This window comes from Tasmannia lanceolata, unplaced genomic scaffold (assembly GCF_043159265.1).
Source record: "Tasmannia lanceolata isolate RefF3 unplaced genomic scaffold, GAP_Taslan_0.1 ptg000011l, whole genome shotgun sequence".
Classification (NCBI taxonomy): Eukaryota; Viridiplantae; Streptophyta; class Magnoliopsida; order Canellales; family Winteraceae; genus Tasmannia; species Tasmannia lanceolata.
In genome coordinates this window covers 10,768,741-10,840,829 of record NW_027518688.1, presented here as the reverse complement: position 1 = coordinate 10,840,829, position 72,089 = coordinate 10,768,741, and the positions used below count along the sequence as shown (strand labels likewise).

Here is a 72,089-nt window from a genome sequence, read left to right as displayed (position 1 = left end):
AGCCTCCAAAGCTAGACAGTTGCAGCAGTTAAAGTTTTAGTCATTTACTATTTTATGTTGAGTCAGTCACCATGGTCAGTACAATTGTTGAGTCCGGTTTTACAGTTCAAGGTTAATGCCTAGTCCAGGCAAGTTATCGTTTGCTTTTCTCTTTATTCAGAGTTGTGAATCCTGAGCATGTTCAGGATAGGTCGTCAGATGTAATAGCCTTTCCTTTAAATAAAATTTCAAGTTTCAATAGTTCACTTGTGTCTGTTTCTTAAGTATGCTTCTGATCTTAAAGTAAGACTCCCTCCTCAAATGAGGACAAAATTGGCGAAACTCCACTTGAGTCACAACAATTACTTGAACAAGAGGAGGAGCGCCAATCTCAGCCTTTCAAAGATGAAATTAAAGTGGTAAACACTGGCACTGAAACCTTGATCCAGTAAATGCCGATTGAAAATACATTACCCTCTGAAGAGTGTGAAGAATTGGTAAACCCATTTTGAGGATAAAAAGATGGTCCAGTAAGCGTTACCATTAATGCCAAGAGAAAGACCCAGATAGAAGGTTCAAGAAAGAATGAAGTGAATATCATATGCTATGCAAAGGGCATGGAGTGGAAACAACTTTCATATTTCCAATCAATGACCTTAGTTCTCAAATTCATAACATGAAGCTAACAAATTCAAGATAAGAAGTTCAAGAGCAAGTATTGAAAAGTGGTCATCAGATATCAAGAGTTACAAATCCATAAATGGACGATGTCAAAGAACAAGTTTCGCTCTATGAAAGTCGAAAGCACGTATTAGAGTCTTGAAAGAAGAAGATCCATTATCTCTTACCTGGAAATGCCGTCAAACTCCGAAAAAAAAAAATGAAAGAAAATAAAAAAATAAATAATCAGTACCAGAGGGACTCTAGTAAACTAGATCGACTCCCAATCTGAACATCGGAAGGCCTCCTTTGGCCGAATAAATCCCAAAATCAGAACCCAACGTCAAAAGAATACTGGTTTGCAAACCCTTCGAGCCTAAATGAAATTTTCTTGAAAACCCATCAAACTAGGGGCATTCGCCCCGAACTACGCGAGACCTGATCCCTACACTGGGGTACGTAGGCAGCTCGGTTAAACTGAGTTCGGTCAATTCAAAAAAGAAAAGCAATTCAATCAATCCAAAAAAAAAAAAGAAATTCAATCCTTTCAGAAAAAAAAAAGGGGACAAGTTCCTAAAGAAGAGAAGTCAATTATTCCAGAAAGAAGAAAAAAAAAGAAAAATCAATAAACTTTCGAACAATTTATCTTCAAACTAGGGGCATTCGCCTTGAACTATACACGACCTGATTCCTACCTTGGGATATGTAGGCAACCTATTCACAGGTTCGGTCGAAATCTTTGTTGAACCTTAAGCCATTCTTTGAAAAGCCCTATCCTACCTATAAAGTCCTTTCGGTGTTCAGAACTAATGATCTAGGTCCCGAAACAAAAAAAAAAAAATGATGATGAATAAAAAAAAATGGAGTTTGAAGATCTGCTAGACTGAAAACCTGAAAGGGCGGTTTAGGCAAAATTTAAGATCATTCCCCTGTTAAGTTGAAAACCCGAAAGGGCGGCTTAGGCAAAAGCTAAGGGGATAGCCTGCTGAATCGAAAACCTAGAAAGACGGTTCAGGCAAAAGTTAAGGCTACCACGGTCCGCCAAGTTAAAAACCCTGAAGAGGTGACTTGGTCACGGTAAGAGAATCATTATAAGAAGGCTACAGCCAGTATCAAGACTGAAGATCAACTGAAGTTCAAGCAAATTTATAAGAAGGTTACAGCCGGTATCAGGACTGAAGATCAATTGAAGTTCAAACAAATTCAAGTGACATCCTCAAAACTGGGGGCATTGGAGCTAAGCAATCCTAGGAGTGGTAATTAAATCCTTGGGGCATTACTGTTTTAAAGAAAAAGTCCAGTGTTTATTAATTGAGAAACTACTCTTTGAAAAGATAGACTTATCGAACAAAGCGTTAACTAAGTCAGAAGCATTACTGTGTCTGTCAGTGTAGTCAGTCAATCTTTGTTATTCTAAGTTCACTCATTCAAAGCTCCTCAATCCTTTGAGTAGTTCCTTTTATCTAAGTTTTCTCTTTAAAAAGAGTCAATCGTCGTCCTTGTGTCCAAACTAATGCAACTGTCTCGGTGAAGGAGGCCCGGCCTCGTCAGCTCATTGCGATTGTACCTGAAAGAGCTCGAGAATCCAGTTAAACAGCTTCAGTTCAAAGATGATCAACCCAGAAGAATTCAGAAGTAGAAACATCAGAAAGCCCAGCTTCCGTAAAAAGATCATACCCCAGGAAGGCATCTTAAGCTTGGAAGAGCCTCAAATGCAATGATGGTCGAGCCAATTTCTCAGAAAGATGAACCGTTAAAATTCAGAATTTCCTTCCAGTTAGTTAAATACTATCCTGGTCAAGAAATGTTTATCAAGAGGCAAGTCCCACTTTTCCATGATTATATCCAAGAGAGCCGTTGTTCTAGATTACCAATTTCAAGTGTCTTGTTCAAGGTTTCAGTTATCCAAATCCCCAAAGACAGGACCAGCTGTCCCTTTGAGAAAAATCTTGTTGAAGTTTCATAAAAGTGTTCCTAATCCATTCTGGTTAGTAATGGTTCTTCGTTCCTAAGATTTGCCGTTTCATCATTCGTCAAAGTCCTAGTTTCCGATATCTTTGTCAAGCATGATCTGTAACATCCCCGATTTCATTAAGTTCAAAAAATCAAAAATTCATCAAATCCAATCCTATGTCAAATTCAAGTTCATGAAAAATCTCTAAATTCTTCATTGTTGAATTCATCAATCAAAGCTATCTTGTTTCCTTGAGCCCGTTTGTGAACGGTGCCTCATTTTCTGAGTCCATTTGTGAATGGTCTCGTGTTCTCCTTGAGCCCGTTTGTGAACGGCGCCTCATTTCTGAAGTTCATTTGTAAATGGTCTCATGTTCCCCTTCATCCCGTTTATGAACGGTGTCTCATTTTCTGAAGTTCATTTGTAAATTGTCTCATATCCTCTTCAAGCCCGTTTGTGAACGGTGCCTCATTTTCTGAGTCCATTTGTTTATGGTCTCATGTCCTCCTTGAGCCCGGTTGTGGACGGTGCCTTATTTCTGAAAAATCAAAAATTCATCAAATCCAATCCTATGTCAAATTCAAGTTCATAAAAAAAACTCTAAATTCTTCGTTGTTGAATTCATCAATCAAAGCTATCTTGTTTCTTTGAGCCCGTTTGTGAACGGTGCCTCTTTTCTCGAGTCCATTTGTAAATGGTCTCGTCTTCTCCTTGAACCCGTTTGTGAACGGTGTCTCATTTTTCTGAGTCCATTTGTGAATGATCTCATGTCCTCCTTGAGCCCGTTTGTGGACGGTGCCTTATTTCTGAAAAATCAAAAATTCATCAAATCCAATCCTACGTCAAATTCAAGTTTATGAAAAATCTCTAAATTCTTCGTTGTTGAAGCTATCTTGTTTCTTTGAACCCGTTTGGGAACGGTGCCTCATTTCTCGAGTCCATTTGTGAATGGTCTCGTCTTCTCCTTAAGCCCGTTTGTGAACGGTGCCTCGTTTCTCGAGTCCATTTGTGAATGGTCTCGTCTTCTCCTTGAGCCCGTTTGTGAACGGTACCTCATTTTCTGAGTCCATTTGTGAATGGTCTCTTATTCTCCTTGAGCCCGTTTGTGAACGGTGCCTCGTTTCTCGAGTCCATTTGTGAATGGTCTCGTCTTCTCCTTAAGCCCGTTTGTGAACGGTACATCATTTTCTGAGTCCATTTGTGAATGGTCTCTTATTCTCCTTGAGCCCGTTTGTGAACGGTGCCTCATTTCTCGAGTCCATTTGTGAATGGTCTCGTCTTCTCCTTAAGCCCGTTTGTGAACGGTGCCTCGTTTCTCGAGTCCATTTGTGAATGGTCTCGTCTTCTCCTTGAGCCCGTTTGTGAACGGTACCTCATTTTCTGAGTCCATTTGTGAATGGTCTCTTATTCTCCTTGAGCCCGTTTGTGAACGGTGCCTCATTTCTCGAGTCCATTTGTGAATGGTCTCGTCTTCTCCTTAAGCCCGTTTGTGAACGGTGCCTCGTTTCTCGAGTCCATTTGTGAATGGTCTCGTCTTCTCCTTGAGCCCGTTTGTGAACGGTACCTCATTTTCTGAGTCCATTTGTGAATGGTCTCTTATTCTCCTTGAGCCCGTTTGTGAACGGTGCCTCGTTTCTCGAGTCCATTTGTGAATGGTCTCGTCTTCTCCTTAAGCCCGTTTGTGAACAGTACCTCATTTTCTGAGTCTATTTGTGAATGGTCTCATGTTCTCCTTGAGCACGTTTGTGAACGGTGCCTCGTTTCTCGAGTCCATTTGTGAATGGTCTCATCTTCTCCTTGAGCCCGTTTGTGAACGGTACCTCATTTCCTGTGTCCATTTGTGAATGGTCTCGTCCTCTCCTTAAGCCTGTTTGTGAACGGTACCTCATTTTCTGAGTCCATTTGTGAATGGTCTCATATCCTCCTTGAGGCCGTTTGTGAATGGTACCTCATTGTCTGAGTCCATTTGTGAATGGTCTCTTATCCTCCTTGAGCCCGCTTGTGAAAGATGTCTCATTTTCTTTTTTTTTAAAAAAAAAAAAAAAAAAAACCGCTTGAGAACGATCTTTGTTCTTTCTGTTCGGAATCCATTCGAAAGTGGTATCTCATTCTCTCGTTGCCCGTTTGTGAACGGCACCGCATCAGGATTTCTTATTATGTTCTAATTCTAGGATTTCATTTAGGGCCTTGCATTAGGTAGTAAATGTTTGCGTCTAAGTTCCGTTTGTGTAGAGTCTTTTGTCGATTAAAGCTACGCAAAATGGCTCTGTCATTTTGACTTTGGTATTCGATGACTACGTCATCTCTACCAAAGAGGGGCATCTGTAGACACCCCATTTTGCTCTACCTTAATCGATAAAGAAATTAGGGTTTGTTTTCCGTCGGTTTTCCAATGTCTTTCTTTCCCGCATCCGTTTGTTACATTTCTAAATATTTTTGGTCGTTTCCGTCGTGTTTCGTATTTTCCCGCTAAATGTTGAGAAGGATTATTCAGAAAAATCTAAACCAGAGAGAATTGGGACCCGTTTGGTGGGCCCGCATTGGGTGCTTCGATTAAATTTGGATCGAGAAAGTTGGACCCATTTGGTGGGGCCGCATGATGCATTTTGATTAAATTTGGACTCGTTTGGTGGGCCCGCATTGAACATTTGTTTAAAATCGAATCAACCGAGGGCCCACATTGTGGGGCCCGCGTTGTGGGGCCTCAGTGGGGCCTCTTGTGAGGCCTCTTATGAAGAGCAATGATGGTAGCTCTCCACTAAGACAACATGATGGGCCCTCCACTAAGAGCAATAATGATGGACTCTCCACTAAGAAACATGATGGGCCCTCCACTAAGAGCAATAATGATGGACTCTCCACTAAGACAACATGATGGGCCCTCCACTAAGAACAATAATGATGGATTCTCCACTAAGAAACATGATGGGCCCTCCACTAAGAACAATAATGATGGATTCTCCACTAAGAAACATGATGGGCCCTCCACTAAGACCAATAATGATGGATTCTCCACTAAGAGGGACAACATGATGAGCTCTCCACCAACATATCTCTCTCTCTCTTTCTCTCCCTATATATATCTCCCTTCCCATCCATAAGGAGGAGGAAAAAAAAAAGAAATTTATCTTCCATTATCTCTTTCTCTTCCATTATCTCTTCTAATCACTCCCTCCAATCCCTTTCCTCAATATATTCTTCCATCCCTCTCCCTATTATTCTTCTTCCATTATCTCTTCACTCCCTCAATCACTCCCTCTAAACACTCCAGAGAAAGCGAAAGACGGCGGAGCAGATCGGCGGCGGCAGGATTTTTTATATTTTTTTGGATTGGGCGGAGATCTTCACCACAGGTAGGTGCATTGTTCTCAAAATATTTCTGTATTTTTCCGAATTTTTCTGATTTTTTCCGCAAATTGTGTTTTAAAAATGGAAAACTCTTCAAAAAACATCTTTTGACGAAGAAAAATTAAATTATATACCAAACAGATTCTAAAATTAATGAAATTTCGTGGGAAAATAATATGTTACTGATTCATTTTACCATGAATTTGTAAAGATTTTTGGAGTTTATTTGGTATATTATTTAATATTTGCTTTGAAACTTATCAGATTTTAGGAGAATTTTTACTAACATCAGATCATCATTAAAATTCATAAAATTTTTACAGTAGTCTTATCTTCCATATTACTTGTTACTGTAAAATTGTCGTGTGATTTGCATCTGTTTTAATATGGGATGTAGTGTTAATTTATAATCTGGTCTGGAAATCGTAAAATCCGAAATTGGTAGTAAATAATTTCTAAAATTCATGAAAATCTCACTGCATGCTATTTTGATTCATATAGTATTTCTGTAGAAATTTCATAGAATTTAGAGTTATATTTCTACTAGTTTATGTGTTAATTGTGCAATCTGGATATTTAATGGTTTAATCAAGATTAAATGTGAATTTAATGTAAAAATATGCAAAACTCATCCTGTAAGCTACATACATTTTCATCTTGCTGCTGTAGAAATTTCAAATCATTTCGAATTTATTTGCAACAATTTCACTTGTAAAACCGCTCATATGCTTAAAATTGATAAAATCCATGGAAAATTCGAAATTAATTGAAAATCATATAAAAATTCCTAAAGAACTTTAAAATTCTGTCACATGTTCACTCCTTAATCCATTGAAACAGAAATTTTAGGATCTTTAGATTTTCCTGGAAAAATGGCCAGTGCATCCATAATCGTATCCCAATTGCAACTTGATCTTTGACAATTTGAATATTTAAGTTATAGCATGTTGTTGGCTCCGAGGTTAGTGTCCACGGAAATCCTGAGATTCTGCCAGGCAATAAGATGCTATAACCTAAGTATTAAATTGCACAAGGAAAGAGCGCACGATTCCCTCCTTTGGATGCCATTCAAGGCCGAAATTGGTGAACCCTAGAACCATTGGTAATCCTTAAATGTCTAGAAACTGAAAATCTTCGAAATCTGAAACTCATTAACCTCGAGAACTTAAATCGATTTATCTTGTGTCTTTCGGAACCATTGGATTATGGTTTCCAATCTAAGAACCATTAGAGCCCAATTTAGGAACACTGGTGTCGTGCCGTGTCCTAGGTTTTAGGGAGTCCTAGAGTTAGGAGTCCAGCCTCATCACGGACGCTTGCTATGAATAGCAACCGTACCATAGGTCTGGTTACACTAGTCACCCAATCCTTCCCTAGGACAAGCCTAGTAAACTAGGATGTAGGCAAACCTGCATTAGTCTAAGGGACAACTTGCATTCAGATAAGAATCATATAGCATCTTAGATGAAATCCTAAGATAATAAAATCCTCAACTTGAATTAAATAATTCCTCTTAAAACTGTTGAAACAGTCAAATCCGTCTAAGTCGGTGTCCTAGTTGAGTTAGGCATATGTAGCTTAGCTTAGGTGCACCGAACTACGTCGACTCTGATCCCAGTGAGGCTTGGGTACGTAGGCAGCTTGGATGTCTGATGGCATACCACCCGCGAGTCGGCACCACAACAAATTGTGGTGTTTTGTATATTAATTTTCTTGTAAATGCTTAATCAAATCACTTAGGATTTTTCATGAAATTAGAATTTTAGGAGAACTTTCACCTAGATTGAATCCAGACAAATTAAGAAATCAAGATACACATTTAGGATTCACATTGAAATTAGATCATAGGATGCATGTCACTTAGTTCGCACAATAACATAGAGTTGAATGAGCCATTTAAAATAAATTTAAAAGGGTTAGCTTTTGGAATCGAAGACCGATTATCGGGCAAGAATGGTGCATGTGGTGGATAACTCCCCATACCTTCCATTCTCGTAACCAGGTAGCGAGTCTAGATTTCTGGTTAATTATGGGTCCTAGATCCCACATCTAGGTGGCGACTCTGTCAATCTCTTTCGTGTGGAATTCAGATTGCCTTAGTGATCCCAAGTTCACAGGAAAGACGAATTCAAATCAACATATTAAAATGCACACGCCAATCGCGTGGGTACGAGAGACCAAGGGAGAGCGCGCGGCGGCTCGCGCCCCACGCCCCTCTCGCGGGATCATGTCCCACAGAGTGTCGAAGTGGGCGTTCGGAGCCACAACTCTGGGCCCACTGACGCTTTCTCTGTGAGCGCAGGATTACAGGTTCTGCGAAGCTAGTTCGTGCAGTCAGATTTTGAGCGTCATCACTTAGGCTCCATTTCTTTTGACTTAAAAATGGACGTAAAACGTTGTATGATCATGTTTAGAACATAAAACAAATTTTAAATTTTTGGGGGTAAAATCAGAATCCCCCCCTAAGACCTTGGCACATGACAAAGGCGTGCCTTCTAGTCCCAATGTCCCTGTCCGCTCCCCTGACATCCGCCGTCGTAAGATGTGAAGAGGAACTTTGACACGGCGCAATGCCATCATCACCCCTCCACTAGTGAGACCACGACACATGGCCCTCACACCAAATTACGGTGCAGGATCTCCTCTCCCTGTAACAACCCCCACTCTCAAAGGTACCAGGATCCTTTTTTTTTTGGCTCCCTTCACTTCATCTTGAACCATGGAAATCCTCAGATAAGCTCACACTCACATGTTGCTTCTATTTTATGGCTATATAATTGGTATCGATTTCTGACTTGAGCGTCGGAGTGGCTTCCAGGAGACAAGGCTCCTGGACCCGTAACACTCTCTCTGAGTACAGGATATCACAGAGTTGAACTCTACCAACCTTTGATGAAGAGATCAGATTTTGGCACCATCAGATTGGCACCATCCGTGGGACCGTATTTAAGTCTAATTAAAGTTAGCTAAGTACACTAATTCATAGCCAAGTGACAGAGTTGTAAGTAGAGTCAACCGAAGCCCCATTTCTAGCTGGGTTTTGCCGCCTCAGAGAAGCTCAGCATCCCCTCATGGACGAACCTCGGCATCTGATAGCCCCCTACGCGATAGGGAAAGATACCATCGAAGACCCACTAATCCCGAGACAGATAGATGTTCTTGGGCCGTAGATGGCTTGGGTACGATATCCTTTTCCGACAAAGAGTACAAGGGCATTCATAACCCTTATGGCGATGCCCTAGTCATTCGACTTGTCGTTGCCCGGCTTTAATGTCGGATAAATACTGATTGATACCGGAAGCTCGACGAACGTTATCCATCACGATATATTCAACCAAATGTGCTTGGGGTTCGACAGATCTGTCCCTATAGATCGGTCTGTCCGCAGACTCTCGGACGAAGCAATAAGAGTCGAAGGTGAGATCGGCCTCCCCGTAACCTTTGGCATCGAACTTTGCCAGAGGACTATCCTTCAGACGATATATTCAAGCAAATGTTTGGCTCTGCACTTCTGCTCATACTGACTTGAGTGTCGAAGGGCCCGTCCGGAGCAACGACTCCTGGTTGGTCTTCTGACCTCGTGTGCTCTTGTGCAGGACTCAATCCCTTCACTTTAGCTCCTCAGGTCCCCCAGCTCAGCTCGCACTTCACTGTCATATCTGTTACCGATTTTAGGCCTGACAGATTGGTGCCATCCGTGGGACCAGAACTAAAAGCTGTTCAAATCCCCTATACAAAATGGCAGGGTGGAAGAGTGCTCGGGTACCAACTGCCCGAACCATCCGAGCTGTGGTACCTCGCGGTGTTCGAAGTGACCGAATCGCCTCGTAGGTGGTAGCTCCCTCTGCAACAGCAGAGCAGAGCCCGGCTCATTCGGAACACCTCAGTCCCACTCCCACTCCGGATCAAGTTCAAGCTCTCTTTCATCAAATGACTGCTATTGTCGGTCAATACCAATGTCTGATCCAAGCGCCTCCCCAACATCTCCCAGAGGCTCCACGACCTGTACAGGAAAGGTCGAATGCCCACAGGGGAGAGCCAGCGGGCCCCAGTGGAGACCAGACCCACCACTTCACAAGGCGAGTCCATCACTCCAGAACCAGGCATGCCCATACAGAGCCTCACCACCGTCGGAGGTCACGATCCCGCTCCGCACAAAAGCACCGAGCCCAGGAAGACCGTGCGCTGTGGGAAAGATCCTGGCATCATCGAAGGAGTCCGGAATGTCACTCCGGCTCCGCGGCGAGCCCATCGGTGGAGAAAAACAAATCGGTGGGCCGACCAGACCAAAGGGCTGATCCGGTGCTACGGAGGATAGAAGAGATAGACCACCATATAGAAGAGCTGGCAAAGGATCAAGGCCGGCCCGCTACAAGGACGTTCTCCAGCAGACCTCCGTTCACCGATACTGTTATGAACGCGCCAGCACCCTCCCAGAGGGTTCAAAATGCCGACAGTTCTGCAATATGACGGGACTACCGACCCTTTAGACCATCTGGAGACGTTTAGAACCATGATGCTCCTCCACGGTGCTTCTGACGGATTCCTCTGCAGAGCATTCCCGACCACACTGACTGGTGTGGCCCGAGACTGGTATTCAAGGATCAAGCCGAACTCCATCAGCAACTTTGAAGACTTTGGGGACGATATGGTCCGCCATTTTATGAGCAGCCGGAGGCCAAGGAAAACAACAGCATCCCTGATGGCCTTGCGGCAGGAGAATAACGAACCTCTGAAAACATTCGTCAGCCACTTCAATAGAGAGGCTCTCCAAGTGCCGAATTTGGATCCATCAGCCGCTACGAATGCGCTCCTCGCAGGCGCCAAATCCAACAATTTCTGCCGATCAGTTGCTCGCCAAAACCCGCACTCGCTGGCGGATCTGATGGCAGGGGCCGAGGGATATATAGCCGTGGAGGAGACTCTCGGAGCCTTAGACTCAAACCGGAGGAGAACCTCCGAAGAAAAGAACCCTACCAAGCAGTGTAGGGATGATAAGGCCCCCAGAAAAGAGAGGTCCCCCCAGAGGAGGGAGGAAAACTTTACCCCTCTCAACACCTCCCGGAGACACATACTGGCCGCAATCCGAGGAGAAGAATTCATAAGGTGGCCGACCAGAATGATCTCCAAGGAAAACAAGAGAGACAAGTCGAAGTATTGTCGGTTCCACAGGGACCACGGGCATGACACAGACGAGTGCTGGCAGCTCAAGGAAGAAATCAAGCTGCTGATTGGTCGGGGATACTTGAAAAAGTATGTCAAAGATGACGGCCACAGAAGAGAGCGCAGGGAGAAGAGTCTCCAGGGCCAGAGCCCTCGACGGTCACAGCTGGCCCATGAGCGGAATCAATCTCCCCCGCCATCCAGTCCACAGCCAGAGGCGCGCCGATCCTAGCCAAAGCGTGCCTCGTATCAGAGGCTTGTGAACAAGCTCTTCGAAAAACAGATCCGCCGTAACATGGAAGTCTATGTGGATGACATGCTGGTCAAAAGCCGAAGTGCACAAGATCATGTCTCCGACCTGAAAGAGACATTCCAAGTCCTAAGGGAGCATAGCATGAAGCTCAACCCCACCAAATGCACTTTCGGTGTCAGTGCGGGAAAATTTCTGGGATTCATGGTAAGCCGGAGAGGGATAGAAGCCAATCCGAAAAAGATCAAAGCCGTGGTGGAGCTCACTCCACCAAAGACCATTAGAGAAGTACAGCGGCTAACCGGGATGGTGGCCGCACTGAGGCGCTTCATCTCAAAGTCCGCAGAGAGATGCCTACCCTTCTTCAACACCGTCAAAGGAATCAAGACAGCACCCTGGACAGAGGAGTGCCAGGCCGCATTCGAGGAGCTAAAGCGGTACTTGTCCTCCCCACCGCTGTTGATAAAGCCAAAGCTGGGGGAGGGGCTGCTTCTGTACCTGTTCGTAGGCCCCATGGCACTGGCAGCCGTGCTAATTCAAGAAGAGCACAACCAGCAGAAGTGGATCTACTATGTCAGCAAGGTCTTACACGACGCTGAAATCAGGTACCAGCGGGTTGAAAAATTGGCATACGCCCTGATCATGGTGGCCAGAAAACTAAGGCCGTATTTTCAAGCTCACACAATAAAGGTCCTGACCAATCAGCCGCTCAAGCAAGTTCTCCACAGACCAGACACCTTAGAGCGTCTTGTAAAATGGGCCGTGGAGCTGAGCAAATTTGATATCTAGTACCTGCCTAGGCCAGCAATAAAAGCTCAAGTGCTGGCAGACTTCGTGGCTGAATGCACCATCCCCCAGCAGAGCATCGAATCCGAAACTATCCAAACCCCAATTGTAGAGAAGGTAACTACAACTGGGGAACGAACAGAAGTCGAGACTGAACCAGTAAGAACAGAAATCATCCCCATACCGGCAGAACAGGATCCATCGACCATCGAACCACTCTGGGAAGTATATGTGGACGGATCTTCGAACAAGGGTGGCTGTGGAGCCGGTTTGATTCTCACCGGGCCTGATAACTTTGTTCTGGATTACGCGCTAAGGTTCGGATTCCGTGCGTCCAACAATGAGGCAGAATATGAGGCCCTCATCGTCGGAATGAACCTAGCAGTCTAGACCAGTGCCCAAAGACTGAAGGCGTATTGCGACTCCTAGCTGGTTGCGAACCAGATCCAAGGAGTCTATGAGGCCCGTGACGAGCGCATGATTAAATATCTCTCGAAGGTTCGCCAGTTGGCCAGTAAGTTCAAAAACTTCGAGGTCGTCAGGATCCCTAGAACGAAAAATGCAAAAGCGGATGTGCTGTCTAAGCTGGAAGCATCCGATTACGCCAGTCTCGGAAGTATATGTATGGAATTTCTGTAGAAATCCAGTATTGAAAATGAGGCCGTCGAAGTAATGCAGGTCGTGCACGAGCCGTGCTGGATGGACGAAATCATTGAGTACCTACGTGGCAGGAAGCTTCCCGAAGCCAAGACGGAAGCCCGCAAAGTGATATAAAGAGCTGCCCGATTCTCCCTCGATGGTGAGAGCCTGTACAAAAGGTCGTACACCCTTCCATACCTAAAGTGCCTTCGGCCAAGCAACACCGCATACGCTCTACAAGAGACGCAGATTTGTGGAGAACACCTGGGGGGCAAGGCCCTGGCCATTAAAGTACTGCTGAGAGGCCTATACTAGCCAACCTTAAGGCAAGACCCTCTGGACCTGGTCAAAAAGTGTGAGAGATGCCAAAAGTTCTCTCCCACCATCCACCAACTTGTTGTATCCATGGCCCTGATCATCAGCCCACTCCCTTTCACAATATGGGGGATGGACATCTTGGGCCCCTTTCCACCAGCCTCCGGAAGACGTGAGTTCGTCGTGGTGGCCATTGACTATTTTACCAAGTGGGTGGAGGCCGAACCTCTGGGAAGATCACAGAGCAAAACGTGCAGACCTTCTTCTGGAAGTCAGTCGTTTGCAGATTCGGGATACCCTGCGTCTTGATAACGGACAACGGCAGACAGTTCGACTGCCGAAACTTTTGAAAATTCTGCTCTGACTTGAAGATCGAACAGAGATTCACTTCAGTAGCGCACCCTCAGACGAATGGGTGTAGACACCCACATTTTGCTTTACTTTAACCAACAATAACCTAATATATGTTTTAGGTCATTAATATCTTGATCTGACTTTACGGATCATCAATCGGGACAAAATAAGATAGGGTCACTTCATAGCCCGAACCCTGATTCCATTCCGAGACCCGATTTCCGTAAATCGTTAGATCAATGGCAGATCTTGACCTGGGTCTAACCATCCAAAACCACCTAACCTCTCCTCTCATCCTAACCATCCAAACCTCACCTAACCTCACCTAACCTCTCCTCTCATCCTAACCATCCAAACCTCACCTAACCTCACCTAACCTCACCTAACCACCTAACCTCACCTAACCTTACCTAACCTCACCTAACCTCACCTAACCTCCTATCCCATTCTCCTATAAATACCCTCTCATCCCACCATCCAACAAAAAGAGGAAAAAGAACCCCTCTCTTAGAAAATTCATCCCTCTCCCTCATCTCTTCAAGGGTTCGGCCATCCTTGCCGGATCGGGTGATTTTATACGTTGGGTGATATATATCAAAAGCAGTCATTATCAAGCAAGGAATCATCTTCAAAGAATTAACATCAAAGAAAAATCAAACACAAAGTGGGTTTCCAAAGAGGTAGGCATTTATTTCAATTCTATGTAGGGTCTGTTTTCATACATATCTTTTACTTTAAAAGAAAAACCATGTTAGGAAGCATGTAGGGTCTGTTTTCCCCCTGGTTAGCCTCTGGTTAGACCCTGGTTGCACCCAGGTTCGCTGCTGGTTGCACCCAGGTTCGATGCTGGTTGCACCCTGGTTCCCTACTGATTCGCACCCTGGTTCCCTGCTGGTTCGCACTCTGGTTCCCTACTAATTCGCACCCTGGTTCGCACCCTGGCCAGCCCCTGGTTGTACTCTGGTTCGTACCCTGGTTCACACCCTGGTTCCCCCTGGTTAGCCTCTGGTTAGACCCTGGTTGCACCCAGGTTCGTTGCTGGTTGCACCCAGGTTCGATACTGGTTCGCACCCTGGTTCCCTGCTGGTTCGCACTCTGGTTAGACCCTGGTTGCACCCAGGTTCGCTGCTGGTTGCACCCAGGTTCCCTGCTGGTTGCACCCTGGTTCCCCTGCTGGTTCGCACCCTGGTTCCCTGCTGGTTCGCACCCTGGTGCACCCTGGTCCGCACCCTGGTTTGTACCCTGCTTCCTCCTGGTTAGACCATGGCTAGTCTCGGGTTTGCTCCTAACTTAGACCCAACTCACTAAACCCCATACCCATAAGCCTTAAACCCTATAACCGAGTCACATCAACCCAAGCCATACCTTTGTCCACTCACTGAGGCACACCATTTATCCATAAATCTGGTTACATTAAATCTAACCCAGCCAGGCCACCTGCAGCTTAAGTCAAATCGCCCCAATACAATCCAACCAAGTGGGATCCCAACCCAGCTCAACTGAGTCAACTCTAGCCAACCTCCCTAGTCGAGTTGACCCAACTCTCTAGTCGAGTATGCTCAACCTCTTTAACCGATTGGACTCTCCCCTTAGTTGACTCAATCCAATTCCTTAATCAACCCATCCCAATGCAACCGAGTCGCATTCGACCAAGTGGCGGCCTTCCATGTCACAACCGAGTCATTCCCCTATTCTACTAATGCCCGTTTACACCTAATAGAACTTCCTCCCTTTTACCTAACCAAGTCATATCCCAACACAATCTGAGTCGCATGTCTGAATCCATTTGGCCGAATCTCATAAGCCCGCCCATTTTGAATTCCCAAAATTCAAACCCTTGATGATTCCTATATGCTCAATTCTTTGATGCAAATTCCCAATTCCAAAATCCCATTGCTAAATCAATGTTTCTGAATCTCAAGTCCAATGCTCAAATACAAACCCGATTCCTGATCCAAATACCAATTCTGTTTTCCAAAATCCAAGTAACCTCCCCAGCGGAACTACGTGTGGCTTGATCCCCATCGCGGGGTACGTAGGCAATTTGGCACTCCCAAGTTCAGTCGCACCTTTCTCTATCTTTCTTATTCCCTCACACTATTTCATCATCTCTTCCATCCCTTTTTTTCACTAACCTCAAGAACTGAAATCGATTCACCTCGTGTCTCTCGGAACCGTTGGATTACGGTTTCCGTCGTAAGGACCCTTAGAGCCCAATTTAGGAACACCGGTGTCGTGTCGTGTCCTAAGTTTTAGGGAGTCTTAGGTTTTAGGGAGTCCTAGAGTTAGGAGTCCAGCCTCATCACGGACGTTTGCTATGTATAGCAACCGTGCCATAGGTCTAGTTACACTAGTCACCCAATCTTTCCCTAGGACAAGCCTAGTAAACTAGGATGTAGGCAAACCTGCATTAGTCTAAGGGACCATTTGCATTTAGATGAGAATCATATAGCATCTTAGATGAAATCTTAAGATAATAAAATCCTCAACTTGAATTAAATAACTTCTCCTAAAACTGTTGAAACAGTCAATCCCGTCTAGGTCGGTGTCCTAGTTGAGTTAGGCATAAGTAGCTTAGCTTAGGTGCACCGAACTACGTCGACTCTGATCCCAGTAAGGCTTGGGTACGTAGGCAGCTTGGATGTCTGATGGCATACCACCCGCGAGTCGGCACCACAAACAAATTGTGGTGTTTTGTATATTAATTTTCTTGTAAATGCTTAATCAAATCACTTAGGATTTTCCATGAAATTAGAATTCTAGGAGAACTTTCACTTAGAATGAATCCAGACAAATTAATAAATCAAGATACACATCTAGGATTCACATTAAAATTAGATCATAGGATGCATGTCACTTAGTTCGCACATTAACATAGAGTTGAATGAGCCATTTAAAATAAATTTAAAAGAATTAGCTTTTGGAATCGAAGACCGATTATCGGGCAGGAATGGTGCATGTGGCGGATAACTCCCCATACCTTCCATTCTCGTAACCAGGTAGCGAGTCTAGATTTCTGGTTAATTACGGGTCCTAGATCCCACATCTAGGTGGCGACTCTGTCAGTCTCTTTCGTGTGGAATTCGGATTGCCTTAGTGATCCCAAGTTCACAGGAAAGATTAATTCAAATCAACATTAAAATGCACACGCCAATCGCGTGGGTACGAGAGACCAAGAGAGAGAGCGCGGCGGCTCGCGCCACACCCCTCTCGCGGGATCAGGGTACCACAGTCTGGCGACTCTGCTGGGGACCACCTAACTTCATTAAAATTTCAAAAGATAATTCATTTGAATTTAATTTAACTGGCTCATAAAAACTCTATACTTGTTAGATTAGTTTGTCTTGTTTTATTTTCTCATCACATTTTACTCGAACTTAACCTAACAAAACCTGAGGGCATCATAGATTGCGCAAACATATTGCACACACTTACATCACTTGCATCTAAACTCTTGCATCTCACGTGCACACACGTCCTATTTTAGGAACCCGGAGTGTTATCTAGCATGGTTGACTGGGATTTCATCACCTGGTGCCTCTGTGCTAGAGAAGCATTCCACCCTTAGCCTAGTACCTTTATGGTACGTAAACGGATCTCTTGTTCACGTACTGATACGCCGGACACTGGTACAGTATATCGAACAGGGATTCGCGCTAAGGGAACTCTTGGCCTTACCCCTAGATTAACCCACACATGCATGTAGTATACGAACACATGTGCATCATGTGTGTGAGCCTAGTTTAGGATATCCTACCCATTGGTGTCTAGATTAGGCCGTGGTCCATCTTCCAATGGTCACGATCGGTCCTTAGATACACGAACAAAGTCATGAGTCGAGATTCTCTCTCCACTTCGATAGATTAGGATTAGGGTTGATGCCTTCAGGTAACACTGATAAAATGTGAAAAAAAAAAAAAAAAATTTCCCTTTGGGTTAGGATATAAATCCCATAATTTTCAAAGATCTCATAGGATTAGTCATTCATGATCTATCCGTTGAAAGCAATCTTATGCTATCTCATCTAATCTTTTGATCGTGCGTCTTTCGTTCTTCTGTCATACGATTCGATCGTATCTTCATGCCATCCCCTAACTGGCAGATGCAGAATCTCACAATCTTTCGATTATGCGTTCTCATGATCTGATCATGCCTGGTCCAGATAATCCAATCTTGCTTGTACCCCTGGTCTGTTCCTCCTCTAGGGGCTACCTTTTTCAAGATTATTTTGCTAAGTCCTTCAGAGTTCACTCTCAGAATCATTGAGCTAGGGGCATTTCCCTATGCGAATCAGTCATCATTGTCCAAAATTGAAAGTATCAGCCATGATGATGTTCAGAACGAACCAGCCTTCGCCGAGCCTTCAACGCCAAACAGTTGCAGCAGTTAAAGTTTTAGTCACTTACTATTTTATGTTGAGTCAGTCATCATGGTCAGTATAATTGTTGAGTCCGGTCTTACAGTTAAAGGTCAATGCCTAGTCCAGGCAAGTTATCTTCTGTTTCTCTTTCTTATTTAGAGTTGTGAATCGTGAGCATGTTCAGGATAGGTCGTCTGATGTAATAGCTTTTCTTTAAATAAAATTTCAGTCAGTTCCAAAAAGTTCACTTGTGTCTATTCTTAAGTGTGCTTCTGATCTTAAAATAAGACTCCCTCCTCAAATGAGGACAAAATTGACGAAACTCCACTTGAGTCACAGCAATTACTTGAACGAGAGGAGGAGCGCCAATCCCAACCTTTCAAAGATGAAATTGAAATGATAAACACTGGCACTGAAACTTTGATTCAGTGAATGCCGATTGAAAATACATTACCCTCTAAAGAGTGTGAAGAATTGATAAAATTATTTCAAGAATAAGAAGATTGTCTAGAAAAGCTACAACCGATACCAGGGGCAAGACATAGATGGAAAGCTCAAAGAAAATGAAGAAAGTGAGAAGATATATGCTATACAAGGGGCATAGAGTGGAAACAACTTTCATATTTCCAATCAATGACCTTGGTTCTCAAATTCATAAAGCCAACAAATTCAAGATGAAAAGTTCAAGAGCAAACAATGAAAAGTGATCATCAGATATCGAGAGTACGAATCTATAGATGGAGGATGTCAAAGAACAAGTTTCGCTCTATGAAAGTCAAAAGCACGTATTAGAATCTTGAAAGAAGAAGATCCATTATCTCTTACCTGGAAATGCCGTCAAACTCCGCGAAAAAAAAAAAACAAAAGAGAAAAAAAAATAATCAGTACCAGAGGGACTCTAGTAACCTAGATCGATTCCCAATCTGAACATCGAAAGGCCTCCTTTGGCCGATTAAATCCCAAAATCAAAACCCAATGTCAAAAGAATACCGATTTGCAAACCCTTCGAGCCTAAATCAAATTTTCTTGAAAACCCATCAAACTTGGGGCATTCCCCCGAACTACGCGAGACCTGATCCCTATACTGGGGTACGTAGGCAACTCGGTTGAACCGAGTTCGGTCGATTCAAAAAGGAAAAGAAATTCAATCCTTTCAAAAAAAAAAAAGAGAGGGACAAGTTCCAAAAGAAGAGAAGTTAATTGTTCCAGAAAGAAAAGAAAAAAGGAAAAAAAAAATCAAACAATTTATCTTCAAACTAGGGGCATTCGCCCTGAACTACACACGACCTGATTCCTACCTTGGGATATGTAGGCGACCTGTTCACAGGTTCGGTCGAAATCTTTGTTGAGCCTTAAGCCATTCTTTGAAAAGCCCTATCCTACCTATAAAAGTCCTTCTGGTGTTCAGAACTAATGAGCTAGGTCCTGAGATACAATAAAAAAATGAAATGATGATGAATAAGAAAAATAACGGAGTTTGAAGATCTGCTAGACTGAAAACCTGAAAGGGCGGTCTAGGCAAAATTTAAGATCATTCCCCTGCTAAGTTGAAAACCCGAAAGGGCGGCTTAGGCAAAAGCTAAGGGGATAGCCTGCTGGATCGAAAACCTAGAAAGGTGGTTCAGGCAAAAGTTAAGGCTAGCGCGGTCCGCCAAGTTAAAAACCCTGAAGAGGTGACTTGGTCACGGTAAGAGAATCATTATAAGAAGGCTACAGCTGGTATCAAGACTGAAGATCAACTGAAGTTCAAGCAAATTCAAGTGATATCCTCAAAACTGGGGGCATTGAAGCTAAGCAATCTTAGGGGGCGTAATTAAATCCTTGAGGCATTACTGTTTTAAGGAAAAAGTCCAGTGTTTACCAATTGAAAAACTATTCCTCGAAAGGATAGACTTACCAAACAAAATATTAACTAAGTCAGAAGCATCACTGTGTTTGTCAGTATAGTCAGTCAATCTTTGTTATTCTAAGTTCACTCCTTCAGGGCTGCTCAATCCTTTGAGTAGTGCCTTTCATCTAAGTTTTCTCTTTAGAAAGAGTCAATCGTCGTTCCTATGTCCAAATGATGTAACTGTCTTGGTGAAGGAGGCCCGGCCTAGGCAGCTCCCTGCAATTATACCTGAAAGGGTTCGAGAATCTAGTCAAACAGCTACATTTCAAAGAAGATCAACTCAGAAGAGTTCAGAAGTAGAAACATCAGAAAGCCCAGCTTCCGTAAAAAGATCATACCCCAGGAAGGCACCTTAAGCTTGGAAGAGCCCCAGATGCAATGGTGGTTGAGCCAATTTCTCAGAAAGATGAACCATTAAAATTCAGAATTTCCTTCCGGTTAGTTAAATACTATCCTGGTCAAGAAATGTTCATCTAAGCACCTGTCAAAAAACAGATCCCGCTTTTCCATGTTAGAGAGCCGTTGTTCTAAATTACCAATTTCAAGTATCTTGTTCAAGGTTTCAGTTATCAAAATCCCCAGAAGACAAGACCAACAGTCTCATTGAGAAAAATCTTGTTGAAGTTTCATAAAAGTGTTCCTAATCCATTCTTGTTACTAATGGTTCTTCGTTCATAAGGTTGGTCGTCTCATCATTCGTCAAAGTCTTGGTTTCCAATATCTTTACTGGGCACGATCTATAATGTCCCCGATTTCATTGAGTTCAAAAAAAAAAAAAAAAAAAAAATCCAAAATTCATCAAATCCAATCCCCGATTCAAACAAATCCAATCTTACGTCAAATTCAAGTTCATGAAAAATCTCATGTCCTCTTTGAGCCCTTTTGTGAAAGGTGCCTCATTTCTCGAGTCCATTTGTGAATGGTCTCGTCTTCTCCTTGAACCCGTTTGTGAACAGGTTTCTCATTCTCTGAGTCCATTTGTGAATCCTCTAATGTCCTCTTTGAGCCCGTTTGTGAACGGTGCCTCTGTTCTCGAGGCCATTTGTGAATGGTCTCATCTTCTCCTTGAGCCCGTTTGCGGACGGTACCTCATTTTCCAAAAATAAAAAAATTTATCAAATCCAAATCCTTAATTAAAAAAAAATGAAAAATAAAAAAAATCCAATCCTACGTCAAATTCAAGTTCATAAAAAATCTCTAAATTCTTCGAGCCCGTTTGTGAACGGGGCCTCATTTCTCAAGTCCATTTGTGAATGGTCTTGTCTTCTCCTTGAGCCCGTTTGTGAACGGTGCCTCATTTCTCGAATCCATTTGTGAATGGTCTCGTCTTCTCCTTGAGCCCGTTTGTGAATGGTGGCTCATTTCTCGAGTCCATTTGTGAATGGTCTTGTCTTATCCTTGAGCCCATTTGTGAATGGCGCCTCTTTTCTCGAATCCATTTGTGAATGGTATCGTCCTCCTTGAGCCCGTTTGTGAATGGTGCCTCATTTCTCGAGTCCATTTGTGAATGGTCTTGTCTTCTCCTTGAGCCCGTTTGTGAACGGTGCCTCTTTTCTTCGAGTCCATACAACTATGGTCTCTTATCCTCTTTGAACATCATACATCTATGATGTCTCATTTCCTTGGAATCCGTACAAATACGGTATTTCATTCTCTTCGAGTCCATACAACTATGGTCTCTTATCCCCTTTGAACATCATACAACTATGATGTCTCATTTCCTTGGAATCCTTACAAATACGGTATTTCATTCTCTTCGAGTCCATACAACTATGGTCTCTTATACCCTTTGAACATCATACAACTATGATGTCTCATTTCCTTGGAATCCGTACAAATACGGTATTTCATTCTCTTCGAGTCCATACAACTATGGTCTCTTATCCCCTTTGAACATCATACAACTATGATGTCTCATTTCCTTGGAATCCGTACAAATACGGTATTTCATTCTCTTCAAGTCCATACAACTATGGTCTCTTATCCTCTTTGAACATCATACAACTATGATGTCTCATTTCCTTGGAATCCGTACAAATACGGTATTTCATTCTCTTCGAGTCCATACAACTATGGTCTCTTATCCTCTTTGAACATCATACATCTATGATGTCTCATTTCCTTGGAATCCGTACAAATACGGTATTTCATTCTCTTCGAGTCCATACAACTATGGTCTCTTATCCCCTTTGAACATCATACAACTATGATGTCTCATTTCCTTGGAATCCTTACAAATACGGTATTTCATTCTCTTCGAGTCCATACAACTATGGTCTCTTATACCCTTTGAACATCATACAACTATGATGTCTCATTTCCTTGGAATCCGTACAAATACGGTATTTCATTCTCTTCGAGTCCATACAACTATGGTCTCTTATCCCCTTTGAACATCATACAACTATGATGTCTCATTTCCTTGGAATCCGTACAAATACGGTATTTCATTCTCTTCGAGTCCATACAACTATGGTCTCTTATCCTCTTTGAACATCATACATCTATGATGTCTCATTTCCTTGGAATCCGTACAAATACGGTATTTCATTCTCTTCGAGTCCATACAACTATGGTCTCTTATCCCCTTTGAACATCATACAACTATGATGTCTCATTTCCTTGGAATCCTTACAAATACGGTATTTCATTCTCTTCGAGTCCATACAACTATGGTCTCTTATACCCTTTGAACATCATACAACTATGATGTCTCATTTCCTTGGAATCCGTACAAATACGGTATTTCATTCTCTTCGAGTCCATACAACTATGGTCTCTTATCCCCTTTGAACATCATACAACTATGATGTCTCATTTCCTTGGAATCCGTACAAATACGGTATTTCATTCTCTTCAAGTCCATACAACTATGGTCTCTTATCCTCTTTGAACATCATACAACTATGATGTCTCATTTCCTTGGAATCCGTACAAATACGGTATTTCATTCTCTTCGAGTCCATACAACTTTGATCTCTTATCCCCTTTGAACATCATACAACTATGATGTCTCATTTCCTTGGAATCCTTACAAATACGGTATTTCATTCTCTTCGAGTCCATACAACTATGGTCTCTTATACCCTTTGAACATCATACAACTATGATGTCTCATTTCCTTGGAATCCGTACAAATACGGTATTTCATTCTCTTCGAGTCCATACAACTATGGTCTCTTATACCCTTTGAACATCATACAACTATGATGTCTCATTTCCTTGGAATCCGTACAAATACGGTATTTCATTCTCTTCGAGTCCATACAACTATGGTCTCTTATCCCCTTTGAACATCATACAACTATGATGTCTCATTTCCTTGGAATCCGTACAAATACGGTATTTCATTCTCTTCAAGTCCATACAACAATGATCTCTTATACCCTTTGAACATCATACAACTATGATGTCTCATTTCCTTGGAATCCGTACAAATACGGTATTTCATTCTCTTCGAGTCCATACAACTATGGTCTCTTATCCCCTTTGAACATCATACAACTATGATGTCTCATTTCCTTGGAATCCGTACAAATACGGTATTTCATTCTCTTCAAGTCCATACAACAATGATCTCTTATACCCTTTGAACATCATACAACTATGATGTCTCATTTCCTTGGAATCCGTATAAATACGGTATTTTATCTTGCCCAAGCCCATTCAAAAATGATGCTGCATTTTCATTAAGAATCTTTCAAAAGTCATCCATTATTCTCTCTGAGACCATTTGAAAATGACGTCTCATTTCCTCTGAAGCTGTTCAAAAGCGATATTCCTTTCCCTCCGAAAATCCATTTGAAAATGGTATCCCATTTCTCTCGTTGCCAGCGGCACCGCAGCGGGTTTGTTTTATTGCATTCCAATTCTAGGATTTCATCTAAGGTCTTGCATTATATTAGGTTGCATTGTGTTTAGGGGGTTCCTTTGTCGATTAAAGTTACGCAAAATGGTTCTGTCATTTTAACTTTGGTATTCGATGACTACGTCGTCTCTACCAAAGAGGGGCATCTGTAGACACCCACATTTTGCTTTACTTTAACCAACAATAACCTAATATATGTTTTAGGTCATTAATATCTTGATCTGACTTTACGGATCATCAATCGGGACAAAATAAGATAGGGTCACTTCATAGCCCGAACCCTGATTCCATTCCGAGACCCGATTTCCGTAAATCGTTAGATCAATGGCAGATCTTGACCTGGGCCTAACCATCCAAAACCACCTAACCTCTCCTCTCATCCTAACCATCCAAACCTCACCTAACCTCACCTAACCTCTCCTCTCATCCTAACCATCCAAACCTCACCTAACCTCACCTAACCTCACCTAACCACCTAACCTCACCTAACCTTACCTAACCTCACCTAACCTCACCTAACCTCCTATCCCATTCTCCTATAAATACCCTCTCATCCCACCATCCAACAAAAAGAGGAAAAAGAACCCCTCTCTTAGAAAATTCATCCCTCTCCCTCATCTCTTCAAGGGTTCGGCCATCCTTGCCGGATCGGGTGATTTTATACGTTGGGTGATATATATCAAAAGCAGTCATTATCAAGCAAGGAATCATCTTCAAAGAATTAACATCAAAGAAAAATCAAACACAAAGTGGGTTTCCAAAGAGGTAGGCATTTATTTCAATTCTATGTAGGGTCTGTTTTCATACATATCTTTTACTTTAAAAGAAAAACCATGTTAGGAAGCATGTAGGGTCTGTTTTCCCCCTGGTTAGCCTCTGGTTAGACCCTGGTTGCACCCAGGTTCGCTGCTGGTTGCACCCAGGTTCGATGCTGGTTGCACCCTGGTTCCCTACTGATTCGCACCCTGGTTCCCTGCTGGTTCGCACTCTGGTTCCCTACTAATTCGCACCCTGGTTCGCACCCTGGCCAGCCCCTGGTTGTACTCTGGTTCGTACCCTGGTTCACACCCTGGTTCCCCCTGGTTAGCCTCTGGTTAGACCCTGGTTGCACCCAGGTTCGTTGCTGGTTGCACCCAGGTTCGATACTGGTTCGCACCCTGGTTCCCTGCTGGTTCGCACTCTGGTTAGACCCTGGTTGCACCCAGGTTCGCTGCTGGTTGCACCCAGGTTCCCTGCTGGTTGCACCCTGGTTCCCCTGCTGGTTCGCACCCTGGTTCCCTGCTGGTTCGCACCCTGGTGCACCCTGGTCCGCACCCTGGTTTGTACCCTGCTTCCTCCTGGTTAGACCATGGCTAGTCTCGGGTTTGCTCCTAACTTAGACCCAACTCACTAAACCCCATACCCATAAGCCTTAAACCCTATAACCGAGTCACATCAACCCAAGCCATACCTTTGTCCACTCACTGAGGCACACCATTTATCCATAAATCTGGTTACATTAAATCTAACCCAGCCAGGCCACCTGCAGCTTAAGTCAAATCGCCCCAATACAATCCAACCAAGTGGGATCCCAACCCAGCTCAACTGAGTCAACTCTAGCCAACCTCCCTAGTCGAGTTGACCCAACTCTCTAGTCGAGTATGCTCAACCTCTTTAACCGATTGGACTCTCCCCTTAGTTGACTCAATCCAATTCCTTAATCAACCCATCCCAATGCAACCGAGTCGCATTCGACCAAGTGGCGGCCTTCCATGTCACAACCGAGTCATTCCCCTATTCTACTAATGCCCGTTTACACCTAATAGAACTTCCTCCCTTTTACCTAACCAAGTCATATCCCAACACAATCTGAGTCGCATGTCTGAATCCATTTGGCCGAATCTCATAAGCCCGCCCATTTTGAATTCCCAAAATTCAAACCCTTGATGATTCCTATATGCTCAATTCTTTGATGCAAATTCCCAATTCCAAAATCCCATTGCTAAATCAATGTTTCTGAATCTCAAGTCCAATGCTCAAATACAAACCCGATTCCTGATCCAAATACCAATTCTGTTTTCCAAAATCCAAGTAACCTCCCCAGCGGAACTACGTGTGGCTTGATCCCCATCGCGGGGTACGTAGGCAATTTGGCACTCCCAAGTTCAGTCGCACCTTTCTCTATCTTTCTTATTCCCTCACACTATTTCATCATCTCTTCCATCCCTTTTTTTCACTAACCTCAAGAACTGAAATCGATTCACCTCGTGTCTCTCGGAACCGTTGGATTACGGTTTCCGTCGTAAGGACCCTTAGAGCCCAATTTAGGAACACCGGTGTCGTGTCGTGTCCTAAGTTTTAGGGAGTCTTAGGTTTTAGGGAGTCCTAGAGTTAGGAGTCCAGCCTCATCACGGACGTTTGCTATGTATAGCAACCGTGCCATAGGTCTAGTTACACTAGTCACCCAATCTTTCCCTAGGACAAGCCTAGTAAACTAGGATGTAGGCAAACCTGCATTAGTCTAAGGGACCATTTGCATTTAGATGAGAATCATATAGCATCTTAGATGAAATCTTAAGATAATAAAATCCTCAACTTGAATTAAATAACTTCTCCTAAAACTGTTGAAACAGTCAATCCCGTCTAGGTCGGTGTCCTAGTTGAGTTAGGCATAAGTAGCTTAGCTTAGGTGCACCGAACTACGTCGACTCTGATCCCAGTAAGGCTTGGGTACGTAGGCAGCTTGGATGTCTGATGGCATACCACCCGCGAGTCGGCACCACAAACAAATTGTGGTGTTTTGTATATTAATTTTCTTGTAAATGCTTAATCAAATCACTTAGGATTTTCCATGAAATTAGAATTCTATGAGAACTTTCACTTAGAATGAATCCAGACAAATTAATAAATCAAGATACACATCTAGGATTCACATTAAAATTAGATCATAGGATGCATGTCACTTAGTTCGCACATTAACATAGAGTTGAATGAGCCATTTAAAATAAATTTAAAAGAATTAGCTTTTGGAATCGAAGACCGATTATCGGGCAGGAATGGTGCATGTGGCGGATAACTCCCCATACCTTCCATTCTCGTAACCAGGTAGCGAGTCTAGATTTCTGGTTAATTACGGGTCCTAGATCCCACATCTAGGTGGCGACTCTGTCAGTCTCTTTCGTGTGGAATTCGGATTGCCTTAGTGATCCCAAGTTCACAGGAAAGATTAATTCAAATCAACATTAAAATGCACACGCCAATCGCGTGGGTACGAGAGACCAAGAGAGAGAGCGCGGCGGCTCGCGCCACACCCCTCTCGCGGGATCAGGGTACCACAATGGGCAGACTGAAGTAACGAACAGAATCCTACTTCAGGGGATCAAAAAGAGGCTGGACGAAAAGGCAGTCCGGTGGACAGACGGGCTTTATCACGTCCTATGTGCGTATCGTACCACCCCGCGCACCGCGACGGGGGAATCGCCATTCAACTTGTACTTTGGGACGGAGGCCGTAATACCCGTCGACGTGGGCGTCCCTGTCTCCCAGAGTCACCGACTTCAATGAACAGCTCAATAGAGATGGACTCCTCGCAAATCTCGACTTGCTGGAAGAAGTCCGGGAAGAGTCCCGAATCAGGGTCGCGGCCTACAAACAGAAAGTGTCCAATTATCATGATTTGAAGATACGCCCCAGAGAATTCCGAGTAAGGGATCTAGTCCTGAGGAAAGCTGCTATCTCTCAACCAAAGAAGGTCGAAAAACTCTCCCTGACCTGGGAGGGGCCATACCGAGTGAAAGAGATGATTCACCGGGGAGTTACAAGCTGGAAACGCTTGGGGAAGACCTACTACCCCATGCCTGGAATTCGAAGAACCTCCGAAAATACTATCAATAGATGGCCACTTGGCACAAAAGCGAATGTCGTTGTAAGAACGCTCGAATATGAATGATAAAGAGGATACTGTTTCTTTGTAAATCTCCGAGCAAACCATCTCAGAAACCCAGTTCACTAAAACTTGGGTACTCACTGCTTGGTTCGCCCTGGCTCATCCCCACAAAGACAGGGAGTGCACTCCTGGTCGGGAACGGGCCCGCGTAGAAAAAACCAAACCATCTCAGAAACCCAATTTACTAAAACTTGGGTACTCGATGCTTGGATTTCCCCAGCTCGCCCCCACAAAGACCGGGAGTGCACTTCTGGTCGGGAACGGGCCCACGCAGAAAAAACCAAACCATCTCAGAAACCCAGTTCACTATAACTTGGGTACTCGCTGCTTGGTTCGCCCCGGCTCGTCTCCACAAAGACCGGGAGCGCACTCCTAGTCGGGAACGGGCCCGCGCAGAAAAAACCAAATCATCTCAGAAACCCAGTTCACTAAAACTTGGGTACTCGCTGCTTGGTTCGCCCCAGCTCGACTCCACAAAAACCTGGAGCGCACTCCTGGTTGGGAACAGGCCCGCGCAGAAAAACCAAACCTTCTCAGAAATCCAGTTCACTAAAACATGGGTACTCGCTGCTTGGTCCGCCCCGGCTCGTCTCCACAAAGACCGGGAGCGCACTCCTGGTCAGGAACGGGACCGGTCGAAGGCACACAATGTCGAGTAATTGATACCAGTCACACACGCAGTGTTAGGTTAATTGACACTAGTGAGAAGCAGACGCAAGTGGAAACAATGCACAGCAAAATATGAACTATTCATTAAAGTAGGGCCTCCACGGGCCATTACAAAAGGTAGGGCCTCTAAGGGCCATTACAAAAGGAATACAGTGAACTGCCAAAAAGGAAAAATGGGTAGCTCAAGGCACCCCATGGACACCCTAATGCGAAGGACCCCCCACCGCTGCATCCTGCCAGTCCTCGCCCTGACCCGCCGGTGGGTCAGGAAGGACAAGGCCTGTGAGAACGACATTCGGGTTGGATCCCTTGACCTGCTCAAGGCAATCCATGAACCCCAGCTTGTACGATTCTGTGGACAAGCTAATTAGCTCGTCCTCCTTTTCGTGCACGGCGTCTACCACGGCCGCTACCTGCCTCTCCCGGGCTCTCCCTCTCTGCGATTTGAGGGTGTCGACGGCCTTTTGCAACTGAGCGGCATTCTCCGACTTGAGTCTTGTTATCTCATCTTCCCTCTCGTTAATGGACCTATTGAGCTTGGCCGCCTCCTGGATCAACTTGCCGTTCTCCTCCTCAGACTTGGTGATTGCGGTAGAGAACTTCCGACTCTTCTCGTGGAAGTCGTGATAATACACGCCGATTTGGTAGAGCGAGGAGAAAATGGCCTCATCGGTCTCATCCGGGGGCTCGTTAAGAACCTGGAGCTGATCCTGGTTCAGTTGGCCTTTGGTAATTATCTCCCTAGCAACACGGCTGTCACCCAGTCCGGTGTCGCTCTTCTGAACGGCCCAGTTGGGCCAGAAAACGTTGTCCTCAGACCTCGCGCGCGGGGGGGGGGGGGGGGGGGGACGGACTCCGGTAGATTCATCCCCCGGATTGGGTGTTCCCGCTCCCCGCCCGTATGAGCCGACGAACCTCACTGTTGGCTTGCCCTTGGGGGGCAGTGCGTCCTTAGATGGTGCAGGACTTGAGATCTCAGGGGCTTTCCTCTTTTGGCCCTGCTGGCCTTGGCCCCTCACAAAGGCTCCTTGCCTCACCTTCTCCAGCTGCGACTGCGACTGCATTTCTGAAATTCAAACAGCACGAACAAAAACCGGTCAAGGAAAAAGGGAGAAAAAAGAGGACTCAAAAGCAAGGCTAGCCACATACGTGCCGGGCCCGACCAGAACCTCTTCCCTAGAGAAGTCCGCACAGTGAATGTGGCCCTCCCGGCGTAACTCCTCACAGACTAGGGTGAATGTTGTCACATCCTCTCCCTCCAACAGCGGCTTGCGACTCAGCGCAAGTGTATCTAGGGTGTCCCACTTCAAAGGAACTGGTTCTTCCATAGATGTATGGATGAGGGAATGGCGGTAATCATTTTCACCTCAAGGCGCTGGCTAATGTAAATCCAGCCTCCGTCCTTATGCCTCTTCAGGTGCGCACACATCCGAAACAGCGGTACGGACAAGCTCCTTTGGAGCCGGCCCTGGACGAGGTATATGAAACCAATAAGCATCCTCCACGAGTTCGGCGCAACTTGGGCCGGGGACAGGCCGTAGTATTGAAGGACTGTGACGAAGAAGGGGTGTAAAGGGAACTTGAGTCCAGCTCTTAGCGACTCGTCGTACATACAGACGTCGGTACTGTCGTTGCAAGCCCTATCTCCCTCTATCGCAGCCCTCAGCCTGAACCTTTGGGGAATGCAATATCTATCTCTAATGTCCCCTAGTCTGGACTCATCAAGGATACTCTCCTCGTAAAGGGCCTGGGTGTTATATTTGGGATTGGTGTCCATCCGAGCCCTAGCAGTGACCTCGACGGCCCGGCCCGGAAGGAATGTGGTGGACGCCTCTGCGGCGTCACTACCCGCACTCACCTCTGCCCGGAAGTAACTATCCGTTGGGGGCGGGGTGTTATTCAGATCCAAAATTACCTCGTCCCCACTATCTACGACCTCTACACTAACATCAGGACTCGCCATATAAGGGCCGGGAGTCCTGGTCGGATTAGTTTGGGTCCTCTCCGACGAACTAGACTCTGAACTACTAGAAGATGTAGACTCCCCTGAAGAGGACCTAGAACTGGACTCAGAACTCGAAGCACTACTGGACATAGGTGACACTGAAAGAGAAATCAAATATGTACGACCTGAAAAGAAGATTACCGGCCTGAGGAGGATAGCTCTTAAGCTTGCGGACGACCACAACCACAGGCTAGCAGAGCCGAACATGCAGAGAAGGCAGAGTGAAAAGTGAAAGAGAAAGTGAAAAAATAAAAAGTGAAAACCTCTTTTCATAGCCTTGAGACTGAAGGCGGTTTGCATTCATGAACCGGATGATGCCACGTGTCCCTCATTAATGAAGGGCACACCCGTCGAAGCAACGACGCTGTAGACACCCCATTTTGATCGTGCCCTGCACCTCCATGTTTTGTACTTAACCTCGTCAAATCAGTGAGTTGGGATCATAAATTGAACCCTGAGGTAGCTTAGGGTCCCACCGAGGTCCCCGTAAAGTTTCGGCAAAATCTGCCGAGAAATGGCCAATAGGACGAGCCGGGAAAGAGGTGTGGTATGAATGTATAAGGGGGGTGAGTTATCTGCAGAGGGGGCTGTCCATGAAATAGTGGGGGTGAGAATTTATCATTTTTCCTTTAAATACTAAACGAACTAGGGTTTGAAAAGGGGAGCGAATTCCTGCAGCCGCAAGGGAGAGAGAGGAAGGAGCAGGAGGACTGGCCACCAAGCTACCTTCACCGATCCGACCATCATCACCACCTCCGGTCGCTCCTTCTCCGGCCAGCCACCTCTAACCACCATCTGCAACCCTCATTCCCATTTCCCTATAAACCCTCTTCTCCGGCTCCATCTCCCACCAAACCTCCGGCCATTTCCGATCCAAAACCCTCTTCACCACCATGGGCCGACCCCCTCCATTAACAGCCACCTCCATCCATCACCATCAGTTTTCATCTCCACCTCCACCTCAAAACCCCTACCCATTAAACCCCTGAATCACCTCCATTTACCCCATCCACCATCTCATCTTCTTCTCCCCTCATCCGCTGGCCATCTCCATTGTCGCTCGACCCCCACCTTATCTCCGGCCTCTATAACCCGCCACCACCACGGAATCCAACCAAACCCCAGTCAGATCCACCACTTCAACCCTCATCATTACTCCCAAACCCACCTCCCATTTCTCTGCAACTCCGATCATCCCACCGGAATCCGGCAAACCCCATTCCACAGTCACCTCTCACCTTCATTCCCACTTCCACTACCTCCATCATATCTAGTGATTGCTTACAGAAGTTTGAGTGTTTCTTTGTTTGTAAGTGGTTTAATCTGGAAATTTAGAGGTTTGGATCATAGATATGATCCGAATGATTTGACCCCATTATTATTAGTTGGAGAAATGTTTCTTTTGGCTATTCCCTAATCACATGGCTGCTTGTTTGTTTTATGTGAATGAGTTGAGAGTTGTAATGGTTTCTAATGCCAATAAATAGTAGAGCACAAGGCAAGTTCAATGTGATTATCAAAGCATAGCAGTGTAGATTTCATAAACCTAGAAGGGGATCTTTTGATTATTTCTGTTGATGAGTAAAACTGATATTACTATGTTTTGTATTCACTCAACTTGTAAGAGCTTTCATTTATAAAATTAAGCATGGAGATACATGCTGCACTTTTGAAATCTTGTGATGAACTTGATGTTTTTGAGGCTAATGCTTTGGTTGTTATGTACTCGAGATCGGGACGAATGAAGAATGCATTTAAAGTGCTTGAGGAGATTGATAATAGAAATTATGTCTCAGGGAATTCGATGCTTTCTGGTTATGTGTAAAATGGGCTTGCAAATGAAGCCCTTGATTTGTTCTGTGATATGTTAGAGGCTGGTATTGAACCTAATACAGTAACCTTAGTGAGCGTCTTTTCAGCTATTGCCTCTTTATCTGCCATGAGAAAAGGAAAACAAGTTCATGGATTCGTAATTAGGAGGGGTTTGGTCATGGATGGCTCTCGTCGTAGTTCACTTGTGGATATGTATGCAAGGTGTGGAAATGTGGATAACTCATGTAAAGTATTTGATACAATTAAATGTAGTGATTTGATGCCGGACCATGTTGCCTTCCTTGCATTACTCTCTGCTTGCAGTCATTTAGGGTTGGGCGATGAAGGCGTTAGCCCAAGCCCATCATTAGAGGGACTTACCTGGTTGTTGTAGTACCCTCTTCTCTCTTCTTCTCTTTTTAGGTACCTTTAAATCTTAGATGGCCCTTTCTCTTGAAAGGGCGATGAAGGCGCTAGCCCAAGCCCATCCTTAGGGGACTTGCTCAGTCCAAGTAGCATACCCCTCCTTTGTATAGTAGACTTCCCCAGTCTTTTAGACGCCTTTTAGATATTAGAACCCTTCTCATTGCAAGGGCGATGATAGGGATACTTTGTATATCGGAGACTTGCCCAGTCTCATCAGAACCTTTGTTTACGTCATTTGTGTCTCAGAGACAAGCCTTGTCTCATATAGAGAGTTTCCCCTTTAGGAGGCTTACCTAGCCTCATGTTAGAGTGGCCTCTTCTTTTAGAGCGAGTCTTTGACTTGGTAGTGTTATTAGAGAGTCTCTGACTCATTTGTAATCCCTCCCTAGTGTTATTAGTTAGAAGTTTTTCCATTAGAGACTAACTCAGTCATATAGAGCCCTCCCTGCTTGGAACCTTAGATTGTTTTCTCTGTTCTTGGGACACTAACTTTCTTGTTGTGGATTGTCTCTTCGAGGCACTAGTTGCTTGTTCGGGGTTTCCCCTTTAGCTTTAGGGCTTTGCCGTAGTTTGTGGTTATACGTGCGCGTTCCCTTTAAGAGTGAAAATATTTTAAAATCCAAAGACACTTTTAATATTAAAATACAAAAACAATTGAAATTTAAAATTCAAAAACATGTTAAAACTTTAAAAACATCAAAAACATTGCAATATCTTAAAATTCAAAAACAGTTGAAAAATATCAAAAACCTTAAGTCATTTTGAAATGCTTTAAAGCTTTAGGAGCGTAGTAGGAGAGTTCGTTTCGAACTACGTTGGCTTGATCCTCTTCCACGAGGTACGTAGTGCAGCTTGGGATACATATCCCAAGTCCAGCCAAACTTTATAAGTAAATCATTTAACCCTTTTAAAAATACCAAAAATCTTCCAAAACATTGTTTTCGAAAAATCTTCCTCTAGAGTTAGGACTTTGTCTTAGATAGAGAGTTTTAGAGTTAGGGTTTTGTCTTCGATTTGTTGTCTGTTTGTTGTGTGCTTGTTTTAGATTTAGGGGTTTGTCCTAGAGTTATAAGAGCTCCTCCCTCCGTCCGGTCATTCGGCGATCCACATCGCCGAGTGATGACTAGAGTAGGATACGTTAGTCCACCCTTTGTTTTTCTTAGGAAACACAGCCTAGTTACACATAGGTTGTAGGAACCACCTGCATTAGCTTACGGCTAATCTGCATTTAGTTAGGGCATATAGGGGGTCCTAAAATCCAGAATTCACTAGAATTTAAATAATCGTACAGGAAACTTTAATAACTGGTCCGGTCTTTTAGATCGAGTCTAGGATAGAGGTCTAGATGTCTTAGGCATCATAGCTTAGAATAGGCGCGAAGAACTACGTTGCTCTGATTCTTGCGGAGGCGGGGATACGTAGGCTTGTTTGGATGAACATCAGACCATCCGAGGACTCGGGCTTAATAATTAGAGTCTTAGGATTTGTTGTTTTGTTATGTTGTGTATTTTCCTATGTTTTCTTACTTTTACGCGCAGACCTTATACCTTTAACTGTAGCATGCATGTGTTTGCCCACCAGAACTTAGACACCCATTAGGCATGTCACACATAACCTAGCGATGCTTAGGTGACACACTTCTTTCATTTATGTTGTGTATGCTTATTATTTCATCCCGAGTCATGCATGATTAGTTAGACGTCGACTCGGGGATATTTGTTCACATTTCACATGATTTTCGCCCAAAACTCTTCGAGGTTAATAATAAATGGCATAAGAGACCAAGTGCTTGCACTCGGACGAATTTGGGGTGCTCTTCGGACCTTCTCCATTCGTAATCAGGCACGGACCTTTTGTATCTTTGGTTATCCGTTGCAGACAGAGAATTTGTTTTGGTTCCATGGCGTATCCATGGATGGCGACTCTTAGTTATTTTTAGGTACATCTCGGTTTCGAGCCTTAGCTCTTGATCAGGATGTACCGTTTTGTATCGCCACTCATGCTACGCTGTGAGAGTGGCACCTATTTTGAGAGTTCCTTTGTTGAGCTCTCCTTCATATGTGGAGATCTTTGAGGATTGCAGGGGGACCTCGCGTCCCTTGAAGCACTCGTCCATCTCAGGATCGGGGTCCACAGGCTGGCGACTCTGTCGGGGATTTCTTGAAACATTGCCTAACTCTTTAAAAATTGCATTTTTACTAACTTTGGAGAAATTTGAGCTAAAATCATTTTAAATTGGAATTCTATCGTTAGAATCCAGGGGCACCATATTGGTGCATAAATAAAATGAGGGATTCACACACTGCACATCATATGTTATCATATTGTTTATTCTTTATTTCTTTCATTGTTTTTCATTATTATTAGCTCTACGAAAATAGATACAGTGCGTACCAGACTGGGAGGTCTTTACTCTGACGGTACTATTGTATCTATTTTCAAGCTATGCGTCAGTGCTGCCGCCGTAAACACTAGGTGTACTTGTGTTTACAGCAGCCGATGAGCAATGAAGCATACTATGTATAACACTAGGTGTACTTGTGTTATACATATTAAGCATGTTTCATACGCATAGTACCTGATAGATTGAGTCCGGAGCCCTACTTTGTTTTATATATTATGTATATATTTACTGACTTAGTGAAACCCAACTAGGAAGTACCCGTGTTTATATAAGTATATTGCATTCATATAGGGTCGAACATGTGTTGCTCACACATGTGGAGCCTAGAGTTAGGAGCTTTGTCCCATTTGTAGACTAGGGTAGCTCATTTTATATGGTTACAACACGGTCCTAGCACACTCATCAGTCTGTCTTGAGTCGAGACTTCCTTGACTCCGCTAGATTAGAATTAGGGCTGGTGCCCCTGGTTAGGATATATGTGTATGTATATATACCTATATATACTGATTATGTATAATAGCGCTCTCCTCTTAGTTAGAGTTCCTTATTCATTTCAATTGGTTATATCCATTCTGTGTTCAGATCTAGATCTAGTCAGTGGCTTTTGCTTGCCATTTCCTTGGCCGAGTTTTGTCCTTTGATTTGTTGATTATAGGATTTGACCCGTTGTCATATATGTTCTCACCTTTGGTCGGTCCTTCATTTGGTCACCTTTCTCTGGTAACCATATTCCGAGCTTATCTTACCACCGTTATTCATATACCTTTGGTTGAGTTGTGGGAATCCTTTCTAGGGTTGTCATGCTGCCGGATTTTGTCCAGAATATTTTGAGCATGACCGCTATCCTTTAGAGTTAGTTAAACCATGAGTTTACCTTACCTTGACTTTCTTGTCTAGTCGTTATGCTGCCGAATTTTTAGCAGAATATTTTGAGCATGACCGCTATCCTTTAGAGTTAGTTAAACCATGAGTTTACCTTACTTCGACCTTCTTGTATAGCCGTTATGCTGCCGGATTTTACGTGGAACATTTTGAGCATGACTGCTATTCTCCAAAGTCAGGGATAAACCTCCCAAAGATCCCGTCACTTATGTCACTCCAGAGCCACGGAATAAGTTGAAGGGAAAAGAAAAAATGTCAGAGTTTGAATATCTTGAGAATGTTGAGGCAGAGAAGGTGCTGTCACCAGCAGGTTTTCAAAGACAATTTGGGCCAAGTCAACAGGACTTCAGAGGACCACCCTTTCCAAGGTTTCTGAACCAGGGTCGAACTTCTTAGCTAGCATTATCATGGAGGAAGGCGTGCTACTTGTGAATTTCAGTGCCAATTCCTTGCCTATGTTCAACTGTTATGTTTCAAGAGTCATATGTCAAGTATCTTGTTTCAAGATTTGTTTTTTGTCAAGTTTATACCAACTCCTAGGTTGAAAGTTGGTGAGTCGTGTAGTGTCAATGTCAAAAAAAAGAGAAAAAAAGAGTGTTGTGTCTGTTAGTCTTCTCATCGAGTCAGTATTCGGTCCTGTGTTAAATCTGATGTAAAGCCCCTAGAGGCGTGTCTGTGAGTCATCAATGTACTTAGAAGTTTTCAATTCAATAAAAGTTTGATTTCATTGTTATCAATGTTCTTTTGATTCACTCTTTAGATCTAATGTTTAAACAACTAAAGACCCCATTTTCGGATGAGAATGCCGATAAAATTCCCCTCGAGATCTGAAAAAGGTCAAACGAGAGGAAGAGAGCCAAGCATAACCACTTGAAGAAGAAATCGAAGCCATTGATAGTGGTATCAAAATTCGAAACTCGGGAAAGATGGAGTGGCAAAACTTTATCTCCCGAGGAGCGCAAAGAATTGGTAAACATGTTTAAAGGGGTTTGAGGTAGTCCTGCTTTATCTTGTAAGGATAAACCAGGGGAAGGCCCTGTCGTTGAGCAAAGCAAAACTTCATCGGCTTTGACATCCAGTTGAAGAGTAAAATTTTAAAGAGATAAGCATCAGACATCCTGTGGAGCTGATGAGATATTGAGAGAAGACTTTCAGGCAAGGAAGTTGTATCATAAATTTAAGCCCTAAAAAAAAAGAGATTTGGGCTATGTATTTTCATTATGATTTCGAGATGGAATATTCCATGACTGAGGACATTCTCAATGTCCAAAAGAAAGAGACCATTTAAAAGAAATGAAGGAGTGAAAAAAAGAGACAAGGAGTTGTGGAACCTTGAGCATAAATTTAAGATCTTCGAGATGGGAGTGGAGCACAGTGGTTGAAGTTTTGCCTGACATGCCGTCAGACTCCTCGGAAAAAATTCTAAGTCTTTGAACCTTAAGCAAAAGAGCTTGTACATCAAATACATCAGGAGGCCATCCTTGGACGTTTGAGCCTTAATAGCCAAAATCCTAACGTTTTAAAATCCTTTTGAGAACCCTTTAGGCCAGCAATTTAAAGCCAAATGTTTCTTTCAACCACATTATAAACCCGGGGCATTTATGCACCCGAACTACATCGGACCTGATCCCTAACTCTTCAGGGGTACGTAGGCAACCTGATCAATTCAGGTTCGGTCAAACCTTGGGATAAAATCCCTTTCAAAATTTTGAAGTTAAATGCTAAACCATTCTTTAAATAAACCCCACAGCGAACTACGCGGATCTGATCCTCTATTTTTGGGGTACGTAGGTAGTCTGGCTAGACCACATACGGTCCAAATCCTTAGAACCTTAGGTATTTAACCCTTTTGAACTCAAGCCCACCTAAAAAGTCCTTCTGGTGAAACGAGCAAAGGTTCGAGACGAATGAAAAGAAAAAACAGAAAGAAAAAATAAGGGTAGCGGTTTGCTGGATTGACAACTTGAAGAAGCAATCTAGTTAGAGGCAAAGACTTCCCACGAAAAATTGAGTTGAATAGAAGCAGAAGGAGTTCCTCAGTTGTGAAGATTCCAAAGTTTGAGTGCAACTAGGGGAAAAGCAAAAGCTGGAAGAAGTGGTCTTTTAGACCGAAAACTTGGAAGGCAAAAGTTGTGCTTTCTTTCGAAGAGAGAAATCAAGGAGACGGAGAAGCAACCACTACACAGGGCAGGATCCCGGAATCCGAGTAGTGTCGATAAGACTTACTTTGATATCCTTTTAAACTAGGGGGATTAAAACCGAGCAACCCAAAGGGGTAATAACCATGACGGATTTTCGATGGAGGAAATTAGAGCCTCTTGACATTGTTTTCGAGAGTACTCTAAGAGTGGCTAGCCTTACCATAATAAAATAACACATTTTATCTAAGGGTGAATCAAAAGTGAGTCAAGTCTCTTGAGTAATTTGAGTCTTCTTTGATTGAATCTTTAGAAGTCTTTTTCTTATTTTTATCATTTTTTCTCTCAATGTCCGAAGTGTTTGGCACTGGAAGAGCGAGAGTACGTCATAAAAGATATCAAACATGTTGATAATTGAGATAGACTTTCTCAGCAGATATAGACTAGAGAAGTTTGAACACTCTCTTTTGGTTCAAGCTCTCCCGTCAAGTTGTTTTCTTTTAGATTAAGATTTTCAAAAAATCTTATCCCCAGCAAAAAGAGCTTTTTGATTGATTAATGTGCTTGTTTAATTCTTACTGTCGAGTAGTTGGTTAGTGTTGCCTTGGTAAAGCTTCAATCTCTAAGAAAAAAAAGAGTGACTCTTTGAGCGTAGCATTTGGGGACTCTCGGAGTGTTACGGACTCTTGAAGTGTCCGCAGTGTGTCCTTACCTAACAAGTCAGGAGTCAGGCATATCTGCGTGGAGGTTTGTATGGATCCGTGTTGCATGATGGGCATACAAACCTGGATTTATATGGAACCGTGTTACATCACGGGCATATAAATATGGTGGTCTTGTGAGATAATTTAGCAATTCCTTTGTCGATTTGAGACTCTTTGAGTAGTTGAGACCCTTTGAGTGTTATAGACTCTTCGGGTAGTTGAGACTTTTTGAGTATAAATGATTTTTGTCGATTTGAGACTCTTTGAGTAGTTGAGACCCTTTGAGTGTTACAGACTCTTCGGGTAGTTGAGATTTTTTGAGTATAAATGGTTTTTGTCGATTTGAGACTCTTTGAGTAGTTGAGACCCTTTGAGTGTTACAGACTCTTTGGGCAGTTAAGACTTTTTGAGTATAAATGGTTTTTGTCGATTTGAGACTCTTTGAGTAGTTGAGACCCTTTGAGTGTTACAGACTCTTCGGGTAGTTGAGACTTTTTGACTATAAATAGTTTTTGTCGATTTGAGACTCTTTAAGTAGTTGAGATCCTTTGAGTGTTACAGACTCTTCGGGTAGTTGAAACTTTTTGAGCATAAATGGTTTTTGTTGATTTGAGACTCTTTGAGTAGTTAAGACCTTTCGAGTGTTACAGACTCTTCGGGTAGTTGAGACTCTTTGAGTATAAATATTTTTTGTGTTGATTTGAGACTCTTTGAGTAGTTAAGACCCTTCGAGTGTTACAGACTCTTCGGGTAGTTGAGATTCTTTGAGTATAAATGTTTTTTGTGTTGATTTGAGACTCTTTGAGTAGTTAAGACCCTTCGAGTGTTACAGACTCTTCGGGTAGTTGAGACTCTTTGAGTATAAATGTTTTGTGTGTTGATTTGAGACCCTTTGAGTAGTTAAGACCCTTCGAGTGTTACAGACTCTTCGGGTAGTTGAGACTCTTTGAGTATAAATATTTTTTGTGTTGATTTGAGACTCTTTGAGTAGTTAAGACCCTTCGAGTGTTACAGACTCTTCGGGTAGTTGAGACTCTTTGAGTGTAAATGTTTTTGTGTTGATTTGAGACTCTTTGAGTAGTTAAGACCCTTCGAGTGTTACAGACTGTAGACACCCCATTTTGACCATGCCCTAAAAACAAAAACAAAAACAAAAAAAAAACAAAAAATTGGAAAATCCCTGAGCAGCTGGACCCGGATAAGTCCTTGATAAAAGAAAAGAAAAAAATTAATAATAATAACCTATAAATTAGCAGCTTAAGGCTCCATGGTTAAATCTGGGATAGCTTGAGACCGTCAATGGGCCCCATGAAGTTTCGTCGAGATTCAACAGAATTTACCTGGGTAATGGGGTTTATTTCGAAAATAGTGCAGAAGATGGTCGAATTAGTCAAGTTGGGGGGTGCCCTAGGCAGAGAAAAGCCAGTGAAAATAATCCAAAAGGGGGCTGTCCAGATAAGAATGGGTTGGCAAATATGTTGCTTTTTCTATAAAATGGGTAAAAGAGTAAAATCCCCCTCTCCAAAAGGGCATTCTTGGAAGACTGGTATTGCTTCCTCTATAAGCAATGACAAAGGACCCTAAGATCAAAATGGAGACAAGTGTAGGGCCATGATGGAAAGCACATGTTTAGGGTTTCAGATTTTAGCACAAGGAGAAGTGATCTAGGCCATCAAAGGAGATGGATGGTGAGGATTAGAACTAGGTCCCTAACCCTAGTTATAAAAAAACAAAAAAAAAGAGGAAGAGGAGGAGGGGTCTCATTTTCGTTGGAAAATAAAACAGAGAGAGAGAGGGAGAAGCAGAGAAGGGAGAAAGCCTACCCCATCTCCATCTTCTCCGGCAAGCTTGCCGAAATCCGGCAAGCCTATCCCACAACCTCTCCATCTTCTTTCTCCATTCATCTCCACCCTCCTTTCAGCCACCATCCCCATCTCCTACAGCATCAAAACCCCATTAAAACCCATCTCTACAACCTACCCACCCCACCTTCGGCAGGCCAACCCCACCTTCTCCGGCTGGCCTTCGCACGACTACTCCATCACCACCACCATCAAACCCCCTTCTCAGCAACCTCCCCCCACCGGCCATCTCTGCCATTTCCCCAAACCCATCTTCAAAAATCCACCGACCATCCTCTTCTTCATCTCCGTCCAGCCACCCACCGGAATCCGAGCCTCCAGAACCCCCATTTTCTTCCTCATCTCCATCACCCGCACCATCCAAACCCTCTTCTCCATCTCAGCCGTTTTTCCCCAAAACCCATTTTTGAAAACCCAAACTCTCCCAACTCCGGCTACGCCTCCACCATTAACGGCCACACCCATCTTCTCCTCCATCACCTTCTCCTCCTCCTCCATGGCCGCCACTACCTCCACCTTCCTCCATGGAAACCCCACCTCACATGACCATTAACGCCACCCACATCCTCTGTTTTACCCTTTTTTATTTTTTTACCCATCTTCCTAAAGCCCCTCTCCACCACCACTACCATCCCAGCCGCCCACCGGAATCCGGCCACTCCCACCTTCTTCGACCATCGCCCAACTCCATTCTCAACCCTATTTCTTGGCCATTTCATCCATTTTACTCTCTTATCCAACTCCATGACCCTGTTTTCCCAGCCGTCACCTCCATTTTTTTTCGTCGTCAAATGCCCATTTTCTGCGATTACCACCACCCATAGCCACCACTTCTATACCCTTTGCCTCCATTATAGCCACCCACTCCCTCGATTGGATCCCCATTTCCTGTCATCCCAGATCTGAAATTGGGAGGGATTAACATAAGAAGAAGAAGAAAAGGGAAAAGAGAGAGATCTGAGAACTCTCTGGTTTTGTGGAAATTGAAGAAAAGGAGAAGAATTTACTTGGGTAGAAGAAAGAATTTTCTTGGGCATTTTGGGCAAAGAGGAGAAGACGTGGTCGAGAGGTAATATCAGTTCTATCTTCTCCTTGCAATTTCATTTCTTGTTTAATCTTGTGTGGGTAATCTTGACTTTGATGTTTGCTATGTTTAGCAATTTGTTGCTTTACAGCTTCTTTGAATTCTGTTCCATGAACCTTGTGTGATTGTTGCTTGGATTTTGGGAGGTATCTGTATGAAACCCATTTTTCTCTTGATTGTCATCTTTCTGCTACTTCCTTTTGATGAATCCCTTAAGTTAGTCCTAGCTACATTTCACTCCCTGTTTTGTTAAATTCAGATTGATTTCAGGAAAGGACTAAGTACATATGCTCTCTCTGTTGTGTCTAGTATTCTATTGGGCCACAATTGGACATCAGAACCCGTGCAAGGCATCAAAGTTTTCATTCTTAGTTTATAATGAGAGAGTGTGATCATTGAAATACGGTAAGACCTTCATTGCTCAAATTATGACGATCTACAATCCATAATCTGTTCAAGGTCTTTGCAACATAACTCATACACGAGAAGGAGATAACGCATGTTCCGTTTTCTCATATTGTGTCCCTTTGTCCTGCTATGTGTTAATTGTTGAGCTAATATTTTTCCTAACGATAGATTTCATTTCTTGGTCTAGATTACATTCCCTACCCGTGGTCTTTATTGGAGTGCAACCAAATTGGTAATGCCATTTTCAAATATCGAAATGTGGAGGTCGATAGTGGATCATTTATTGTATAAGCCCAGCACCCGTATGATGCCCCCTTTGGATTCAGATTCTGTCAACGGGAGAGATCACTTAAAATACAAGTGAACCCTCTATAGATTTCTTAGCCCGTGACCCATTACCAAATGGAGTTTGTATTTCCACTAGAGAAGATGGAAATGTAGTCTCATTCCCAACTTGAACCTCACTTTGATACTCAACTTTTGAAGTGTACAGAGGCTGTGTAAGGGCAAGGATCCAGTCCCTTGCATCCTTACGTTTTTCTCTTCCTGATCTTTACAGTAGGTATCCAAAAGACATGTGTATGTTCGGATAGAAATGTCATAGGTTTGGCCCTTTATTCTAATCTTGTTCTGGACTTTAAGGGTAACTTGCACATTTTACCTTCCAGTTTCAACTAGATCTGAGCTTCAATGTCCCATTTCCATTGTCTCATTCTCTCACTCTACTGGTTCTTCTTCTATTTTTGGGATCTTCCTCGGTGTCAGGAAATTCCTTGGTCTTCAGGACTTTGACCAGTTTATGGACGATATATCGATTTTGGGAATATCTTGTCGGGCTTCAGGCTATGACGGAATGCTTCTTGAGCCAACCCCTTCCCTTCCTGCCTTAGAGTCTTCGCAGGTTAAGGGATTTCTTCCTCTTTAGAGTCCGTCATAGAGAGTTTAGGAGTCTGTCCTACCATTCTAGGGTTTGGGAGTTTGTCCTACCCTTGTAGAGTTTAGGATTCCGCCCTTTCATCTTTCAGAGTCAGTTTCAGCATAGGAGTTAGTTCTTCAGTCTTCAGGAGTCTGTCCTATCATCATACGGGTTAGGATTCTATCCAATCTCTCCTCAAGTCATGAGATTCTGTCTCGTCCTCGCAAGGTATAGGATGCTGTCCAACCCTTGCAAAGTCATGATTCTGTCCAATTCCCCCGCAAAGCATAGGATGCTGTCCAACCTTTGCGGGATATCAGGAGTCTGTCCTACCCTTATGATGATAGGATTCTATCCTCTTGTGTCAAAAATAACAAAAACACTTCAAAATATAAAAAATCTCAAAAATCTTGAGTCTTTAAGAGTGTAGTTAGAAAAATCTGGTCCGAACTACAGATGGCTTGATCCCTAGCTGAGAGGTACGTAGGCAGCTCAGGCTTGCAGCTGGCATCCTGAGTTCAGTCACAACTTTCACAACTTTCACAACTTCAAAAACTTCCACAGCTTCAAAACCTTTCAAACCTTCAAAAAATACAAAAATTCTTCAAAATAACCTTGCAAATCATTTTCAAGAGATCTTCCCATAGAGTTAGGAGTCTGTCCTAGACGTTTGGGGGTGTCATAGAGTTAGGAGTCTGTCCTGTTTGTGTTGATATGATGAGTCTTGTCGTGTGAGTGTCCTCAGAGTTAGGAGGCCTCGAGACGTGGTCGGCTGGACACTTAGTCGAGCCGATGGCTAGACTAGAATGCGCTTAGATAGCCCATGGTTTTCCTTAGGACGCACAGCCTAGTCATACATAGGGTGTAGGGTCCACTTGCATTAGTTAGGGCATATAGGGAGTCTTAAAAATTACCATTCACTTGAACTTAAGTAATGGCGCAAGAAGCTTTAAAAACTAGTCAGGTCTAGTTGATCGAGTCTAGGATAGCGGTCCTAGAGGGTTAGGCATTATAGTTTAGCATGGGTCGCTGAACTACGTTGACTCTGATTCTTCCCGAGGCCGGGATACGTAGTGCAGCCAGGATGGATGGCCATCTTGGTCCGAGTCAAGTATCACCTTAGAGTTTAGGGTTTGTCGTGTCGAGTCATGGGTTGTGCTGTATGTTTTGCTGTGTTTTCTTACTTTCATGTACAGATCCTATACCTTTAGCTGTAGCATGCGTGTGTTTGTCCACCAGAACTTAGACACCAATCAGGCATGACACTCATAACCTAGCTATTCTTAGGTGGCATGTCTGTCATTTCTTTTTGTGTGTGCTTATTATTCATCTCCGAGACATGCATGATTAGATAGACGTTATCTCGGGGATATTCGTTCCCATTTTGCATGATTCCAAAACTCTTCACAGTTAATAATAAATGGCATAAGAGACCAAGTGCTCGCACTTGGGCGAATTGGGGGCGCCTAAACCGTTCCCCATTCGTCATCAGGCACGGACCTTTTGTATCTCTGGTTATATGTTGCGACAGAGCACAGCATGGGATCCAGGGCCTACTTCCTTGGATGGCGACTCTTTCTTTGTTTAAGGTGCGTCTCGAATCCGGGCTAGTCCCCGAATCGAGAGGTATCTCACTTTACATCGCCACTCATGCTGTGAGGGGCACTCTTTCGAGAGTTCCTTGGTGGAGCTCTCCTTCACGTGGATGATCCTGAGACTCGTCTGGGGGCACGTCCCCCCGCCTCTCTCGGATCGGGGTCCACACAGACTCTTCGGGTAGTTGAGACTATTTGAGTATAAATACTTTTTGTGTTGATTTGAGACTCTTTGAGTAGTTAAAACCCTTCGAGTGTTACAGACTCTTCGGGTAGTTGAGACTCTTTGAGTATAAATGTTTTTTGTGTTGATTTGAGACTCTTTGAGTAGTTAAGACCCTTCGAGTGTTACAGACTCTTCGGGTAGTTGAGACTCTTTGAGTATAAATGTTTTTGTGTTGATTTGAGACTCTTTGAGTAGTTAAGACCCTTTGAGTGTTACAGACTCTTCAGGGTAGTTGAGACTCTTTCAGTATAAATGTTTTTTGTGTTGATTTGAGACTCTTTGAGTAGTTGAGACCCTGTGAATGTTACAGACTCTTTGGGTAGTTGAGGCTTTTTTAGTATAAATGGTTTTTGATGTATTTGAGACTCTTTGAGTAGTTAAGACCCTTTGAGTGTTACAGACTCATCGGGTAGTTGAGGCTCTTTGAGTATGAAGATTTTTGTTGATTTGAGACTCTTTGAGTAGTTGAGACCCTTTGAGTGTTACAGACTCTTCGGGTAGTTGAAGTTCTTCGAGTATAAATGTTTTTTATTGATTTGAGGCTCTTTGAGTAGTTGAGACCCTTTGAGTGTTACAGACTCTTCGGGTAGTTGAGGCTCTTTGAGTATAAAGGTTTATGTGTATGTTTGAGACTCTCTGAGCGTTACAGATTTTTTGAGTGTTTGATTTGAGACTTTTTGAGTGTTACAGACTGTTTGAGTGATTGTTTTGATATTCTTTGAGTGATTGATTCATATTTGTCTGAGTGTTTGATTTACATCTGCATTGATAATGGTCTGCATTCTCTAAAAGTAATTTCATTGTGTTCGTTTTCTTAAAGCTTTGTTTTGAAAGAGTATGTTTGTGTTTGCTTTAATAGAGCCATTGCGTATTGTTTTAGATAGTTGAGTCGTGAGTATTAGAGAGAGGTCATCTCATTGAGATGTCGTGATTGCCGAGTTAAGGGTCGGTGAGAGGTCTTCTCCCTTCTGTTTATAGTTTTGATTCTCGTAGGGTTACTTTGTTGTGTGCCTTTGTGAATACCATCTTTAGAACTCGAAAACCCGAAAATTATTTTTGCTTTCGGGTCAGCCAAAATGTGTTGTCTGTTCAGCTTTGGCATTCGCGCGTTACACACGCTCTGCTAAAGAGGGGCATTGTAGACACCCCATTTTGACCATGCCCTGCACCTCCATGTTTTGTGCTTAACCTCATCAAATCAGTGAGTTGGGATCATAAATTGAACCCTGAGGTAGCTTAGGGTCCCACCGAGGTCCCCGTAAAGTTTCGGCAAAATCTGTCGAGAAATGGCAAATAGGACTAGCCGGGAAAGAGGTGTCGTATGAATGTATAAGGGGGGTGAGTTATCTGCAGAGGGGGCTGTCCATGAAATAGTGGGGGTGAGAATTTATTATTTTTCCTTTAAATCGTAAACGAACTAGGGTTTGAAAAGGGGAGCGAATTTCTGCAGCCGCAAGGGAGAGAGAGGAAGGAGCAGGAGGACTGGCCACCAAGCTGCCTTCACCGATCTGACCATCATCACCACCTCCGGTCGCTCCTTCTCCGGCCAGCCACCTCTAACCACCATCTGCAGCCCCCATTCCCATTTCCCTATAAACCCTCTTCTCCGGCTCCATCTCCATCTCCCACCAAACCTCCGGCCATTTCCGATCCAAAACCCTCTTCACCACCATCTTCTCCGGCCGACCCCCTCCATTAACAGCCACCTCCGTCCATCACCATCAGTTTTCATCCCCACCTCCACCTCAAAACCCCTACCCATTAAATCCCTGAATCACCTCCATCTACCCCATCCACCATCTCATCTTCTTCTCCCCTCATCCGCTGGCCATCTCCATTGCCGCTCGACCCCCACCTTATCTCCGGCCTCTATAACCCGCCACCACCACGGAATCCGACCAAACCCCAGTCAGATCCACCACTTCAACCCTCATCATTACTCCCAAACCCACCTCCCATTTCTCTGCAACTCCGATCATCCCACCGGAATCCGGCAAACCCCATTCCACAGTCACCTCTCACCTTCAATCCCACTTCCACTACCTCCATCATTTCTAGTGATTGCTTACAGATTTCACCTATACCTTTCCCATTTTCATCTCCATCAAAGCCCCAAATCTCATATTCCATTCAAACCCTAGCTTCAACCATTAGAAAGCCTAACTTCTCATCTTCTCCGGTGAGATTTCTCCCGGAATCCGGCCTAACTCCGGCCATGCTCCGGTCGTTCCTCCGATCTGATCCTTTTCATCAAAGATCCGGGCCAGTGAAGCAAGGAGAAGAAGGAGATCGGCTGAGAGGTAACCCTATGTTTTCTTCAGTTCATGGTTTAAAATCAAATCGAGGCAATCTGAGGTATGGAATTTGTGCATTCTTTTATTAATTAGATGTGTTGAATTTGTGCATTCTTTTGCTAATTAGACGTTTGAGTGTTTCTTTGTTTGTAAGTGGTTTAATCTGAAAATTTAGAGGTTTGGATCATAGATATGATCCGAATGATTTGACCCCATTATTATTAGTTGGAGAAATGTTTCTTTTGGCTATTCCCTAATTACATGGCTGCTTGTTTGTTTTATGTGAATGAGTTGAGAGTTGTAATGGTTTCTGATGCCAATAAATAGTAGAGGACAAGGCAAGTTCAATGTGATTATCAAAGCATAGCAGTGTTGATTTCATAAACCTAGAAGGGGATCTTTTGGTTATTTCTGTTGATGAGTAAAACTGATATTCCTATGTTTTGTATTCACTCAACTTGTAAGAGCTTTCATTTATTAAATTAAGCATGGAGATACATGCTGCTCTTTTGAAATCTTATGATGAACTTGATGTTTTTGAGGCTAATGCTTTGGTTGTTATGTACTCGAGATCGGGACGAATGAAGAATGCAGTTAAAGTGTTTGAGGAGATTGATAATAGAAATTATGTCTCGGGGAATTCGATGCTTTCTGGTTATGTGTAAAATGGGCTTGCAAATGAAGCTCTTGATTTGTTCTGTGATATGTTAGAGGCTGGTATTGAACCTGATACAGTAACCTTAGTGAGCGTCTTTTCAGCTATTGCCTCTTTATCTGCCATGAGAAAAGGAAAACAAGTTCATGGATTCGTAATTAGGAGGGGTTTGGTCATGGATGGCTCTCGTGGTAATTTACTTGTGGATATGTATGCAAGGTGTGGAAATGTGGATAACTCATGTAAAGTATTTGATACAATTAAATGTAGTGATTTGATGCCGGACCATGTTGCCTTCCTTGCATTATTCTCTGCTTGCAGTCATTTAGGGTTCGGCGATGAAGGCGTTAGCCCAAGCCCATCATTAGAGGGACTTACCTGGTTGTGGTAGTACCCTCTTCTCTCTTCTCCTTTTAGGTACCTTTAAATCTTAGATGGCCCTTTCTCTTGAAAGGGCGGCTAAGGCGCTAGCCCAAGCCCATCCTTAGGGGACTTGCTCAGTCCAAGTAGCATACCCCTCATTTGTATAGTAGACTTGCCTAGTCTTTTAGACGCCTTTTAGATATTAGAACCCTTCTCATTGCAAGGGCGATGATAGGGATACTTTGAGCCCTCTTTTGTATATAGGAGACTTGCCCAGTCTCATCAGAACCTTTGTTTACGTCATTTGTGTCTCAGAGACAAGCCTTGTCTCATATAGAGAGTTTCCCCTTTAGGAGGCTTACCTAGCCTCATGTTAGAGTGGCCTCCTCTTTTAGAGCGAGTCTTTGACTTGGTAGTGTTATTAGAGAGTCTCTGACTCATTTGTACTCCCTCCCTAGTGTTATTAGTTAGGAGTTTTTCCATTAGAGACTAACTCAGTCATATAGAGCCTTCCGTGCTTGGGATCTTAGATTGTTTTCTCTGTTCTTGGGACACTAACTTTCTTGTTGTGGATTGTCTCTTTGAGACGCCAGTTGCTTGTTCCGAATTTCCCCTTTAGCTTTAGGGTGCCCTAGTTTGTGGTTATACTTGCGCGTTCCCTTTAAGAGTGAAAATATTTTAAAATCCAAAGACACTTTTAACATTAAAATACAAAAACAATTAAAATTTAAAATTCAAAAACATGTTAAAACTTTAAAAACATCAAAAACATTGAAATATCTTAAAATTAAAAAACAGTTGAAAAATATCAAAAACCTTAAGTCATTTTGAAATGCTTTAAAGCTTTAGGAGCGTAGTAGGAGAGTTCGTTTCGAACTACGTTGGCTTGATCCTCTTCCACGAGGTACGTAGTGCAGCTTGGGATACATATCCCAAGTCCAGCCAAACTTTGTAAGTAAATCATTTAACCCTTTTAAAAATACCAAAAATCTTCTAAAACATTGTTTTCAAAAATCTTCCTCTAGAGTTAGGACTTTGTCTTAGATAGAGAGTTTTAGAGTTAGGGTTTTGTCTTCGATTTGTTGTCTGTTTGTTGTGTGCTTGTTTTAGAGTTAGGGGTTTGTCCTAGAGTTATAGGGGCACCTCCGTCCCGTCAGTCAGCGATCCACATCGCTGAGTGATGACTAGAGTAGGATATGTTAGTCCACCCTTTGTTTTTCTTAGGAAACACAGCTTAGTTACACATAGGTTGTAGGAACCACCTGCATCAGCTTAGGGCTAATCTGCATTTAGTTAGGGCATATAGGTGTCCTAAAATCCACAATTCACTGGAATTTAAATAATCGTACAGGAAACTTTAATAACTGGTCCTGTCTTTTAGATCGAGTCTAGGATAGAGGTCTAGGTGTCTTAGGCATCATAGCTTAGAATAGGCGTAAAGAACTACGTTGCTCTGATTCTTACGGAGGCGGGGATACGTAGGCTTCTTTGGATGAACATCAGACCATCCGAGGACTCGGGCTTAGTCATTAGAGTCTTAGGATTTTTTGTTTTGTTATGTTGTGTGTTTTGCTATGTTTTCTTACTTTCACGCGTAGACCTTATACCTTTAACTGTAGCATGCATGTGTTTTCCCACCAGAACTTAGACACCCATTAGGCATGTCACACATAACCTAGCGATGCTTAGGTGACACACTTCTTTCATTTATGTTGTGTATGCTTATTATTTCATCCCCGAGTCATGCATGATTAGTTAGACGTCCACTCGGGGATATTTGTTCCCATTTCACATGATTTTTGCCCAAAACTCTTCGAGGTTAATAATAAATGGCATAAGAGACCAAGTGCTTGCACTCGGACGAATTTGGGGTGCTCTTCAGACCTTCCCCATTCGTAATCAGGCACGGACCTTTTGTATCTTTGGTTATCCGTTGCAGACAGAGCATTTGTTTTGGTTCCATGGCGTGTCCATGGATGGCAACTCTGAGTTATTTTTAGGTACATCTCGGTTTCGAGCCTTGGCTCCTGATCAGGATGTACCTCATTCGTTTTGTATCGCCACTCATGCTACGATGTGAGAGTGACACCTATTTTGAGAGTTCCTTGGTTGAGCTCTCCTTCACATGTGGAGATCTTTGAGGATTGCAGGGGACCTCGCATCCCTCGCCGAATTCGTCCATCTCAGGATCGGGGTCCGCAGGCGCTAATAAATGCGGATGCGGATGCGGAAGGGCACACACTTCGAAGCAACGGCGCTAATAAATGTGGGTGTGGAAGAATCTCTAAGTGGTTGAAGATTATCCAAGTGACTGTGCCCGTCTCAAAAATCAGTCCGGACCAAGCCGGATAGGATATGACGAGTCCGCTAGGCGACAAAAATCAGTCCGTCCCAAGCAGGACAGGATATGACGCGTCTGCAACCCGACAAAAATCAGTCCGGCCCAAGCCGGATAGGACATGACGCGCCCGCTAGACGACAAAAATCAGTCTGGCCCTAGCCGGACAGGATATGACGCGTCCGCTAGACGACAAAAATCAGTATGACACGTCCGTAAAACGATAAAAATCAGTCCGGCCCAAGCCGGACATGATATGACGCGTCCGCTAGACGATAAAAATCAGTTCGGCCCAAGTTAGACAGGACTTGGCCGGACAGATTTAGTACTTCCACTTCTGGCCGTCCCAGGCCGGACAGACGGCTTAGTCGGACAGATTTCCCGCTCCAGTTCTGGCCATCCCAGGCCGGACCGACGGCTTAGCTGGACAGATTTTTCGCCCCACTTCTGGCTGTCCCAAGCCGGACAGACTGCTTAGCCGGATATATTTCCCGCTCCACTTCTGGCCGTCCCAGGCCGGACCGACGGCTTAGCCGGACAGATTTTTCGCTCCACTTCTGGCCATCCTAGGCCGGACAAACGGCTTAGTCTGACATATTTTCCGCCCCACTTCTGGCTGTCCCAGGCCGGACAGACAGCTTAGCCGGACAGATTTCCAGCTCCACTTCTGGCCGTCCAAGGCCGGACCGACGGCTTAGCCGGACAAATTTTCCGCTCCACTTCTGGCTGTCCCAGGCCGGACAGACGGCTTAGCGGGACAGATTTTCAGTCCTACCATTTAAGAATATAACTCCTCACACTTCCCCAAATCATTACAATGACTTGGAGAACTGGGGGGCAACTGATGGGGTACGAAGAACAGCGATTAATGAGCTGTCGACACGTGGCCCCAGAAGGGCCCACCACAAATCTGACAGCTGCCCAGGGGTAATTCTGTAATTGCCTAAGAGTGGGTGAACCTAAATCCACAAAAGGGCCGACACCTGTCCTGGGGTAGGTAATCCAACCACCCCAGGTCTCCCTCTATAAAAGGCCTCTCAAGGCTCAAAGCAAGGGGTAATAGTAACTTCTAAGCTACCACTCTAAAAGTTTGGCTCTGCACTTCTACTCATACTGACTTGAGTGTCGAAGGGCCCGTCCGGAGCAACGACTCCGGGTTGGTCTTCTAACCTCGTGTGCTCTTGTGCAGGACTCAATTCTCTCAGTTCAGCTCCTTGGGCCCGCCAGATCAGCTTTTACGTCATTGCCATATCTGTTACCAACTTTAGGCCTAACAGTATAAAATCCACAAAATTAGCTCTAACCTGATTTTCTTCATGATCTTATCCATAGGAGAGATGTTGCAAAATAGCCATGCCAAAATCAATGGGCTTTAACTGGTTTGGTTGATTGTTCTTTAACCTTTTTCTTCTTACACGAGACCTTAAAAACTCTCACATAGAGATGTATGTTGAACCAGGCTATGTTCGTTCGGGATTATGCCAACCGATTCTGAGTCCAAAACCAATTATTGGACTAAAATATAAATATAAATTTGAGTCCAATAATTGATTTGGACTCACAATCGGTTTCCATAATCTTAAACCAGCAGGGTCTTAGAAATTCATAAAAACCAATTGCTGTGAATCAAACTATGAAAGAAGAAATCTCATAAAATATGACCCCCGAAAAAAGTTTCCTCGAAAATCTTGTATTCCATAATATTCTTTTCCCTAGATCCAAACACTCCCTAATAGGGGTGCAACTTGGGTCGGGCTCAACCCGAACCCGACAGGCTCATCCCGATTTTGGCTGGGGTTGGGTTGGTATGATCCTTGGGTTAGGGTTGGGAAAATCCAACCCGGTTTAATTTCGGGTTGGGTTAAGGTTGAGGACCTGGCAACCTGACCGGAACCTGAACCCGACCACCGTCCTCTAATTTTGTCTTTATTTTCTTTGGGTTATTGTATTTTCTGTTTGGCCCAAGGTGAACACAAATCAACCCGACTCAACCCGACCCGATTTTGGGTTAGAGGGGTTGGGTTAGGGTTGAGAGATTTAGAGGTGGGTTGGGTTACGGTTGACCATCCTCAACCTGAGGCTTAGGTTGGCTTGGGTTGGGGTTGAGGGAATGCTATCTCGGGTGGGGTTAGGGTTGGCCTCAACCCGACCCAACCGGACCTGAGTTACACCCCTACCCCCTAAGGCCGTATTTGGATTAAAAGAAAAACATTTCTGACGGAAATTGTTTGCATAGTAATAATATTTCTTTCTACAATTTAGAGGGAAATGATATGATTATGGTTAATTTAGAGGGATGTTATTGTAAATTGAAGCTCCCTCTAAGTAATGAACTAATGATGGAATATGGTTGGTTCAAATCATCTTTTTCTGCCTATAAAGAAAGTAAGAAAATTTAGAAATAATTTTCCTTTCCAAAGTTCTCCAAAAAATTCTTGGAATCCAACCAAGGCCTAATTCTCTAATCAAGGGTGATTTGCTTGCTAGATTTGAATAATCTAATTTTCTAATTTTTAATCATTGTTGTAAGGGCAACACAAATTGGACTGCTAGGATCGGCCAGATCAGAGATTCTCTCAAGACATTTCCCACAATGGACACTTGCCCTCATCTAGTTATTTTGCGTTGAAAACAGAATAAGAGGTAAGCAGGGCCAACAAATCGTCCCAAAAACACATCATTTTCTAGGAGCATCTTATCTCAGAGGGGGTGCATATAATATCCACAAATACCTCCCCACTTTGCCACATTGAAAACTTAGTGGGATTAAAGCCATAGTTGATGACATGTCAGAATGACATGGCACATGTCCCCTTCGCACCTTTCCGTCCACGGCCTTTATAGTCCCTTATTTTTCAAAAAGTACTGTATGGGGCACACTACATGATAATCCAAACCGTCCATGTGATGGGCCACAACGTAACTAGGTTGTGCCCAAAAAATCATTTCTGTAGGATGATGCCAACACTCTGATCTATAGAAGAACTACATATTATAGAATAGATTGCAGGGCTAGGATAATCTTACGGAAATGATTTTTAGGGAACAACCTATTTACGTTGTGTTCCATCACATGGACGGTTTGGATCATCCTATGCTGTGGTCCGTATAGTACAGTACTTTTGGAAAAAATACGGGACTCTAAGGGCTTACACCAGCATCTTTTCTTAGGGCATATAACATCCACAAATACCTCCCCACTAGGGGTGTAAATGGATATTCGAAAATTCGATTACCGTCCGCATCTGAATCCGTTTAAAGCGAATATTATCCGAATCCGTTTCAAGTGGATATTATCCGAATCCGTTTATGAGATATCCGGCTCTTAGCGGATGCGAATCTGGTAAATGGTATATCCGATCCGTTTAACATCCGAATCTGAGAAGTAAATCCTTTTTATTTATTATTAATAATATCATTAATATTTATATTTAGTAATGACACATTATCTTTTGTTTCTATAAGAAAAGTGAATATTCTTTTTAGAAAAAATAAAATAAAAACAAAAATAGCCCAAACCCATTCCATCATATACACAAAAAAAAAAGGAAAAACCCAAAGACCACTACCAACACTATCATCCATCCCCATCGCCCCCTCTCTCTCTCTCTCTCTCTCTCTCTCTCTCTCTCTCTCTGCGTTTGTTTTAAAAGGAAGAAGATGATCTCATATATTTTAGGGTTTGAGAGTTAATTTTGTGAAGAGAATGTAGAGGTCTAGTTTTAGGGTTTGGAAAATTCATCCGAGTAAGTAGGAGAAAAAAGATAAAGTGCTGCAATAAAATGTTCGAATTTACCGGATAAACGGATACGGATAATATCCGAATTCGAATAATATCCGACGGATACGAATTCGGTAATAAATATTAAATATCCGTCGAATCCGAATCCGAATCCGAATTCGGATAGTGTATACTGTAATCGAATTCGGATATAGCCATATCCGCTCCGAATTCGATCCGTTTACACCCCTACTCCCCACTTTGCCACAGAGAAAACTTAGGCTAGTTAGTAGACCGATGACATGGCACCGTTGAAAATCAGAAGACCAGTCCAATGGTGGGACCCCTCGGTTTTACAGAAAACAGCTGAAATTGGTCCCATGTGTTCAATTTTTTTCCTATTTAAGAAAAAGGTGTCTAGGTTCGAAGCTGCTTAGTTGTCAGCATAGTACTTGTTGGGCCGGGACAATGCACTTCTCACCCCCTGTTCGAAAAAGGAGAAAATACGAAGCACGCTGTTGCTTTAATAATGGAACATCTTTATTAAACATTCTTCAATGGAGAATTGTAAGAGCCTTCCAACAATTAGAAACCCCAAGATTCAATGGAGTGAGAGTATGTATCATATATAGGGAATTGCTAGCGTCCGCCAGAGGCATTTCGCGGCTAGTTTGTCGCACGTGAGACTAGCCACGTCGTGAATGGAGACAAAGGCTGTTGTCTTCATTCACGAGGTGGCTGGTCTGACATGCGACAAACCAGCCAGAAATGCCTTTTGCGATGGACCCTAGCAAATCCCTCATTTGTATGAAACCTATGAAGGCCTAGTAAAATTTTATTTTTTCACTTATAGCAGGCCTGAAAATTTGGCCATTACACCAATTGATCACACGCCCATTGTCGTGTGATATGTGGAAAAGCTGCTGCCAAAAATAAAATATTACTAAAGTAGAGAGAGATTTCAGAACTGGGTTTTTTCATACAACGCAAAGCCAAAAGCCTAGATCAAATTTGAAAAAAAAGTAAGAAATTACCAAAGGAACAAAAAGAAGAGAAGTGACAGAGGGAGAAATACCTTTTCCCTAAGAATGCGCAGTTCAGAACCTCTCCACGCCTGCGCAGTTCAGAACCTCTCCACGCCTGCAATTTTCGCAGGAGTGAATCTTTATCCATTTCAAATAAAAAATTAAAAGCACCCAACTGTCATAACTTTCATATAGATTAAACAACAGAAATGTTACGAGCACAACCATATTTTGATATTTTCACTAATCATCTTGTCTTTTAGTATTTAAAGAGCTGTGCCCAAAAAGCTCTCACGAGCCAATTATTAAAGAAGAAAAGACAAGATGTGTTAGTGTAAATATCAAAATATGGTTTTGCCGATAACATTTCAACAAATAAATAGAGAAATGAACTGGTTCAACACCATGAAAGTTTTACTATAATAAACATTTGATGCAACTGTTCTTTATGGACATGTGGATGACGCCATAATCGCTCTAGACCATTCATCCAGTGTACCCATCCTCTGATTGCTAACGTCTCAAAAATTATAATCTAAGAATTTTAATAGCCAGCGTGATGTCTTTCAAACGCGCTGTTAAATTAAAATTGGTATTTTTGTTTTAATTGTTCAATTATAGGGCACAAATTATACCCTCCGTATAGTCCAACCCGGTTTGATTTGGCATATCTACAATGGGACCTAGATTTAAATATCAGGGGCTGGGACTGTTGCTCATTGCTCGAGGCTTTATTTCTCAACCTTGAGGTCGAAGGTTCGATCCCAGCTTACCAATCAAGTTTTTTTTTTTTTTAAATATACCCTTTGATAAGCAACGTCAAGTTCAGTGGCAATACTCAAGAAACTAGCAAAACCATCTTTCGAGTTTAGTGGCTGTAGTTCCAAAACAAGTGTATCTTTGTATGGTTTGCATATGATGTCTTTCTCTAGTCCCTCACTATTATGGTTTGCCGGAAAAACGCGAAATGAAAACCTTGTAACATGAGATCTAACAGGGTTGCAACTTAGATTTAGATTAATCTATACTTCGGATTTTACTAAAGGGTTTTAGATAATTAAAGATAATGTTGAGAATTCAAGTTTGGGAGGGTGTTGCACTGGGACACCTAATCCTAATTCCTCTTTTTAAATATAGGTCACTGCTTAATGGGATCAGTTCAATTAGGGGCCCTTCTGGTTCGTCTTTGACCTACCGAGGGAAAGCCTAAGTAAAATACCCAAGTCGTTTTCCCTCAATTGAGAGTAGTTTCCTCCCAACTCACCTTGGGTATTAATAAAATTAATAAGGGTATTTTGGTTAGTTAGAGATTAGGATAAAGCATGAGTTAATGCTAAGTTAGTGTTATAGAGAACTTCTTTGGAATCCAACAGTTTTAGACTGAGCGGGACTAAGAAAGAGTATATGGAGTGCAGGTTTAGTAATGTAAGGAGGTGGGGCGACGATGTAGTAAATATGATTGGACAGGAGGTACCTAAGAGGGTTATATTTCGCTATCTTGGTTAAATCCTTCATAAGGAAAAAGAGATTGAAGATGATGTTAGCCAAAGAATAAGAGTAGGTTGGTTGAAGTGGAAGCATGCTTCATAAGTTCTGTGCGATCGTAAAATATCTACCAAGTTGAAGGAAAAGTTTTATAAGACAGCTATGAGGCTAGCCATGCTGTACGGCTCAGAGTGTTGGGCCACCAAGAAGTAGCATGTGCATAAGATGAGTTTAGCGGAGAATCGAATGTTTAGATGGATGTGTGGCCACACAAGGTTAGATCGAATTAAAAATGAAGACATCTGTAAAAAGGTGGGGGTGGCACCAATTGAGGAGAAGATGAGAGAGCACCGCTTAAGATGGTTTGGGCATATCCAACGTAGGTGAAATACAAGTAGGGCAACCCAAGAGGGAGGTGAATTGGTTAATTAAAATTGTCTTAATTAAATGGTTATTAAAAACAGTTTATAAGTTTAAGTAATTTGTAGTTAATCCTTGTTCAATTAAGCAAGACAATGAAGTTAGGGTTTAGATAATACCAATCACTAAGTGTAGAGGGCGAGCAAGAGAAGAAAAGACACCAAGATTTATAGTGGTTCTGTCTATCAACATGAAATTTACTTAGCAACCCAGGAGGATGGGTGAATTGGGTGTCTTTTGAAAATTTAAGGATTTAAAAAAAAATTATTTACACTAGTTTTAGTTTGATTAAAAAATTAAAAATAAGATTCAAAGACAAAAGTAAAGCACTTACCACAAGAGAAGAGAAGAAGAGACAAGAAGCTTGACACAAGGGCTTTTATAGTGGTTCGGTCTTAAACCCAAGACCTACTCCACTCTTCTCAAGTTTGTCTCCTTGAGGTATCCACTATCTTCTTCCAAGGAACTTAAATACGGCATTCTTCCGCCAAGTACAATCCGAGCATCCAAGCTCCAAGGGACTTAAATACGGCGCCCATCATTGCCAAGTACAATGTAGAGAAGAAGTAATGTAGAACACTTGCCTCTTAGTAGGCTAATAATATGTAAATCACACTCACTCACTCAAGGAAAGATAAACAAGTTGGATTCCTAAGGTCTCTCAAGAACTAGTAAAGATTAAGGCATAAGAGAGAATTGGAGAGTAAAATCCTTGTTATAATGTAGTAAATATCCTTATAAATGCTCAATGAATATTAGGTTTAATCATTAAGTGTTGTACTTAAGGCCTAAGAGTCCATATATATAGGGGAGTCACAAATATGGCCTTTTTAGACTCCCCAACAGTCTTCTCGGAATTGTCGCTCAGAATTCCGAGTTGACTGTTACAGATTTAATTTTTCCATACAGGGCCTTTCTCGGAGTTCCGAGAAGTTTTCTCAGAATTTCGAGCCTTCTTCTCGAAATTCCGAGAAGGCTATTTCAGCAAGGTTTCAAGTTTTGGTTGCTGATTTATTTTGAGCCTTCGAAATTCACATGTTTCTTGTTAAATGGAATGTCAGGTGGGTCCAAAGAGTGAGGACACTACCATGATCATTCACTTGTCCAATTAGGTTCATCTTATGTTGATTTTAATCTCTCTTTTGTGCCTTTAACCTAGCTAGCGCATGATTGACCATTACATTCTAAATACAACATAATCTTCAATCTTGTTGGCACTTTGGAGATGCTTTGACTTATCTTCTATCAACTCCATTGATGATTGAGCATAGCTTTTACCTTTGAGTTGATTTACATCTTGTTGGTCTTGAAATCGATCTTGCCTTTGAATGACCTTGCCTTGATGATGCCTTTATATTGTTGATTCCTTTTTCATGTCTTTGATTTCACTTTGAGCTTGAATGAATTGATCATTGATTGTGCAATCTTGAAGGTACTAATGCTTGAAACACATTTACTTAGACATAGAAGATCATTAGTACATAAAATAATTTTATGACAAATTAGGTTTGTTAATCATCAAAACATATCAATAGGAGTACTTGTTGAACCCTTGGGCTAACAATCTCCCCCTTTTTATGATGACAAACACAATTAACAATAAGGTAGAAGCTCCCCCTTATGGGATGAATAGAACAATTAATGCTCCCTCTAAGAGTATGATTTAATTGACCATTTCAAGCATTAATTTCAATGATGAGAAATGACAGCAAAATTATAAGCATGGAGCTTTGCTCCCCCTCAATATATGTATATTATTGTGACTTGGGAGCTCAAATATTTTCCCCCTTTTGTCATTACAAAAAAGGTGGAACAAAAGGAAAGAAGGGATATGAGAACCAAGAGATCAACTTAGGAGTAATGCAAGAGAGATTATGAGCATAACACAATGCATATGAGCGAAAAGGAGAAAGAACAGAGAACACAAGCGCATAAGCAAACCATAGTCTATATATAATAAAAGGTCATACATAGCAGCTAGTCCTATGAGGTGCTTGGCCATGCATTCTCATACACAGGTATCAGCCAAAATGACTGCGGAGAATCACACAGCAAGAAAGCAAATAACACCATAAAGATCCAAACCAATATACATACAATCCTAATACTTCACATATCATAGCGCTAAATAACTAGATAGCCTAATTAACAGATAGATGCCCAATCAGCAGAGAGATGCCCATAACCATCAGAGAACAGAAGCTAGCTACTACTGTGGAGGAGGTGGTGGAGTATAGGATGAACTGCCAGGGGGCTGACTCCACTGACCACCGGAGAGGTACTGGTAAAGGGCAGTGAACTGGTCATCAACGTGAGTAGTAAGCGTCTGAAATCGAGTAGACATCTCCGTGTCAACATGAGTAGTAAGCCGCTCAAACTGTGTAGTCATGGATCGTTCAAGCGCCTCCTGCATGGCTGCGAAATCCTGAAATGCCCGTGGTACCTCAGGTGCCTGAGTATCCCGATCTGCCTCTTCTTCTTCATCTTCATCTTCTTCGTCTTCTTTATCAGACGCAACTTCAACAACTTCTTTGTCTAGTGCTATGCACCGAAAAGTGCGATCGTCGAATGGAGCGGTGGGAGTGTCGGTCGCCTCACCATCCATAAGGACGCCAAAATGGCAGAATATGCATGTTAGAAGCATGGCATATGGTAAAGAAGCTCGGTATCGGCTAAGAGTTTGGAACATAAAACGAAAGATAATGTAGGGTAGACAAATCCGGCGACACTCAAGGATACAATATATGATGTAGGCTTCTAAGGGCGTTAGAGCATCAGTCATGCCACCGCGAGGGGTGAAGTTGTTGAACATGAAGTTATGAAGCATTTTAGCAACAGGAATGAGGTCGGAAGCTTTCACATACATGTTGGGTCTATATCGCTTGGTAATCCGGCCATAGACAGTATCGTGATTAAGATCATTAAGGGAATGGATCACATTTTTAGGCCACAAGTAATGGTTAAAACCCTCACAACTAATCTCAAGAATCTTGGCAAGTTGATGAGTATTGAGTTTGATGTGTGTTTTCTTGACACGAGACTCAATTTGAAAGTAAGAAGGGGTGACAGTGAGATTGGTATAGAAAAGACGTACCAACCTAGGGTAGACCAGCTCGTTGATAGAAAGGAATTGCGTCCACCCAAGGGCATCGAATTGCTCTTGTATGTTGAAGAATATCGGGCTTGATATAGCGACCAGTGAGGATGCCACGATTCGCCATTTCCGGCCATCTCTTCTTGGCGTGTGGGTTAGAGAAGTATGAATTTGGAATAACTTCCGGTTCCAGAACTGGAGCCTTGGCTTTGGCTTTCTTCCTCGACGGCCCTTCATCTTCTTGACCTTGTGAAGAACCCCCAATGTTGAGATTTTTGGCCCTTGGCATGATTGGAAAACTAAGGTTTGGTAGAAAAATGGAAGAAAGAGGAAAAAATACGGGTTTGGAGCCCTAGATGGGGAGGAAATGAAGAATATGGAAGGAGAAGGGTTTCTAGTGGAAGAAAAGTGATAAAACAAGAAAATAATGGAGGAATATAGAGAGAAACTCGTGGGAAAGTTGGGGATTTTAGTAAGGGGACGAATTTCTAAGGTTTTGGAAGGAAAATGGAAGAGAAAAAAATCAGGGATTTGAGAGCTAAAGTGAGTGATGGAGAGGAAGAAATGGAGGGAAAAGAGGTGTAAAGGGTTAGATTGAGGATGGAGATGAGAGAGTTGGGACAATAGGAAGAAATGACACAAAAAGAGGGGAAAAAATCATGAGAGAGGAGAGGGCTTTGAAGAAAGAGGGATTTTGTAGGGTGAAAAGGGAAGAAACTAGGGTTTTGAGGAAGAAGATGATGTATGAAGGGTGGATTTGGATAGATTTGGAACAAAATAAGGTTTAAGAAGTTAGGGTTTGGAGAGGGTTGAGAAAGAGAATGAAAAGAAAGAAAAAAAGAACGAAGAAAAATAAGATAACAACGATCGGTCCAGGGTTTTAAACACCCTGGATCGATTCTAGGAATTCCGAGAAAAATTCTCGGAGTTCCGAGAAACATTTTTTTTCTTCTAATTCTACTGCGGAATTCCGAGAATTTTCTCAAAGTTCCGAGCTCAGAATTCCGAGAATATTCTCGGAGTTCCGACAAGTGTGTGTGTGTGTGTTTTTTTTTTTTGAATACATGAATGTTTGCAATGTGAAGCTCATTCAATACCCATATATTACCAATAAAAATAATACATTTTCACACAAATTCAAAGCATGATTTTCACATATGACTTAACCATGATTTAGATGATGGCACATGGCCAAAGTATTAAGTGTCTTGATTAAAGTGATGGTACCGACTCTCCCTTTGAACAAAGTGGGCAATGGGCACCATTTGAGTGAGTTTTAAATTAAGGGTTTGATCATCTTAAGCCATGTTGTCATTATCAAAACAAGGGTGATAAGGATATATATATATATATATATATATATATATATATATATATATCCATATATAGAGAGAACATTATCACTTAATCATGCTTTATTTTCAAACTCTTTAACTTGATCTAAACTCCAAATGTTGAGTCCACTCCTAATGTCACAAATTCTATCCTCATTTAGGGGTTTAGTGAAGATATCCGCTAATTGATCATTTGTGTGGATATACTTAATGAAAATATCCCATTTTTTAGAATGATCTCTTAGAAAATGATGCCTTACCTCTATGTGCTTTGTTCTAGAATGTTGAATTGGATTCTTTGTCAAGTTAATGACACTTGTGTTATCGCAATGGATGGGAACATTACTAAATTCAAGATTGTAATCCATGAGAGTGTTTTTCATCCATAGGATTTGTGCACAACAAGCTCCGGCCGCAATGTATTTGGCTTCTGTAGTAGATAGGGCTACGGAGTTTTGTTTCTTAATAAACCAAGATACAAGAGATCTTCCTAAGAATTGACATGTGCCACTTGTGCTTTTTCTATCTATCCTACATTCGGCAAAATCGGAATCCGAGTATCCTACTAGGTTGAATTCATTTGAACTTTCATACCATAAACCTAGGGAAGGAGTTCCTTTGAGATACTTGAATATCCTCTTAACGACAATCAAATGGGACTCTTTTGGAGCTGATTGAAACATAGCACAAATGCACACACTGAACATTATATCCGGCCTACTAGCGGTCAAATATAATCGGCTACCTATTATTCATCTAAACTTCTTTTCACCAACCGGTTTTCCAACTTCATCATTTTCTAATTTGGTGGATGTGCTCATGGGAGTTGGCTTGATTTGAGAGCTATCCATTCCAAATTTCTTTAGGAGTTCTCTATTGTATTCTTTTTGTTGATGAAAATTCCATTCTTACATTGTTTGATTTGAAGTCCAAGAAAATAGGTAAGCTCTCCCATCATACTCATCTCAAACTCTTTTTGCATGGATTGAGCAAAGTCTTCACACATCTTATCATTAGTAGCACCAAATATGGTTTTCATCAACATAGATTTGAATAATAAACATATCTTTTTCTTTTTTTTAATGAACAAGGTCTTGTTAACCTTGCGCATTTGAAAGCCTCTCTCTAATAGGAATGAGCTAAGCCTTCATACTGTAGACACCCCCTTTTTGCTACGCTTTGAAAAGTGAGAGATTCGAAAGTTTCATCGAGTCTTGAATCGGTCTTCCGTATTGGGTTAGATATTCTTGCATTTTTAAGGAGTTTCGAAGTTGATTCGCAATCCTAAAAGTCTCTAAGGGGTTCCATTGGCCTTTGGAAGATGAAAATTCAAGTTTTCGATCAAGTAGGAAAACCTACTATTTTTAAAATTTCTCAGGTTTTCCCTATTTTTCATCAATTTTTGCACTACAACGGTATTTTGGTCATTTTCAGTGTGTCCAATTTGACCCCGAAGTTGTGTATAAGAAATCTTGAGTGATCTCATGAATTTTTAAAAAAACCTTCTAAATTTAGAACTTCTCAGGAGTTTCACTTGATTTGAAAATTTTGTGAGACGAGGGCATTTTAGCCACTTCCAAGTGATCATGTTTGCTATCACCCACTAAAAGGAGTCAACTTAAAAACTTTCTATTTTAGAAGTTTGATCATGAAGACTTTCCATTTTTAACTTTCTCCTTCAAGGGCAATTCGGTTTGAGGGCATTTTGGTCACTTTTTGATGTGTTGATCAAACGAGGTCATTTGGGCAAAAAAGATTTTTCCAAGGGGTGAATGAGGTTAGGCCATGTGTGTAGGACCCACCATGTGCATCACATGGTGTGGTCCGACCATTATAAATTTTGAATTATTCTTTGAAATGGGTTGGATTTCATAAAAGATGAGAAAGAGAAAAGCGCTATAACTTTGAAATGAATTATTCTTTTGAGCTTTTCATCTAGGCCCATTTCAAGGACAAGAGGATTGTCTAGAAGCGTTACAACCAATACCAGGGGCAGTGCCTAGATGAAAAGCTCAAAACAATAAAGGGAGCGAGCACGACGTGCTATACAAGGGGCATGTATTGGAAGAAACTTTCATGTCTCAGTCGACGTCTTTGGTTCCCAAATTCATCATGTAGCAATGGAAGCCGACAAATTCAAGATAAGAAGGTTTAAGAGCAAGCATTAAAAAGCGTTCGTCAAATATCAAGAGTTACCTATTCATAAATGAAGGATGCCAAAGAACTAGTTCGCCCGATTGAAGATGAAAGCATATATCCGAATCTTGGAAGAAGAAGACCCATTATCTCTTACCTGCATATGCCGTCAAACTCCGTAAAAAATAATAATAATAAAGAGAAATTATTGACCTAGATCAATTCCAAACCTGAACATTGGAAGGCCTCATTTGGCCGAACAAATCTCAAATTCATGACCCAGTGTAAAAAAGAATACCCGTTTGCAAACCCCTTTGAGCCTGAATAAAATTCCTTTAAAGAACCCGTCAAACTAGAGGCATCCGCCCCGAACTACGCGAGACCTGATCCCTACACTGGGGTACGTAAGCAGCTCTCTCAAACCGAGTTCAATCATTTCAAAAAAGAAGAAGTCAATCATCCTAAAAAACAAAAGAAGTCAATTGAAAAAAGAAAGAGAAAAAAAATCAATCAAAAAAAAGAGAGGGTCAATCAATAAAAAAAAAGTCAATCAAAAATGAAGAGAAGAAAAATAATTCAGTTAAAAAAGAAAAAAAGAAGAGAAAAATCAATTTACCTTCAAACTAGGGGCATTCACCCTGAACTACGCACGACCTGATTCCTACCCTGGGATACGTAGGCAACATGTTCACAGGTTCGGTTAAAATCTTTATTGAATCTTAAGCCATTCTTTGAAAAGCCCTATCCTACATATAAAGTCCTTCAAGTATTCAGAATCATGGATCTAGGCCTAAAAAAAAGGATGAAAAAGAAAAATGAACGGAGTTTGAAGATCTGCTAGACTGAAAACCTGAAGGACGGTCTAGGTAAAATTTAAGATCATTCCCCTGCTAAGTTGAAAACCCGAAAGGGCGGCTTAGGCAAAAGCTAAGGGGATAGCTTGCTGAGTTGAAAACCCGAAAGGGCGATTCAAGCAAAAGTTAAGGCTAACACGGTCCACCAAGTTAAAAATTCTGAAGAAGTGACTTGGTCACGGTAAGAGAATTATGATAAGAAAGCTACAGCCGGTATCAAGACTGAAGATCGAAAAAAAGTTCAAGCAAGTTTAAGTGTCATCCTAGAAACTGGGGGCATTGAAACCAAGCAATCCAAGGAATGATAATCAAATCTTTGAAGCTTTACTGTTTCAAGGAAGAAGTTCAGTGTTTATCAATTGATAAACTATTCCTTGAAAGGTGAGACTTGCCAAAGAAAATATTAACTAAGTCAGAAGCATCAATGTGTCTGTCAGTGTAATCTGTTAATCTTTCTTATTCTAAGATCACTCTTTCAGGGTTCCTCAATCATTTGAATAGTGTCTTTTACCCAAATTTTCTCTTTAAGAAGAGTCAACTGCTGTCCTTGTGTCCAAATGATGCACCTGTCGTGGTGGAAGAGGCCCGGTGTCGTCAGTTCCCTGCGATGGTACCTGAGCCAAGTTAATCCTGAAAGAAAGACCTCAAGAATCTAGTTAAAGAGCTTTATTTTAAAGAAGATCAGCCCAGAAGCATTATAAAGTAGAAACATTAGAAAGTGCAGTTTTCATAAGAAGACCATGCCCCAGAAAGGCACCTGAGGCTTGGGAGAATTTCATATGTGATGATGGTTGGGCCAATTTCTCAGAAGGATGAACCATTAAAATTCAAAATTTCCTTCTAGTCAGTTGAATACTACCCTGGTCAAGAAATGTTTATCTAAACACCGGTCAAAGAATCCCACTTTCCAATTTCATTATCCAAGAGAGCCTATGTTCTAGGTAACCAGTTTCAGGTATTTAGATCAAGGTTTCAGTTATCAAAATCCCCAGCCAGACTCAACAATGTCTTTGTGAAGAAATCTTGTTAAAGCTTCCTAAAAGCATTCCTAAACCATTCTCATTCATGATGTTTGTTGTCTTGTCATTTGGCAAATTCCTAGTGTCAATGTTTACCCTAATTTCATCCTTCATGGATTTTAAGAAACTAAAGTTCATCAAATTCAACTTCGTATCAAATTCAAGTTCACGAAAAATCTTCAAATTCTTCGTTGTCGAATTCATCAATTCATCTCAATCGAAGTTGTCCCATTTCCTTTGAGCTCGTACAACTACTATGTCTCAATCTCTTCGTGTCCATACGACTATGGTCTCTTATCCTTTGGGCTTGTCTGACTACAGTGTCCCATTCCCTTTGGGCCCGTATGACCACGGTGTCCCATTTCCTTTGAGCCTGTACAACTACGGTGTCTCATTCTCTTCGAGTCCATACGACTATGGTCTCTTATTCTTTTGGGCCTGTATGACTACAATGTCTCATTCCCTTTGCGCCCGTATGACTACGTTGTCCCATTTCCTTTGAGCCCATACAACTATGATGTCTCATTCTCTTCGAGTCCATATAACTATGGTCTGTTATCCTTATGCGCCTGTATTACTACAGTGTCCCATTTCCTTTGTGCCCGTATGACTACGATGTCCCATTTCCTTTGAGCCCATACAACTACGGTGTCACATTCTCTTCGAATCCATACGACTACGGTCTCTTATCTTTTTGGGCCTGTATGATTACAGTGTTTCATTTCCTTTGGGCCCGTATGACTACGGTGTCCCATTTCCTTTGAGCCCGTACAACTACGGTGTCTCATTCTCTTCGAGTCCATACGACTATGGTCTCTTATCATTTTGGGCCTGTATGACTATAGTGTCACATTCCCTTTGGGCCCGTATGACTACGGTGTCTCATTCTCTTTGAGTCCATACGACTATGGTCTCTTATCCTTTTGGGCATGTATGACTACGGTGTCCCATTTCCTTTGAGCCGATACAACTACGGTGTCTCGTTCTCTTCGAGTCCATACGACAATGGCCTCTTATCCTTTTGGGCCTATATGACTATAATGTCCCATTCCCTTTGGGCCCGTATGACTACGGTGTCCCATTTCCTTTGTGCCCGTAAAACTACGGTGTCTCATTCTTTTCGAGTCCATACGACTATGGTCTCTTATCCTTTTGGGCCTGTAGGACTATAATGTCTCGTTCCCTTTGGACCCATATAACTACGGTGTCCCATTTCTTTTGAGCCTGTGCAACTATGGTGTCTCATTCTCTTCGAGTCAATATGGCTATGATCTCTTATTCCCTTTGAGCCCGTACAACTACGGTGTCTCATTCTCTTTGAATCCATTCAAAAGTGGAATCTCATTTTCTCAATGCCCGTTTGAAAACGGTGCTACATCATGATTATTTTTTTATTCTAAGCTACATGATCTTCGCTCTTTGATTGAACTCATTACTCCGTTATTCTGAACTACTAGTTCATGGTGGTAAGAATATATGATATCTTGATTATATTCTAGGACTTCATCTAAGGTTTGGCATTAGGAAGCATTTAGTGTCTAGGTTGCATTGTGTCTAAGGAGTCATTTGTTGATTAAAGCTACGCAAAATGGCTCTGTCACTTTTGCTTTGGTATTCGTTGACTACGTCATCTCTACCAAAGAGCTACGCTTTGAAAAGCATGAGATCCGGAAGTTTCATCTAGTCTTGAGTCGGTTTTCCACATTGGGTTAGGTATTCTTACATTTTTAAGGAGTTTTGAAGTTGATTCGCAATTCTAAAAGTCTCTAGGGGGTTCCATTGGCCTCCGGAAGATGAAAATTCAAGTTTCCGATCAAGTAGGAAAACCTGCTATTTTTGGAATTTCTTCTAAATTTAGAACTTCTCAGGGGTTTCACTTGATTTGGAAATTTTGTGCGGCGAGGGCTTTTTGGCCATTTTCAGGGGATTCCAAGTGATCATGTTTGATATCACCCACTAAAAGGAGCCAAGTTAAGAACTTTCTATTTTAGAAGTTTGACCACGAAGACTTTCCATTTTAACTTTCTCCTTCAAGGGCAATTCGGTTTGAGGGCATTTTGGTCACTTTTGGATATGTGCTGATCAAACGAGGTCATTTGGGCAAAAATAATTTTTTCAAGGGATGAATGAGATTAGGCCATGTGTGTAAGACCCACTATGTGCATCACATGCATCACATGGTGTGGGCCCACCATTATAAATTTTGAATTATTCTTTGAAACGGGTTGGATTTCATAAAAGATGAGAAATAGAAAATGGCTAATATGGTTAGGTTACTAAAATGACCATAACTTTTTAACCACCTGTTCAGAAAATTCGTACTTTTACTTGTTAGAAACGTCTCGGGAAGCACTATGACTTTGTAGTTCAAAACTTCTCGTGATTATTCCACGAAACAAGTAAAAAACGAGCTTTAAAATCAGGCAGTGTCATTTGGATGTGAATTCCATCCCACTAAAATCGTCATAACTCTTCAACCGATTGGACAAATTTACTGTGTAAATATGCCTTGAAAAAGTCTTTCAGAAGGCTACAACTTTGTCGTTTACGACTTTTCCTAATTCTGCCTCTAAATAGGTCAAAAATGAGCTCAAACGTTGGGCAGTCCTTTTTGGCCGGGATTATTTCATAAAATGGTGTGTTTCCCATATGTGAAAGCTTCTAGAATAATCTTGAAAGATCTCTTTTGGTATAATTAGAATGGAATTCTTACTTAGTAAGAAATCCTAATTAGAAAACTACTCTATTTTAAAAAATAAAAGAAAGAAAGAAAGAGGAAAATATTAGAAACTTACTAAATATGGAGTCCTCACAAAGGAAACTTCTTATTCAATTCTAACTCTTGATTTTCTATATAAACAACACACCAAATCCTAGATGGGGAGCTTGCAAAAACGTCAAACTTGGCCTCCTTCTTGGAAAAACGTCCCATCTTGATTGGGGTTGGAGATCATCTTCCACACTTCATCTTCTTCAAAGTTTCATATTATTTCTTCCATCATTTTTCTAAATTCAATATATTGGAGATTATTTGATTGTTTTTCGGGGTTTTTCCAGCATTTATAAGGGTATGACAAAGCGAATATCCCGGATATACACATCCTAGAGACAAGGAAAGCGATCAACCGTTAGTATTCGTCTCTCATGTAAACTAGGAACTAGGAAAGCATGCTAGATTAGATTTTTGGTTTTCTTTGGTTTCATGATGCATATGGATATGTTTCTAATTGAATTTTTGATATAATCTAATATGAATCATATTCTTTTTAAATCCAAATTATTGCTGGAAAATTAGGTTTTCTTGATTTAAAATTAATTTTCTTTCAAATCTTTGTCGTTGTGGGTTTAAACTCGATTTTCAAACCAAGTGGTTTGAATCAATGGTTTTCTTCAAACCCGATTTTTTCTGAATTAAAACATAATTAAAAACTTCTGAAAACCTAAATTTCCATCCAAGTTTTATTCGTTTTGACGCCGATTTTGCTCTTCGAGCAATTACATAAAAATTGGGGCTTTTTCGAAGAGAAAAATCCAATATATAGCAAAATAAGTTTAAATTGGCTAGAATTTTGACTCCAGTAATTTTTTATTATTTCTAGATCACTCAAAAAATTTTAAAATTCAAAAAGCGACGAAACTTTCTAGATTAATATTTTAAATAAATTTGGAAGTTTTTATGTAGAAATTTTTTGAAAAATCACTTTTCTTTATGGTTTTCTATTCGAAGCATCGTGCTACGTACGATTAGGGTTTTCCATGTAAAACTGAGATTTTTCAAAAAAATTCTTCTCAAACCAGTTACTTATGTTACTGGGATGATGTAGAAAAATTTTAATTAATTTTCACAAAGTTTTGATTTAAAATTTGAATTTTTATAGTGTTTTGAATTTAAAGTTTCTAGGAAATCGTTTATTTTTTATTTAAAATTTAGTTTTCAAAAATCTACTGATTGTCAAAGGCTGAAATTTGTAGGACAAATAATATGATTCATATTTGATCATCTGTGAATTTTTCATGATTTCAGGATAACAGTAATTTTTTTTTAATTTTTCTTTTAAAACAACCAGATTTTGTTAGATTTTAAATTGGTAGCAAATCAAAGTAAAATTTGATGAAATTTTTACAGTAAGCTGGTATTATTATTATTTAGTTATTGTAAAATGTTGAACTAATTTTATGAACGTTTGCCATGTGACGTTTTGTAATGTTAACAACCTGGCCTGATTTTGATTAAATCATTAAAAATTGAATTTAATTTCAAAAATCGTAAACAAATTTCAGAATATTTTAGCTTTCCACTACTTAAAGAGAAACCTTAAAAATCAATAACTTCCACAACAAAGTGCTAATCTGGCCTAAAGTTTGAGAAAATCATTAAAAATTGAATTTAATGCTAAATACCATGGAATTTTTCAGAATATCATAATTTTTCAGAAAACACGTAATTCTTAAGTGGCTGAAACAGAAACCTTAGGAATCATTAATCTCTTTTGTAAACTTGTTATTCTAGATGCAAAGATGGTATTCATAATTGTATCCTAATTGCGATCAATCTTTAACAGTTTAAGCATTTAAATTATAATATGTTGTTTGCTCTGAGGTCATTGTCCACAGAAAGCTTGAGAATATGCGAGACAATAATATATTATAACTTATGTGCCAAATTGTATAAGGCTGGAAAGCACGATTCCCTTCCATGAATGCAATCTAAGCACGGATCTTGTCAACCATTAGAGCCTTAGATTTTTTCAAATTCTAAGTATTAAGAACCCTTAAGGAACTGTAAAATCAGAAACTTAATGAATTGAGTATAATTAATCCATGTTCACCTCGTAGGAACCCTAAGAGCTGATTAGGAACACTTACGTCATGTTATGTTATAGGTTTTAGGGTGTCCTAGAGTTATGAGTCCAGCTTTATCACGTCTTGTTGTTATTGATAGCAATTGAGTCTTAGACTAGTTTCACTAGTTAACCCTTTCCCTATATGACAAGCCTAGTTAACGTAGGATGTAAGACCTACTTGCATTAGTTCAGAGAAAGTTTTGCACATTAGATATGACCATATAGCATCTTAGATGGAGTCTTAGGATAATAAAAGTCATTCAACTTGAATAAAATATATTTTCTTAAACTGTTGAAACAATCATTTCCATTCTAGATCGGTGTGTTAGATGTCTTAGGCATGTAGCTTAGTCTAGGCCACCGAACTACGTTGACTCTGATCCCAGTGAGGCTTGGGTACGTAGGCAGCTTAGATGCTGTGATGCAATTCCATGCACGAGTCGGCCCTACACACTTCAGGAGGATTTTTAGGGTTTTATTTTGTTTATTTCTTTATCATTTTCAAACCATAAATTAACTTGATTAAATCACTTAGGATTTTCCATGAAATTAGATTTTATGAGAATTTTCACAAATATCGAATCAAACCAATTTAAGTGAATCAAAAGAAGCATCTAGGAATCACATCGAGATTAGATTTTAGGGTGCACGTCACGTAGATTACATCAAAAAAGTTTAAATGAGCCTTTTAAAAAAAATTCTAGAGAGTTAACTTTTGGAATTGAAGACCGGATGATCGTGCAAGAATGGTTCTGTGGGACCCGATCCCGCGAGAGGGGCGCGACGCGTGACCCGCCTCCCTCTCTCTTGGTCTCTCGTACCCACGCGAATGGCGTGTGCCGTTTTTTATTATTATTCATTTAATTCATCTTTTCCGTGAACTTGGGATCACTAAAGCAATCCGAATTTCACGTAAAAGAGAATGACAGAGTCGCTTCCTAGATAAGAGATCTAGGACCCATAATTGACTAGAAATCTAGATTCTTTACCTGATTACGAGAATGGAAGGTTTGAGGAGTTACCACCACATGCACCATTCTTGCCCGATAATCCGGTCTTCAATTCTAAAAGTTAACTCTCTTGAATTTCTTTTAAATTGCTCATTCAACTCTATATTAATGTGCGAACTATATGACATGGATCATAAGATCTAATTTCAATGTATTTCCTAATGTGTATCTTGATTTTCTTAATTCGTTTGGATTCAATCTATGTGAAAGTTCTCATAAAATTCTAATTTGGGAAAAAATCCTAAGTGATTTAATCAATTTTAATTTAAGATTTTAAATGATGAAAGAAAATAAAAACTACCCTTAAAAACTCCACTGATTGTGTGTGGGGCCGACTCGTGATTGGTATGCCATCAAGCATCCAAGCTGCTTACGTACCCAAGCCTCACTGGGATCAGAATCCACGTAGTTCGGTGGCCTAAACTAAGCTACATGCCTAAGACATCTAGGACACCGATATAGACTGGACTGACTGTTTTGACAGTTTAAGAGAGATTATTTAGTTCAAGTTGAGTAGATTTTTTTTATCCTAGGACTCCATCTAAGATGCTATATGGCCCTATCTAAGTACAAGATGCTCCCTAAACTAATGTAGGTGGGTCCTACATCCTAAGTTAACTAGGCTTGTCCTACAGAAAAAAAAGGTTAACTAGTGAAACTAATCTAAAGGTCAATGCTAATAATAGCAATCAGCCGTGATGAGGCTAGACTCCTAACTCTAGGACACCCTAAAACCTAGAACACAACATGACATAAATGTTCCTAAAGCGGCTCTAAAGGTTCCTACGAGGTGGGATCGTGATCCAACGGTTTCAAGATTGACTTGAACATGGGTTTACCTAACCCAAATTATTAGGTTAATAATTTTCAATTC

General features: G+C 41.9%; 1 protein-coding gene and 1 long non-coding RNA gene across 2 annotated transcripts; both read left to right on the top strand.

The window, feature by feature from the left end:
- The first annotated feature begins 23,600 nt into the window (after positions 1-23,600).
- On the top strand, positions 23,601-36,427 carry LOC143886426 (uncharacterized). The gene is made up of 2 exons (XR_013253791.1): positions 23,601-24,332; positions 35,808-36,427. It is a non-coding gene; the product is annotated as an uncharacterized LOC143886426 (long non-coding RNA).
- Positions 36,428-47,405: 10,978 nt separating this feature from the next.
- LOC143885868 (pentatricopeptide repeat-containing protein At3g63370, chloroplastic-like) lies at positions 47,406-58,999 on the top strand. The gene is made up of 3 exons (XM_077389914.1): positions 47,406-47,571; positions 47,629-47,918; positions 58,943-58,999. The coding sequence occupies exons 1-3, from the start codon at positions 47,406-47,408 to the stop codon at positions 58,997-58,999; spliced, it is 513 nt and encodes a 170-aa protein (XP_077246029.1).
- The last annotated feature ends 13,090 nt before the right edge of the window (positions 59,000-72,089 follow it).

Coding starts and splice junctions, on each gene's coding strand:
- LOC143885868 (XM_077389914.1), top strand. CDS start 47,406: ATGGAGATACATGCTGCTCTTTTGAAATCTTATGATGAACTTGATGTT. Junction 47,572..47,628: donor GGGGAATTCGATGCTTTCTG/GTTATGTGTAAA, acceptor GTGATATGTTAG/AGGCTGGTATTGAACCTGAT. Junction 47,919..58,942: donor TAGGGTTCGGCGATGAAGGC/GTTAGCCCAAGC, acceptor TCTCATACACAG/GTATCAGCCAAAATGACTGC.